Source organism: Asterias amurensis, chromosome 10 (genome assembly GCF_032118995.1).
Source record: "Asterias amurensis chromosome 10, ASM3211899v1".
Taxonomy (NCBI): Eukaryota; Metazoa; Echinodermata; class Asteroidea; order Forcipulatida; family Asteriidae; genus Asterias; species Asterias amurensis.
Window position 1 is genome coordinate 14,438,018 of NC_092657.1, and position 71,052 is coordinate 14,509,069.

Below are 71,052 nucleotides of genomic sequence, written 5' to 3' on the forward strand. Positions count from 1 at the left end.
ACATTTTTCTTTTTAGAACCACCACAACTCGTTTAGAGATACATGGTGTTACCGTAAACCTTACTACGAAAAAAACAAAACATTATTTTAAATTAGACGGGAATAGTATTTGGTGATATTTGCTGTTTCAACTTAGCTCCGAGTAAACCTACTTTCACCCCAGCTTAATAATGCAGCATAAAATGAACAAACAAGTGTATTTTAAAATCACTTATAATAGTTTGCATTGTGAAGATAATATAGAGGTTTCGCAAGTGTACGGATACACAAACAGATACCGATACGTCGACAGTTTGTGTGTTCACGTGACGCGTATCCGCGACTATCGTATTTTGCACACACGTTAGCAACGGATACAGAAGCTCATACACGTCATATAAAAACGGATACTGTTTTGCAGACTTTTAGTTGTCTTATTGTCCCGGATCAAACACATTTCCCACGAAATTGATTTCACTGGTATCGTGCTTAATATAGATATAAATTTGTTAGTTACAAGCAAAACAATGATAACATGCAGTGTATATAACACGGGGTCTCTATAGGTCATCCTTGTCGGGAAAAAAAACACTCAGGATGAATGCGAGCGCACTCAATACTATAGTTTGCGAAACAAAATCCAACACGCGGCTGGCATGAATGGATACGGTTATCATATCCGTATCTGTATATGCTGCCGCACGCTTGCGAAACCTCTATATTGTTTATCGTAGAACAGCACCTACAAAAAGACGGGATACGACTGTAATGCAAGAGTTTCTTAATGAATTTACTCGACTCAGAACATATTGTACTGATCAAATTATTGATGGACAGTATCACTTAAAACTATTTCTAATTAATTCAAATAAACCAATGACTTAGGCAAGTTGAACGATTAAATATTGAAATAATGGTTAATATAAATTTTATATAACAAAATGCAATGCAGTTTTAACAAGAGGTTTGATCACTTGTAGGATTATGGTTTAAACTTCTAGGAAGAAATGAGAGCTCATCTTTCAAACAGTTAGTTCATTAATAAAATAAATGTTGAAAATATAAACATTGAATTAAAAACATTCAATCCAACCTTACAACTATAAGAAAGTGGCCTGGTATTTAGGTTGGTTTGATTTAAACAAGTGTGTGAATAAACAATTAATATTGTTTTACACAAGGACAATTTAAACATTTTGAATAATTAAACTGCCCTAAAATTTTAATTTAATTTAACTAAAGTTCAGTAAATGTCAAAATAAATTGTACAACTTCTCATAGTATAAGTTTGAACCATTACACCGTGTCAATAACAACGTTTTATACATAGTTGGATATTTCAATACTTGTCGGGTGAATTAAATTTCAAAAATATAAACCTACAAACGCATATATTCAAAATGCGATATCACACGTTGCGTTTAGACGCCCACATCACACCATGTCAAACACATCCCACTCTGTTTAAATGTAACTTAGGAATTCGGTTTGTTTTTTAAAAAACGTTTTGTTTTAAGGATTATATCTATAAGAAAATGAGTCAATCTTAAAGATGAGTATGACATAAGAGCCCACACAGTTCTGTGTGGCTTTGAGTTTATTGAGGCAAACACTGTAACCCTAAAACACATTTTGTTAGATTAAGTTTGCAAACACCCAGTAGAGACACAGGGTCAACTTCTACTCAGTGAACCATTCGAGTAACAAGCTAGCCAACTGGTTAAACTGCCTTGATTCCTAACGCACAGCACCACTACAATGGGCTGCGGGTCTGGTTGATCCCTCCTCTATCTAATTCAATGATGAGATACACTGAATGAAAAATGTTTGATATGAAAAGCATATGGTTCGATAGATACTTTACAAGTATAATAATAATGATCCACAAAAACATGCCTCTAAATTGCACAGTTTACTTTATAGGTCGCGAACTAACACAGTCGGCCATTTTATGGAGTCAAAATTTGGACTCCACAGAATGCCCGACCATGTTTTGTTCTCGATGTAAAATGAAAACCGTGCAATTTCGAGTCATGTTTGTGTGGATCACTATATTCTACTTTTAAAGTATCTATCTAACCATATGCATTTCGTAAAAAGCGCTTTTAAATGCTTTTCAAAGACCAACTCGACCGATCCAATGCAACGTGTTCCTTTAAACTGAAGCAAGATCGCAGTCCAATGAGAGCGGACCAGTTGCTCTGTGACTTGGTGCTTATTATATTTGATGCAAAGCTTTACTGGGAACGTGGTGTAACAACCGCAGTCTTAATTGAATTTGCCATGCACTGTGAATGAAAACAAATACGGGGTTGGGAATATACAGCGCAACGAGATCAAGTTCCCAAAGGAATACATTTTTCTTTCGGATGAATATACATCATATACACAACTAACTTTTACCAGGTTTGCCTTAATTTCGAAGTTGTTAAGTTTTTGCACTCATTAGGCATTGTTGTAACCGTGGTATGTACCTCATTGTATTTCGTAGATACTTAGCTTGTGAAACCATTTTTAAAAAATCAGAACAAGTTATGAAACCCAAAGACCATTTACTTTCGAAATAAAGGAAATAAGTTACTCTACAGTTTAGGAAAAAGGTTAGGTTAGGCATGTCTGGATATTAATCTATCAGCAATGGGTGACGGTCAATTCAAAGCAAACAAAACATTTGTAGTCGATTTGAAAGAAAAAAAGTTTACCGACATACTGTTTTAAGAATGATTTCTTATTGAAGTTGATATTAGTAACATATTTAAAAAGTATTCTATAATCTAACAAGCGGATAATTACTTGTATGGCACAATTTGCAACGTAGAAGTAACAAGTAATTAGTATTGCCGCTTTCTAAATTGTTCGTAGACAATGTGACTTTATCAAAATTACACAAATTTACTACTTTGGCTGTTCTTTCTCCCCCCACAAACACAGCTTGTCACTTGTCCAAACTGAAACTACTGTTAACATCACATCAAAAGAAAAAAGAAAAAAAAGTGTTGTCTGTACTATGCCATACGAGAGAATATTTCCACACACAAAAAACTGTTTAAATCTTAAGTATCATATGCTAATCTCGATCGATCAACTTCTGTCACACTCGATTTTCACTTGTGCCTCAATTGTAACATTTTGAATTAATATCTGCAACTATGACTATTTTTTGTATAAGTTTTAATTATATTGGTGTTAATTGTATCGATTTAATATTGGTAAAAGTTAATCTCAGAAACCATTTTTTAAAATGTTTGTTGTTTTAACTTTAAAACATTCCAGTTGCGATTGATCAGTAGAACAATAAGAACTTCATATATTTCATGAGATAAAACCTGGCAAAAGAAGCTTTAAAAAACTTAAAGTTTTACAAAATTGTGGATAACAAGCTATGTTTTAAGAAATGGTTTTTGATTTAAAGTGTTGTAACTTAGTTGTAACTTATTTGAAAAGCTCCACAATGTATACACAGAAAAAACGTTTGAATTAAGTGGTATTTGGCGTTAAGTAATGAACAAAATCAGTGGCTTGGGCAATGAGGTGTGGGTTCAAATCCCGGTCGCTGGGTATGTATGGTTAAATGAGAGATGAGTCTTTGTGATTATTTGCATTTTGTAAGTGATCTAAGTCACAGCAAAGGCTGTTTGCTCACAAGAGAGCTGAGATGGTTTAGGGAATACAAAAAATGCCCCAAAACTAATGACAATTTTTGCAAAGTCGAACATATAAACGAGTATCACGGCAAGTTTCAAGAGTTGTTCCATATTTTATTGTTATTTCCTCATTGAAGATACCATTATTAGGGCAGACATCTTTTGGGTTTCATGGGCTTAATCTATCTGGCAATGTTTTACACGATTTATTTCCCTTTAGTTTACAAACAAATATTGACAGCACTAAAACATTGTACTTAAAACAATTTTTATTTTTATTTTACAGAAAATGTTGACTATTGATTGAAACAATCAGACAACTTCTTTCTACTGGATACTCTTTTTTTATTTGGTTTAGATGCCCCTCGCTACGAACAGCTTTGTGTGAATTTCATTCGCAATCAGTTGCAAAATACTGTACATACAAATAAGAACCCTTAAACAATTCGTTGATTCCCTGAAAATGGTGTAGAATAGTTCCAAAATATTAGTGACAAGTTCCGGGGTTCGTAGCCACTTTAAGCATACTTAAACACAGAGTTTTTTTTTCAATTTGTTTCATTATTTTGAGAAGGTCAAAGCAAACATGTGATGATCAAAGAGTTTTCAAAGATTTAAAATTCCCTTTGTTTTTTTTCGAACACAACTAGACAAACATCTAGAACAATGACCGTGAAAAGGGAAATACATATGAAGCTGTGAGCAGCAACTGTAGTACTTGTTTTATATTTTGCTTTGGAAAATGATTTATGACAAAAACACTTTCATATATGGAACCATTACCCTTTCTTTACGTTACCATACATTAAAAGTGACATATTGACTATTTTTGAGTTGTCATGTAATATTATATCTGTTTGGGTATTTATGGAATTACTATCGTAGGAGAAGTCATTTTTAAACGCTTGGATTATCTTAAACATAAAATACATACGATTAAGGAAATAAAATGAATGATTAAGGATTTTTAATAGTCTTTGTTATGAGTAAACAAATAATGTAATTGAAAAACAAAAAACAAAGTACGAAAAAAAAAAAATATTGCAAAAATCATAGAATATTTTGGGATAATAATGTTTAAGATTTCGAGCTTTAAGAATGGTTTCTTATTTTAGAATGTCCTCTTTAAAGGTAAATTTGTGTGAAGCTCTAAAAACAATATTTAATTTTAGAGCATGTAATATTTAAATGTAGAGCATGTGAGATTTTATTTCACAGGCAAGTTTTGATTGAATGGTTTTCGCACTAAATTCAAAGTATAGTGGCAAGAGCATTGGTTTGTAGGTTCGAATCCTGGTCATGACACATATTTATTAGGCCGACACATAACGAACCGGGGAGTGGGGCTGTAAAGTTTGATTTAAACAAACGAGTAAAGGATTAAAATGATACCACTTTTCAATAAGAAGGGGTTACAATTGCTACTCTGGTGTATGGTAAAAATATCAGAAACATTTATAATTGACACTTTTAAAATATTGCATTGTGTGCCTCGATTGTGATTTGCAAAGTAAAGTAAACTTGTTGGTAGTGAAATAGTACGTGTAAGTCCCACGATAACAAGATCACTATTGAGCTTGTGGCTCTGAGCCATCAGTTATTAAAAATTCACTTGGGTGCAAGTTTGTGTAACTTCGTTCTGGTCACATCTTACAGTAAGAGGCTTGTGGTAACACCAAATTCTAAAATAGTTAAAATGGTTCGGAAAAGAACAGTTGTTTTAAAGACCCAAAACCTAACAACGACATGATGAAATGGTTTTTGTTTTTACGATATTCATTTGATGCAACTTGATAACATGTATACAAGTACACAAGTTCACAATACACGCTGTATCTGATTCAGCTTAGAAGCTCTCGTGGTCGAATTACACAGACTATTGATGTTTAGTGGTATTGTAAGTATAGTGTGTGGTTTGTTGTTCGAATTTAGGTTCAGCTTTAGTCTTGTGCATTGCTGGGGTCCATTACTATTACACAAACTGCTCGTTAAGTTCCTTTAAATGTACTAATTCAAACCCTTTATAAAATTTATGGAGGATACGCATTTTGTCAAAATCGAAGACGTGTGCGTAGTGTATACAATGTAATATTAAAACATACGTTCAGTTCAGTTCAGTACGACATTTATTTCCAATTCCAAATTCCTAATACAATGTTTACAAAGCGATACATGATAACATGAAATTGGGGGCAACAACCAAGTAAGCACACTAGCTTGTGTTAGGGAGTGCCCATACGAAGAAAGGATCCAATAACAATACAATATAATTAATACAGACAGAGCAGACAAAGCACAAAGTACAATACTAACAAAGACCGGGACAACAAAGACACACACACATTCCGTTGGATAGGTCCTGCACTCAAGTAAGAATGGACATTAACATAAGATTACAGGAGGAACAAAAAAGCCAGTTTTGTAAACGGTATGACTTAAGATTCTGCTAGATTCTGACTAAACCTTAAGCTCATAGGTAATTCATTCAAGTGGAGAGGCCCATAGTGCCTAATGCTTTGTTTAAAAGCTAATGTCCCAAACTTATCGATATGTAAAACTCGTACTTCTAAGTAGCACACAATAAGTGTAAATTAACTTTGTCTAACAACCCTTCATCATGTTGAGGTTTGTAAATCCGTGCACTAGACCTACAAAACACGTTTGATTTTGTTGTAAACGAAGGCTTAATAAATCGTACTTTCGCATATTCTGCTCGTGCTTTTTGCTGAGATTTTGTTCTGAACGTCGGTTTGATAATACAAATTTGTCAATGACAATACAATATTTTTTTTACATAAATTGGTTGATTTGCTTAAGAACTAAAATTTTAAAAACCTGCAGTTAAAGTTCCAGGTTGTTCAAACTAAAGAGTTGTGTTGAACCATCTACAAATAAAAATACATTTTGAACAGGATTTATTACCAAATGTTGGTTTCATTTAATGGGTCACGCAAAAGAACCTAGAACATTCCATTGAAGTGTATGAATGGTATTGTCTTTAAAAGGGGATTAAATAATTACTTTTAGCTATACTGGTAAATTGTCGAATTATTGTTGTGTATTGTTGTATAAAGAGGACATAAATAAAATAATGCTGTAATATAAATTGTTAGTCTCCCAAGTAGTATTTCTTTCGTGCCGAACAATTTTTCATTAGATCACACTTTTACGTATCTGTTTGTAATGTAAGGTAAAACATCCTTTCTGCAATCCCCTTGTTGCAAATTGATGACATATTAAGTTAAACATTATTTGATTTATTGCATTTAAAGGACCACGTTGCATTGGATCGGACGAGTTGGTCTATAAAAAGCGTTTGTAACCGTTGTTTATAAAATGCATATGGTTGGAAACACGTTGATCCACACAAGTTTACCTCAAAATTGATTAGTTTTCCTTTTACTTTGCGAACTAACACAGTCGGCCATTTATGGGGGTCAAACATTTGACTCCCATAAATGGCCGACCGTGTTAGTTTGCAAAGTAAAAGGAAAACCACGCAATTTCGAGGCAAACTTGTGTGGATCATTGTATTCTACTTTTACAACATCTTTCTACCCATATGCATTTTATAAAAAACGGTTACAAACGCCTTTCAAAGACCAACTCGACCGATCCAAGGCAACGTTTTCCTTTAACTCAAAATGAAAATGTTATGAACATTATTAGGTTTCTATGTACTTTTGACCCAAACAAAAGCAGCTACCCATTTACATTGAATCCAAATTATTCCTTTCGTTACGGTGTTTGGGCAAAAAGGCCAAGTCACACTGCAGCGATAACGAAAACGATCACCACGCAAATATAAGGCATTCTATAGACCTTATGCATTGACGTCATCCAGCGGCCATCTTAGTGGAAAACGGTGACGAAACAATCGAAACGTACAGATTTGTACGCGCGGTGCACAGGATTGGCCAATGAACAACCTCCTTTTGACCTCTAGGTGAAGGCGCCCTACTGTAATGACGTCATGTGCATAAGGACTATTGATTTATTTGCTCCATGCAGAATTATCCCACGCTCGTTTAACCAATCGAGGGCGTGCATTGTTTTCGTTCTCGTTATCGTTCTCGTTACCGTGGTCTGTGTGACTGCGAGTTAAATGTTCACATACATGTGTTTGCGATTATTTTAGTAGTATTTTAAGTACAGGTAACGGCAAACATACTGTATAACAAAACGTATTCACTACATTAAACAGCGGCTACATGATCTTCTCAATATTTTACCTATTACCCTTTTTTGCCCAAACATACGTAGTAAATACAAGATTTACAACCATTTTACGCTTAACATTTACATTTGGTTATAAACAATTCAAGTCAAAAATGCACCTCTCTGCGCGTCTTTTTCAGCCGAGAGTCAAAACGGCGTATCTATTCTAATGACCCCTTGACGCCAGTGACGATTTCCCCTGATTGGGTTTGAACACAGTTATCCAGCTTTGGCAAACTGAGGTCGCTATTTTCCCGCATCAAATAGCCGCCAGTGAAATCACGATTCGTTTGTCGCCCAGCTTTGTTTGACCTCACGTTTTTCAGAATTTTGGCTTGGAGTGTTTCGGGATTTTTTTTTCTACCATGATTTAACGTGAACTACGAGACTCGTTTTTTTTCTGTTTCCCGTGGCCTGCATTTAATACAAAAATGTAACAACTATTTATTGGCATTCTGTAGCCGCTGTGTAAATACATTGAAGTTAAACAATGCTTATTTCAAAGAGTGTAATGTTGAGTGGTTGCGATCTGGATGAGTTAGTTATCATGTTGGAACAGACTCAGTGACACTCTGAATGAATTTTCAAATTTTCAAGGTTCATTAACCAAACCTCGATCAATTAATATGACGTTTATTTCTGGATTTCAAAATGTTGCAGCGGAACAGTAAATAGTAAGAATGGATGTTGCGATCCAAAGGACCATCTTAGTTTGAAGGGACGGAACATATAATGGCGAGGACTCTGCCTTTGCAGCGTGATAAAATAGAAAGAAAAAAAAGAAAAAACGAAAACAGGATGGGAAACAGTTCATTGTGAGTATTGATTTTGCCATCCACGCGACCATCGGAACTTGAGATGTGGGGCCAATTTCATAGAGCTGCTTAAGCCCAAAATTTGCTTAAGCACGAAAATAGCTCGCTTATTTTACACATGTTACTGGCCCAAAATGTCCTGCCATATACATTGCTTATGACTAGTATTAAGCTGTTGTTTACTTAGCATAACAATTGAGTGGTGTCTTGGCCGGTAATCTGAAGCAAAACAAAATTCCTTAAGCAAAAAATTCATTGCTTAGTAAAATCAGATTAAGATAAGATAAGATAAGATAAGATAATAACTTTATTATCCCACACTGGGGAAATTAAAACTGGCCATGATTCAAACAGTAAAGACAAAAACGTACAGATAAAATATTAATTAAGAATATCAGGTATACAAATATGTATCTAGCATGGATTAAAAATTATGCACAGCATACAAGGTAAAATGTACACAAGAGAGGTCCTTAAAACGCTGACTTGGTAACGATCATTGGAGAGCTGTTGTTAGTATAAAACATTGTGGGAAACGACTCCCTGTGAAGTAATGTAGTTTTTACGAAAGAGGTAATATCTAACTTAAATAATAATATACTTCTAGCTAGAAGTCTTTTATTCATATATTAAAGTATTTCCTCGCAACTTTGATGACAGATTGAGCCCAAATTTTCACAGGTTTGTTATTTTAAGCATATGATGGGATACGCCAAGTGAGAAGACTGGTCTTTGACAATTACCAAACGTGTACCTTCCCTTTATACGTTTTTGCATGCTAAAACTGAGACGAAAATTATTACTTTTACTCATTTAAAAAAAAAAAACTCCAGCACCTCAGTAAGTAACATTTCACGGGAAGCTTTGTACTATCATAATCTTCAAACTTTTGAAGTTTAATGTTAATCTGGTGACATTGTGTTTTTTGTTGGGAAAAAGTACATAGACCCTTTAAATGTTACACTTTTTTGTTATTTACATTGTGTATCAAACCTATTTTGTTGTCAGAGTGTTATAAAAGAATATTTCGAAAAAGGTTGTCTCTTATGTATTTAATTGTATTGATCGTGTATTAGGTTTTTTGTAAAGTTTCGATAGAAAAACAAAAGGAAAACAAAACTTTGTTACGGAGTGTTAAAGAAGACTGTTCTCCTTGTTTTATGTTATTGTATTAATCTTTTATTTTCTTTAAACAAAAATTATTTATCAAAGCAAACAAAAAAGATTGATCCGAATAACGGACAAAAAGACAACTACAAGTCTGTACAACAGTATCATCACGTCGTATCCGGTACGAACGTGTATGCAAAATAAGATAGTCGCGGATACGCGTCACGTGAACACACAGTGTCGACGCATCAGTATCTGTATGTATGTCCGTTAACTTGCGAAACCTCTCTACTGAAGACGCACAACGTTAACCTATAATAATTAGGCACGTGCGATCCACACGACCATCTCAACTTAAAGAAACACGTTGCCTTGGATCGGTCGAGTTAGTCTTTGAAAAGCGTTTGTAACCGTTTATTATAAAATGTTCATGGGTAGAAATATGTTGTGAAAGTAGAATACAATGATCCACACAAACATGCCTCGAAATTGTACGGTTTTCGTTTTATCTCGTCGACTAACACAGTCAATTTGTTGACTCCCATGAATGGCCGACCGTGTTAGTTCGCAAAGTAAAAGGAAAACCACGCAATTTCGAGGCAAATTTGTGAGGATCATTGTATTCTACTTTTCAAACATCGTTCCAACCATATGCATTTTATAAAAAATAAGAAGTTACAAATGCTTTTTACAGACCAACTCGTCCGATCCAAGGCAACGTGTTCCTTTAAGGGTCTGGCCATTGTTATAAGGAATACTCTGCTTGTTAATACATATTTCGTACAAACGTATCAATGTATCAATTTGTGTTCAACGTATCATTCTTGTGTGTAAAGTATAAAGTCTGCATTATTTTGTATCAAGGCTTAACAACTTTTTGGAGTATTTTAAGTTAAATTTCTGAGAAAATAGAATTAGCTGTTGCAAACAACAATAAGTTAAATTTCTATGACGAGTGTCCCTTGTTTGTGCTGCTATTATGCAGAGTAGTCACCACCCTAATGACCACACCTGTAAATCGAGATGGTCGATTGGACGACTTAGTACTAATACAATACAGTACTTAACGAGTAATTAAACACCTTGCTTGATTTCAGTGTAGGGGTACGTTGTGGTAATAACGAACTTCCCAAAACGAGTTAGAAAAACAACTTTGAGTTGACATACAGCCCTAATTAAGAAAAACAAAACAAATTACGCCATCAGATGATCAGACCATTGAGGAAGGAAGAGAAGAATCTCGAACACCATTCGCAAAACCGCAGAGTAACAAAATAATACCCTGACAATGCCCCTGTCTGACCAGTGGACAAATATAGGAGACCCCAGCTGGAAGGCCGATTAACGAGCATGATTATATATCTTAGTATAGAAGGTGTGGCACCGCCAGACTGTGCCGTTGCCTTCGTGTTAAGTTGAATCATTGGAGACAAGAATTGTGAATATACACGTTTTCATTTACCGTCTGTGGTGTTTCACGGAAACATCATGGCATATTTTTACAATTTTTTGTGACTTTCCGGACACTAGCGGCGGTGGTTCAAAATTTGGGTATTAGCACACGAGGGTGGTTGGTATTAAATTGTGTTTTTCGATTTGGTGGGCACATGTGTACGACATACGATACCATAGTTAAGTAAAGAACCAAGTGCGCACGCGCAAACTCACATACGCCAGGTCGCCCATTGTCTGTATAAGGTATGTGGGTGATTACGAGGTGTCGTTAAACGACCGCGATACCACGGGTTCGACTTTTGAAGTCCCTTCACTCGAGCTCCTTCTCTTCCTTCCTCCATGGTCAGACATCCAAAATGAAACGGTCGTATGAACCGCACGATCAAGTTTACAGTTAAACTATTAGGGGCGTAAAAACGATGCAGTTTGAATCGTTGCATATCAATTTCCCTTTTGAACCGAACGGAAATAATAAATTATATACTATTTTTTATTTTTATATATATATATTTTTTTTTTTTTTGGGGGGGGGTTCTTTTGTTTGCTATAAGGGCCAACACTAATTGTTATCTATGTTTTGTCTTCCTTTAATAACACATATCATTAGTGTTGTTGACTTCTTGTTCTTTTGGATCACTAGAGATTCCCCTTTGTGACATCCTTTGTCAATGAATATTATGTACAAACTTAATATAAACATTACATATTATCTAACTAAAGTGTACGTCTATTTGCCCTTTGAGTGACCAGAAGTGGGACCTATTTCCATTTGTGCTGCACACTGAAGGTATTTTGAACGAATAGTTTACCTTTGCTACTTATCTTTGGAGATAAGAGGAGATACACCAGTTGTATTGACATATTCTACTCTACCCCCCCCCCCCTCCCCCAGTCCGACTAATGGGTTGCATGCCTACCCTGACATAGGGACAGATGAATGAGGCTGGATCGTGCTCCAGCCTCTGTTGACTTGTCCCGTACCTTGGCTGACTATCAATCTGAGTTTGGTGATCTGCATAACGAGTTCTGGTTCGGGAATGATATCCTGCGTGACATTACTGGATCTAGTCAATGATAACTTAGGGAACATATAGGTGTTTTCATGTCAGACCAACGCACCTTTTTACCTTAATGCAGGTTTATAGTCAGTCGCGCGATGGTCGCGCGATATAAATATTGACGCGCAATCATAAAAAGACACCGTTTTTAGGCCTCAATCTTAGGATTGCGCGCAAGATTTCCATCGCACGACCATCGCGCGACCGACTATAAACCGGCCTTTATGCCTTGCAATTTTGCCCCCCAGAAAATACTGTGTGCGACGGTCCTTTTGAGCAATTGATGCACACCAATTATTAGCACAGATCCGAATAACCATGTGGTAATGGCCAGTTACCATTATAATGTGAATAACACCATTTTGATAAAACCATGTCAAAATCACGCACGTTCAGAAAGTATTCACATGTTTTGAACGTACACCGGCCGGTCGAACACGTCAGAGACCCAAAACAGCTCTCACTGGGTAGTCCTGCACAAGTGCCAGTTGAGATCACATAAATGATACCCAGTCAAAACGCATGTACTGTATATACACACGTGGTCACAGCATGCAGATCACCGAAAGTAAGCTTTTAATATATCTGTGTTTGTATTGGTCCGTGAAGTCACTGCATTTTAGTCATTACAATGTATCCAACGGAATCACTGGATATGAATAGCAAGTACCTGTCTCTCTTGCGGATAAATCGAGGGGCCAAGTCTAGGTTGCGCCCGGCCCGTGCAAAAGCTGGTAAAACACGCCAATTTATGCTAAGTTGTCTCATCTTCCCTGGGAAATAAAACACACTCGCCGTATAAACATTAGCTACACTTTTTCATTCCCTTCATTGGGATTCGGATTCCGAAGTTACAATGGGGGACTTTTCGGACGCCTGGTAGCAGCAGACTTACCAGAACTACGTAAACAATGGAAATTTACCTGGCAAGTCTGCTGCCATCTAGCGTTCAAAGGTCTCCTATTATACAGCATTGTACCAACAAGCGACGATGCTGTGCCTGCTTACGGCATTGTTTTGGCTGTAATAACGAGTAAGCTTGGGTTTTTACTTTTTTTTTTTACAAAATAACTATCCAGTGAGTGTGAATGAATTTGTGTAATGTCGTTTGTTTAAATGGTTTTATTCGTTAAAATGTTGAATGAAGATCTATTTGTTTTAATTTACCTTTATAAGTTTAAAGTGCAATGTTTTGTGCAGTAATACAAGGTAAGCTTTCGGTTTCAACAAATGAAACTTAAGTAAGTGTCAGTGAATCTTGTTTGTATTATGGTTAATGGCTGTTATATACTTTAGTGGGGGTGGAGTGTATGTGGTGAATAAATTTACTCGGGGACAAACATGAAGTATTTGATGTAATCAAAACAAATAACTTACAATTTGAAACATTACTCGAAGCGGAAAAACTTGGGGGATGGAAATCTTTTCCAAATAACGTATTTGACACTTATTTTTTGGGGGGAAATTTCACTATGTCGCTATTGGTGAATAATTGGCCCGTTATCTGGCCAGATATGGCCCACTGCTGGCAGAAGGTTGGCCCAGTGCTCTTTGCACAGGCAAAATAACAATGTTGGTACTTCTGTTTTGGGCCATTAAAGCATGGCACTAATTACCCTAGAATTAGTCAGCTACTGACCAGATAATGTCACAGCTGCTAAAGGCTTGTCAAAATATGTTTTTGCACAGTATTAGTTGCCATAGCTCACCAAGTACAGTAACTTTTATGGTGATGATGGCACTTCTGTATTGAGCCAACACAGTGTGCCACTATTGACATACAGTTGGCACGTAACTGGCCAGATTGCTCAGTGTGTTAACACTACGTTTAATTAATTAAATACTTAAGTAATAGTTGCACCCATATAAACATATGATTCTACTACTTAGTAAAACACACAATACAAACAGCCAACAGCCTAATATGCTGTATAACAAGCACCGAGTGATATATGTAGTTCAGCTTCCGTTGAATTTGTACACATGGTTTTGATATTGGTTATCAGTTATTCCTAATTATTACATCAGTGCAATCAATATTTAAAACAAAGGCTCGACAAATAATAATGACAATTTTTGGGTCATTCTTAAAAAAAACAAAAACATTGTTTTTATTTTTATTGTCATTTTTTTTTTTTTTTTTTTCTTTTTATAGTTCACAACCGACATCGGTTCAATGCCGGTGTGGCGGTCTCTGAGCTCCAGCGGGCGCAGAGCTCCAGATTACCAATTACGGTAGTATCACGTCATGCTGTGCCTGCGCACACCAAGCGAAAGTAGTCGATTTTAGCAACACGACTATCTCACCGCGTTGGACCATAAACGACTTGTCCACAAGTCTACTCTCGTAGCTGTCATGGCGGCGCCCATGAACGAGTGGAGCGTATGCGGCAGTATTGTGAAATACATTTATCACGTATATCATAAGTATTAGGAGTGGGAATTACAAAGAAGGCTCGACTGAAAGCCAGAAAAGGGTTTTGGGTTGCCCCTCGGGGACGGGGACTCACGCCCGCAACGACAGCATGCTACGTCATCCCGGAGAGCTTGGCACGGCAGAAATCTGAAACCGTGATTACTGCGTGCCGAAATCTCCGGTGACGTCATCCGGAGCTCTGAGACCGCCGGAGCGCTGAGGCCGCCACACCGGCCCAATGGTGCCCTGTTACAAAATCAGTATTGGCCCAGAGAAGGTATGTTTAAGCATTATTTGCCAAAATGGTGTGCCGCTTCGAACCAGTATTGGCCTCAAACAGTTTTATATACCAATTTGTCAGAATGGCGTGGCGCTAAAAGAATACAGTGTTGGCAAAGAAAATGTTTTATTTAGTGCAGCTACAAAACCAGCATTGGTTTAATAGAGGTTGTCTACCATTTTGCCACAATGGTGTGCCGCAAAAAAAAGAAATAAAAAAAGAAAAAAAAAAACAGTAGACAGATGAAAGGTTCATCGTCAGACGAAAATTCAACCAGCATTTTTACTTGAAAAATGCCAAGAATAAGGCTTATTACAAATACATTAAATTTAAATGAAATTACTTCGCAATAAAAAAGTCCATTACAATAAAGTGTAGCTGTCAATGATATTAAAAACGGGACAACAGATTAAAAAATACAGCAGTAATGAATGCATCAATTTAACATTGCTTTGAAAAAAAAAAATACAATAATAAAGGTGGTAGACCTTTTAGCACAAAATAAAACAAACTCAAAAGTTTTTCTGGCCAGTTTCAGCAAAATAAAATAATTAAATTTAATGAACATGCATTCAAATTCATTTTCTTCTAATCCCCCCGAACTAGGGTTTATTGTAACTCTAAAATGAATTCAATGTCATTTAAGGGCATTCATGGGTACACTTTTACAATTCTCAAGTTGACGTTTTACCAAATTGCAGTTGATGCATTCAAATTAAGACTCACCGAAGCCAACATATTTTTTTTTTTTAGTTTACGTTTTCCATTTCACTTATTTGCAACGAATTTTAGCTTCTTTGCCTTCAAATTAAAGATGAGTTTTGGCTTTATGCTTAAAATGGGAATTTATGCTTAAAATGGGAATTATAGCTCCTTTACTGGCACATAAGTTGTCTTTTGTTAGAGATTTTGTTTTGTATTTTACACGATTATTTACGTTTTTATTTCTGAAAAACTAATACAACAATAGTATTGCTCAATAGAGGTTCCTTTTGTGTTGTTACCCTTCCATAAGTTTAAGTATGCAGCCGATATCTTTAAAATGCAAAACTAATATTTTTGTTTTAGCCTTAATTTTTCATTTTTTTTCCGGTAATTTTGTCTTTATAATAAAATTAAATTAAATTCTTAAAATAAGAGGTCGTTATAAAAAAGTTAATAAATTAATAATTATTGAATGTTTCAATCAGTGTCGCCCTTTATATACACATTAATCACTGCTCTGGACAAACCGCGAGCAGCCATCTTTTTAGCCCAAAACTGATTGGGCATTTAGTTGGAGACAATGCCAAATAAGTTTCGTTTCAAGTATCTGCTATTTAAAGGCAGCTAATTAAATTAGAAAGCAAACATAACGTAGAATTTGAATTGGAATGCAAACTTTTGAAAAAAATTCGCTCATATATGAAATTGAGTGATTGACCATGCGTTGCTGCTGGCTTTTGCGAAGTTGAATGATTCTTGCGGCCTAGTGAAATTGAATGATCTGATTTGACCAGTCAACTAGTGAAATTGAATACCTCTTTGTGACTGTTAAATGCTGTTTCAAAGCAGCAATCCTTTTCAAAATAAATTGAATGAGCCATGAGTTAAGATGAATGGATATTTGATGAAATTGGCCGGGAAAACCATATAGTATTCGGTTTCTCCAAAATGTCTGTACTACCAGGTTCATTAATTTGCATGTAATTCCGATTTGAATATCAAGTCGGTTTAGTAGTTAGACAGTATTTTAATTACCATTTTACCAAAACCAGTATTGGCATGATTGGCCCAGAAAAGGTTTTCTGAGATGCCGTTTTGCCGAAATGGTGCACCGCTACAAAACCAGTACTGGATCATTATCATCATCAAACTTAACGGTATCGGATCGATGCTGCTGGATTTACGCCGGTACATGCAAGCATTGTCCCAATGCTGTAGTTGTTGTTAGGCTATAACTGAAAACAAGTTTGAAAATCGATTGTGATTTTCTTTGAATATGGTCAAACCCGGAAGTAGATGTCAACAAGGGGTCACAATTGTTCAACATTAGTATTTAATGCCTAAGGAGTCTGTACCTCAAACGTAATCAAAAGGGGTCGTTATACAATTTAAATATAAATCCATAATTACCTAAGACAGTTTCGCTATTCATATTAGTGGAAAGCGCGTCACGTAGGGTGTTTAAACGTTTGATAATGAACAGTAAAAGGTTATGAAACATGGGCGTGACAAGCGAGCTTGCACCTGTGCTTATAATACAGATTCTTCATTCCTATTGGTCGACAGCAACGGCCGGAACAGTTGTGCAACATCACGCGGTACGCGCAAAGCGCATAACAATCTCCTTATAAGGAGTTGTTTACCCGAGGGCCTTAACATTTCATAGCTGGAGGGGTGTTGTGTTGAAATAAATCATTGAACAATTATAATTGTTGCATTTATTTTACTTTTTGACAAAAAGTGTTGATGTTTTTTGACCGGAAATGTATTTATTAATGTGAATCAAAGTGTGTTGAATTGGTTTTCACATACTTGTTTAAACCCGCCGAGGCCTGGTTCTTGATAATTTACCAAGACTTCTTCTCGGTAAAAGATTTCAGAACCAGGCTAAAATCGCGTACGATTAAAAAGTAGTCAAGTTGTTGACGTTGACGTACGCCAGCCGGTCGAACACGTTAGAGCCAATGAACAGCTGTCCCTTGGTAGTCCTGCACAGGTGTCAGATGACACCACATTGATACGCTGCAGTCAAAATGCACACGTTTTCACAGCATGCAGATGATCGAAAGTAAGCTTTTCATATATGTGTTTTGATTGGTCCGTGATGTCACTGCATTTTAGTCACTGTGAAGTATCCAATGGAATCACTGGATTGAAATAGCAAGTACCTGTCTTTTATGCGGGTAAATCCAGGGGCCAAGTCTAGGTTGCGTCCGGCTCGTTGACAAGCTCGTAAACATGCCCATTGTATGCTAAGTGGCCCCATCTTCCCTTGGAAAAAACAAACAGGCTCACCGTATAAATACTAGCTACACTTTCGCATTTCTCTTCATTGTGACTCTGATGCCGTAGTTATAGCTACACACTTTTGACAACTTTGAAAAGTATAGTGTCCAATTTATTATTATAACTAACCTGGTACCTCTTTGCAACGACTTCAAGGCAATGGCACCACTGTACCGAAAAACGACGATGTTGTACCTGTATGCGGCATTGTTTGTGCCTGTTATAACGTGTAAGTTTGGGTTTCCATTGTTTTAACAAAATCACTTTCCAGTGAGTGTGAATGAATTATTGTGTTATTATTTGTAGATATTATACACATAATGAATGTTATGAGTGTAATGTTTAATTGTAGAAGCCGAATGCTAGTAATTTTACTATATTATGCCTTGCAGTATAACACTGCTGCTTTACTAAAGACACGTGCACGCAGTGATGTTTTTACTCAGCTTTTTTGTTCCATCCGAAAAGTACCATTGTTACTCAGCGTGCAATGGTACTGCTATTTGCTATCACGCGACGGACAATCCTCCAATCAAATGGCAAGGATCTGCTTGGGTGTTATATAATTTTATTTATTAAATGGTGAATGAAGATTAAACTATTTTAATTAACCTTTCTAAGTTTATACTGCACTTTTTTGTACAGTACTAAAATGTAAGTTTTCGGTTCCAACAAATGAATCTCGATTAAGTGTCAGTGAATCTGGTTTATTTCATTTGTTTATGACTATCTGTGCCACCGTAAAACTGTCAATGTGCATGTTGAGTGTCTGCAAAATATACCCCGTTAGCTGTTATGAATAAAGTAAGAAAAAGTTGTGTTTGAAAATGATACTTTCTAAACAGTTTGATTCTTAGTTGAGACTATTTTAGAAAAGTATCGCGCGAAACTTGCAAATAGTATTTTTAAACACCATGTCAGCATGATAAGTATGATAGTGTAGTTTCATTTATTGCATTTATGTATTTAAGTCTTTCGGAAAATACAACAACTATCTCTTTTTAAATATCCGAATCGTGCCTGTGTGTGTGTGTGTGTGAAGAAAATACAGTAATATTTAAATGTTCTAATATTATTTTTGTTGATGGCAAGACAAATCCAAAAAATTACTCACGTGCTACCAAAGTGCTCTCGTAGCATGCACTTAATAGCACATGGGACGGGAAGATAAAGGGGCAGGGACGGGGAACGGTACTTTTTACTTAACTTTTGTTTTGGCACGGGATCATGGAGAACGGAGGCGGGCATTAGAGCACGTGGGACGGGGATAGGGAAGGGGCAGGGGGACGAGGGATTGACACCTTTTACTTGACTGTTGCTATGGCACGAAATCATGGAGAACGGAGGCAGGCATTATAGCACGTGGGGCGGGGAGAGGCAGGGGAGGGGGAACGGCATTTTACTTAACTGTTGCTACGGCACGGGATCATGGATAACAGTGGCATGCATAAAAGCACGTGGGGCGGAGATAGGAAAGGGGCAGGGGTACTGGGGAACGGCACATTTTACTTAACTGTTGCGATACTTAAAATATAACAAAATTAATTTGACTGACAAATAATGCAAAATGGGAAAAACAGGATGAACAAATAATGATCAGGACGGAAACAAATTACGGGAGGGAAACAATATGGGCAATGAAAACAAACAAAAAGGGACTAATGAATGATGCACGACAGGAAAACAAAATAACTGAACGAGAACAATTTAAGTACAAACAGCGACATATTAACAGTGGAATGTTGTACAATATTTGTTTATATTATTGTACCAACGGCTCACATGAAAAAAACAAACGGGTTAAATTTGCATTGTTTTTTAATTGGTTATTAATTTTTAACAGCTTAAAATGTGTCATTATTGTCTAAAAGTTGTTCTGGGAACAGGATTTTGAAGCAACAACGTTTTGTCGTATTTGAGTTTCAAGGGATAAACAAATCTACCCGTCCTCCTTTTCGGTTGGTTTTAAAGGCAGTGGACACTATTGGTAATTACTCAAAATAATTATTAGCATAAAACCTTTCTTAGTGACGAGTAATAGGGAGAGGTTGATGGTATAAAACATTGTGAGATTTTTTTAGAGCGGGAGTAGTCAATATGACGTCATCTTGGTAGAAAAAGGGGGCATAGCTATTTCCATGACTCCATTTTTAACCAATCAGATAAGAGGATTCTCTATATGAGGTATTTATTATAAAACAGTGTGCAAAACGGCTCCTTCTGAATATATCGAGAATGAAGTTATTTTCCATGAATTTGATTTCGATCAAGCATCTGAAAGCACACAACTTCGTGTGACAATGACGTTTTGTTCAGTGGACAATTACCAACAGTGTCCAGTGTCTTTAACAGCAGAGGACACACGTTTTTTCCTTCTCCCCGATGCTTCTGTTTTGACTTCATTCCCCCTAAACAAAACTCGTGGACGATATTTATATTTATATAGGATTTGAGGCATTGCATGGTAAGGTATCAATATATATTTGGTTTGCGGTAACACCATGTGTGTATCTACATGCCAGGTAGATTTTGTTCTTGGAGAACTGTCTTGCTTAATTCTACTACCGCGGAGTAGATTGTTCTGTAATTATATTGTAGTGTATTTGAATGGGGCGTGGTTAAAGTTGTTTCTAGTTTGTTGTTGTTGTTGTTGTTGTTGTTGTTGTTGTTGTTGTTGTTGTTATTGCTGTTGTTGTTGTTGTTGTTGTTGCTGTTGTTGTTGTTGTTGTTGTTGTTGTTGTTGTTGTTGTTGTTGTTGTTGTTGTTTGTGTTGTCTATTCCAAAACCATCAATATGTTGGCGCACCAGTCATATTGGCATAGATTACCAAAAAAGTTACCCATTTATATGTCTTAAAACCATTATACACTTTCGAAACAGAAAAACAAAAAAGTTCACAGATTTACAAATAATTTACATGGTTTACAGAAGGTAATTGAAAAGACTTCTCTTGAAATATTATTCCATGAAATGCTTTACTTTTTGAGAAAACATTAAAACAATTATCAATTGTGACAACGAGAATTACGGATTATAGTAAACACATGTCATGCAAAGCGAAACGTGCGGAAACAAGTGTGTTTTTTTCGTTGATTTCTCCCAACTCCGATGACCGATTGGGCCTACATTTTCACAGGTTTGTTATTTTATATAAGTTGTGATACTTTGGACAATACTGTATACCGAAAGTGTCCAAAGGCTTTAAGGACCAGTCCTTTCACTGTGTATCTCAAGATATGCATAAAAATACAAACCTGTGAAAGCTTGACCTAAATTGGTGTATACGAACTAGGCCTATAATTAAATTATAGAAAAAAAAAAGTGAGAATTTACTTCTTTCTCAAAAGCCACGTTACTAAAGATGGATCCGTTTATTACAATGGTTTATGATACAACTCTCCATTGCTCGTTGTATAGATACATCAAAGTGGGAAGACTTGTCTTTGAAAATGTCTAAAGGTGTCCAGTGTCAGTAAAGCTATCGGGCACCTTCGGTAAACAGTATTGTCCAAGTCCCACACTTCGTGTATCACAACGTTTATCTAAAATAACAAACCTGTGGACATTTAGGCTCAATTGGTCATCGGAGCCGGGAGAAAAAAACGGTAAAACCCACCTTTGTGTCCGCACGTTTCGCTGTGTCATGACATGTATTTACAATAAATCCGTAATTCTCGATATCAAGAAAAATTATTGTTTTAATTTTGTATCAAAAAGTAAAACATTTCATGAATTAATAATTTTTCAAGAGAAGTCTTGCCCATTACCTTCTGTAAACCCTGTAAGTTATTTGTAATATTTACCTTTTTGTGTGTTCCGAAAGTGTCCAATTGCTTTTAACCACGTTGTTGACTACTCAAAGCAGTGGTCTTAGTGAATAATTGACTGGATTGTAGTCAACAGTTCCTCACATATTAGCAACTTTGCAACATCCAAAGTAACCCCAAGTAACCTTCTGCTATATTCAGAGTAACCCCCTTGCTTTGCAAAACTGTACTCGTCCCCTTTTGTGTAACCGTGTAACCCGATGACGATTACTTTGTAACCTGATGACACTTACTTTGTAACCTGATGACACTTACTTTGTAATCATGTAACCATCTCTTTACTTTTACTTCATGTATTTGTAACCCTGTAATCCTCCCTTTACTTTTACTTTATAAATATGTAACCCTTATATTTGTGCAACTGCTCACAGTGTGTCCTCCAGATAGGTCTCCAATGCCTACGGAACACTAAATATCGGGTACAATAACTAATGCAAGAAAACAACAATTACCAGAAAATAACCACACCAAATCACACTTCCCGAACTGTGTTCACACTTACTGCAAGCCAAAAGCTTTTACAGTGTGCCTTTACACGTTCCTAGTGCAATACCATAACTACGAAAACCCAGCTTAATTCCCACACTACCAGAAGGTGTTCTTTACCTGGTCACAAGCCAAATCATTTGCGACCGGAAATTATTAACTCAACTAGCGTGTCACATCAACACAATTACAGCCTAACTTAATTCTTACACTTCTAGAAGGTGTTCTTTACCTTGTCACAAGCCAAAGAATTTGCGATCGGAAATTATACACTCAACTAGCGTGTCACATAAACACAATCACAGCCTAACTTAATTTTTACACTACTAGAAGGTGTTCTTTACCTTGTCACAAGCCAAAGCATTTGTGACTGGAAACTATACACTCAACTAGCGTGTCACATAAAGACAATTACATGAAAATACACCCAGAAATACTCAACACCTTTTGCAATAACAATTCCGTAGACCCCTGGCCTATCACATTAACATACACAGATAAACTGGTATAAGACCCCTGGCCTATCACATAAAATGCAAGACTAATCTCGGATATAAGACCCCTGGCCTGTCACATAAAATGAAAAGATAAACACAATATGCAAGAATGAACAAACTAATATATACACTTTGTACAGATAACTTAACTTACGATCTTTCCCGCTCCATCCACGAACTATTTACACAGCACCTCCTGTTTGGAGGTCTTCCGCTACACACCTGACTCGTTACTGCCCTCTTCACGCTAGCCCCCGGTTGCGTATTTTTTTCCTAGGACGAACGTGGGCAATTAACATGAAATGGGCGTGTTTTTGCCAGAAAAACACTCTCTCGCATGCACGAACTTTAGTGATGACCGCAAGGGACCTTGGTGGTGGTATGTGGAAAGAAAACGGTTGTGGTCAATAAATGGGGACCACACAACCTGCCTTTATTCTACTATCGCTTCACACAATGGTGTACGGGTTGTGATGAACCAGTGTACCTCCTATTTCTTTCTCCATGGTCTAATCATGGAGATATACTATCCATGGTTTATTTTTAAACTGGGCAAATTTGGTAATTATTGTCGAAGACCAGTAATTCCACTTGATTTGGTAATTATTGTCGAAGACCAGTATTTTCACTTGATGTATCCCAACATGCATAAGATAACAAACCATTATTTTTGTTGCATAATTTTATGTGCTCCAGATGCATAAGTGAGCTGTTTGTAATATGCAGTGTACTATTAAATTTCATCAAAAAACATTAGCGACCACAACCGTTCATTAAGAACGTCAGTCTATTTTCATAATTGCCCCCCCCCCCCTCCCCCTACCAACCATATCCAAACGTACTTTATTGGCCAATCAAGACTTGGCAATGAAAGCAAGCGCGACGCACTTTTATGAACAAAAGGTAGTTATACAAAATACGCAGTTTTACATGGTACGTGTAACATGTGTCCATGTATGCGTGTATGTGTACATGTTTGATATGCGTGAGTGTATTTCCACAACTAAAAGTATTATTACGTCGAAGTACGCATGTGCATGGGAAAATGTATAGTTAACTACGCCCATTTATGTAAATTGCCCACGTTCGTCCTAGGGAAAACATACGCTCCGGTGCCATGCCTCTACACATGCGGTCCCAGATCGCTAACTGCGCACGCGCACCCTGCCAGCCTGGATCACTGCAAGCGCTAGGCTCCACCCACTTGCATCGATCGCCCAGCCACGCAGCAAACACATGGACTACACTAAACAGTCACATGTCCGTCACATGCATTTCCACTACAATACATTTAACTGGCCAAACAACGAAAGAGAGTTATACTTTTCCGTAGTATTCAATTTCCTGAGATAAGTAAACTAACAAAGAGGTTAAATTGGCTGCTCGTTTGAACATGAATGGAAACACCTACAAAAGATGGTTGAGATAATTTTGATACCTTTCCAATTTGTTTTTTTACAAGCCCACTCTTGTTTATTTTTTTTCTATCTCGATTTTGTATTATCCTTATGTTACAGAGTAGACATAATTTCTTTGTCTTTTTAGTTTCGTTTAACAATCGTGTTACGGTGAGCATGAAGCCTTTGTACTGCAGTGATGCTGCAACAAACTCAGCAACACTGATGTGTAGTTTCAGTTATTCTGATTCAACGTACTCCTTTTTCAACCTGGAGTGGAGACAAGATGGCGTCCTATTAGCAGACTTCTATAATCGTGCAGTAGATCCAAATTACGCAAACTACTGCCAATCGTCGGGTAACTGTACTATAACGAGAACCAACAGTGAGAGTTATTTCACCATTTCAACTGTGGGTATGACTGAAAACAACGCATCGTACAGCTGCAAAGTGAGCTTTGATAAAGGTGCTTACGGGGATGCTGCTAAAGCCACCACAACGTTGGTAGTCAATGGTGAGTAACTCTACATGGGTATGAATAATAAACTTGCGGGTACAACCACGTGTATAATCTAGAGAGTGTTAGCTCTGAAAAGAGCCGGTTTGGTCTCGACGTTTCGAGCAGTATAATCTGCCCGTCTTCATGATAAATAATGCGTACCTTTTGGCTTGAGGGATGTATCATAATGGTAAAATGTTCGCTGTTTTGAAAAAGTGTTCATATGAACGGGCTTTAGCTGTTTATTTTTTTATTTTTTTTATTTCTTATCCATTTCATTTTGCTCACCCCAATCCCCAACAACACGTCGTTCAAACTGTACCTCGTTAGATGCATCGTCGTAGTAGTAACATTTGTTACACAGACATAAATCTATAGTACAAGGTCGAGATAAATAGTGTTGATTTATATATGTTGCATTTTTAAATTGCAAGCCCTTACTCGTTTATATCTGTATATTCGTTATGGTATGTGTGTTGTCTATTGGTGTATTTGCCTTTACTAGTATGTCTTCTTCTTATACACGGGACAGACAAATGTCATGTTTTGACAGTGATACTCTTTGTTAGTCTCTTAATTCTTAATATTTGTCTTAATATCCTTGATTATTGTTGAATGTTTCGTTAGGTCCACCAGTGACGGTAAGCATGGAGCCGTCGTATCACGATGATCCTAGACTACATACAGCAACACTGAGGTGCAATTTTTGTGTAAACGATGCAACGTTCGAATTTTTTAACCTGGAGTGGAAAAAAGATGGGGTCCTAGTAGCAGACTACTTTAATGGTGCAGCAACTCCAAACTACGCAAACTACTGTGCATCGTCAGGTGACTGTACCATAACGAGGACCTGCACCGAGAGTTATTTCACCATTGCTTCATTGGATAGGTCTCAAAACAACGCAGTGTTCAGCTGCCATGTGGTTTTTGATAAAGGTGCCGAAAGGAAGAGTGGTGAGGACACTACTACCTTGACAGTGACTGGTGAGTCAATTCACATTCAACATAATGTGTACATGATGTCAACATGTATTGTGCATCACTGGACATTATACTTGAAGGATTTGGGTACTTTTTTGTAACACAAATGACAATGTCCACAGATTTACATTAAACTTACACCGTTTGAGGACATTGATAGTAGAAAGCTTCCCTGAAAATTGTACACGCTGAGGTGCTGTAGTTTGTAAGAAATGAGGTAAACCATATCATGAAAATACGTTTGTACAAGCTACATTAATGTTCGTCTCATGATCACTGAGACGAAAATTAAGTTCATTACATATTACTCATTTCTCAAAAAATACAGCACCTCAGCAAGTAATCTTTACAGAGAAGCTTTCTTCTGTCATTATCTTCAAACTGTGTAAGTTTAATATAAATCTGTAGACATACTTTTTTTTTTCCTGGAACAAGTACGTATACCCTTTTAAAATGGTGGAATATCAACTGCCTTGGATCGGTCGAGTTGGTCTTAAAAAAGCGTTCGTAACCGTTTGTTATAAAATGCATATATTCTAAAAGTACAATGATCCACATTTGCCTCGAAATTGCGTGGTTTTCCTTTTACTTTTCGAACTAACACGGTCGGCCATTTATGGGAATTTGATTACCAGAAATGGCCGAACGAGTCGACTAGGTAAAAGGAAAACCACCCAAGTTTGAGTGATACTTTTGTGGATCATTATATTTTACTTTTGATATTTATCTTTATAACAAACGGTTTCAAACACTTTTTAAAGACCAACTCGTCCGAACCAAGGAAACGTGTTGCAGTACAGAGTCACAATTCAGTGCGCTATGAAACTTCGTGTATAGCCTGTGTTCAAGGCGTAATGCAACTTACAATTCTCATTCGGTTAGACAGTCTCTTCCACATTCGTCAATATTTAAACCTAAATGGCGTAATGCAACATACATTCTCCTTCGGGTAGATAGTCTCTACCACATTCGTAAGTATTTAATTAAAAACTAAAAGGAGTAATGCAACATCCACTTTACCATCGTTAAATAGTCTCTTGCACATTCGTCAATATTAAAAACAAAAAGGCGTATTGCAACATACACTTGCCCCTCGGTTAGTCTGTTCCACATTCGTCAATATTAAAAAAAATAATAATAATACTAATAATAATATTAACAGTCCTCAACCACATAAGCTATTAGTTTGACAATGTAATCATATGAAAGGGCTTTACAAACTTTACTCAAATGGAAATGCTACCTCAGAGATGTCTAAAGATAATATTTTGTTTCCTTTGAAATAACCGTTAAAGGCAGTGAACACTGCTGGTAATTACTCGAAATAATTATTGGCATAAAACCTTTATTGATGACGAGTAATAGGGATAGTTTGATAGTATAAAACATTGTGAGAAACGGCTCCCTCTGAACTGCATAGTTTTCGAGAAAGAAGTGAGTTATTAAGTTATGTCGGGTTTAGATTGATACAAACATAAATACATACAGATAACTGACATATGTATAAAGCACTTTTACATCAAGCTCAAAGCGCTGAAAAGAGCAAGACCAATGGAACTATAAATACAACAATTACATCTGATTCAAGTGAGTTTTGAGATTTTGTTTGAACAATGGCAAAGAGTTACACTAAAAGTTGTTCCATATTCGCAAAGCAATAAAGGTGTTCTGATGGTTAAGTGTTCGGTTAGGCGTGTGGTGTCAGAAGCTGATCGCAAACTTGACGGTAGCCTGGTGCTGTTCCTAAAAAGACACTTAAACACAATAACTAGTGAGTTTTGAGATTTTGTTTGAACAATGGCAAAGAGTTACACTAAAAGTTGTTCCATATTCGCGGAGCAATAAAGGTGTTCTGATGGTTAAGTGTTCGGTTAGGCGTGTGGTGTCAGAAGCTGATCGCAAACTTGACGATAGCCTGGTGCTGTTCCTAAAAAGACACTTAAACACAGTAACTACAACTGGGCAAGTTATTCTCTCTTTGATCGGGAGCCACTATAACTGCTGAAGGCAGGGGGTGTGGCGCGGCAGTAAGCAAACAATATATAAACCACAAACACTCACGGACCGTCTGAACAACCAATTCGCACTATGCAAGGTTTCGTCCGTTGATTTAAACTGGGGTCCAAAATCAAAATGGTAAAATGTTCACTTTAGTTTGTTAGCAACTATTAGTGTATCTGTTGATATTGCAAACAATATGAAAGGCAGTGGACTCTATTGGTAATAACTCAAAATAATTGTTGGCATAAAACCTTACTTGGTGATGAGTAATGGGGAGAGGTTGATAGTATAAAACATTGTGAGAAACAGCTCCCTCTGAAGTGCCATAGTTTTCGAGAAAGAGGTAATTTTCCACGAATTTGATTTAAATACCTCATATTTAGAACTTGAGGTCAACTTGAGGTCGAAATCAACCAACTAAACGCACACAACTTCGTGTGACAAGGGTAATTTTTTCTTTCGTTATATTCTCGCAGCTACGATGACCGACTGAGCTCAAATTTTCACAGGTTTGTTATTTTATGAATATGTTGAGAAACACCAACTGTGTAGGCAAAACAAACCGAAACGTTATGAAATCATAAGAATGCCTTGTGTTTCCAAAGTCCCCAATGTCTCGTTTTTTTCAACCTGCCAACTATTTTAAAGCCACCATTCATTGTGTGTCAAACATCAGTTGTGCTAACCTCTGAGCTGTCTACACCAAACAAATACTGTTTGTAAACAAGCACACACTTCATGTTTAGTTATTACTATGTCATGCTGATGTTTTGTTTTACCCATAAAGCAAATCGGCTGTTTAAAGCCATGGGACCCTTTCGGTTCAGAAAAAAAAAAAATAACAGTTCACAGATTTACAAATAACTTACAGGGTTTACAAAAGGCAATGGTACAAGACTTCTCTTGAAATATTGTTCCATGAAATGCTTCACTTTTTGAGAAAACAGCAAAACAATATAAATTCTCGTTAATGAAAATTACGGATTTATTTTAAACACATTTCATGACACGGCGAAACGCGCGGAAACAAGGGCGGGTTTTTTCGTTGTTTTCTCCCGACTCCGATGACCGATTGAGCCTTAATTTTCACAGGTTTGTTATTTGAAATAGAAGTTGTGGTACACAAAGTGTGGGCCTTGGACAACACTGTTTACCGAAAGGGTTCAATGGTTTTAAAGACAATGGACACCTTTTGTAATTGTGAAAGAACATTCTTGTCACTTGGTGTATCTCAAATATTAACAAACCTGTAAAAATTTCAACTCCAATGGTCGTTACGATATAACAAAGAAAAAACAAAATACCATTGTCAAATGAAATTGTGTGCCATTAGATGTTCGATGTCTCGAAAATTTAATTCAACAATTTTAGTGGAAAATTACCTCAGTCTCGAAAACTACGTTACTTCAGAGGGAGCCGTGTCTCACTATATGTTCTACTATAAACAGCTCCCAATTTCTTGTTACCAAGTAAGTTTTTATTCTATCAATTATTTTGAGTTATTACCAATAGTGTCCAGTGTATGTCATATGAATGAAGTGCTTTGTTAATACATGTAGTCACATAATTTCATCACCTTTCGTATGTTGTATGTTTATAGCCGACAGACACAATTAACCGTCAACATGCGATGAAGAAGGCCTACACTTCAGCAAGTCCAAAGTTCCAATGCAAGGTTGCATGCATCAATTCAAGGGCAACATCCTGTTGTGCTATTGGTGGTGTGCAATAAGCTTTTTTGAGGTATGGCGGACGTGATAGGAGTGTACTGTTTGGTTTGTATGTATACGCACACATTAACCCAAACTTAGTGCCGTAGCATTATGTCCGCAATGTTTCAACAAGGCGTATTTTCATCAGGCATAACATTGTCTTGCTTGAAAACAAATAGGCCGTCAAGTGATGTTACATTGATTCCAAACCGAAAACGACTACGACTAACACTTTATTTAACAATTCAATTAAATATTTTCGAATTATTTTTTTTCATTAAACTTTTACAAGTTCAGTTTTAAATTGGTTTTCCTGTGTGTACTAAAAAACATTCAATATATAAGTAGTGAGCCATCGAAATGTGGTTACACTTCGCTTTCTTCTCACACTTATGTCGGTTTTATGGTAAGTAGACTTATTTGCTAAAAAACTGTACTTTTTTTTTTTTTTTTTTTTCGGAGTCGGTTAGTTTAAAGTAGTGGTATATGTACAACGTGCATGTGTGCGGACAGATTGATGCTGTGATTTATTCATTGATTATTATTCGGACCTAATTGAGAGGAACAAATTAAGATTGTTGTGGTTTTTTTTGCACCCTTATTATAATCCATATTTTCTTGAATTTTGTCTGCATGCTTTTTATGTTCGATGTTTAGATTTTAGTTTTTGTATCTCATATTCCACTCTCAAATTCTGCAACATTTGTCAAACTGATCAACCTTCTACAACACTTGTTGTTGTTAAGCTCTCGAATAGTTGGGTTGGCCTAAAATTTAGAAAATGACCCATTACGACCTGGATTATTAGTGGATAATCTTGCTACGCTCAGTTGTAAATCGTTTAAGCGCGTCCCTTAACGATATACCCAACTTGACTGATTTGCGATAGACTGTCGCCGTGTCTTTATCCGCAAGGTTACAGACAGATATATGCTACTCAAATCCAATGATTCCATATGATACAATGATATCACTGTATACATGCAGAGACTAAAGGCTACGTAGTTTGGTTTGTTTTGATTGGTCTAAGTTCACCTCTGACGACGAATCAAAACACATATTTTTTTGGAAAGCTGACATGCTGTGTTCACGGTCGGACGTGTGTATTCAAATCGGAATGAAATTAGTATAGGTCATATCGGAAGCCATACGCCGGCTTGAAGGCCGGTCTCTGGTGTGATTCATGAGCCTCAAAATTGTGACGTCAGATGTTCAGGCTATACTCGCAATAGTGTAAGCGAGCCCTTCAAGTTGGCTTAATCGTACCGTGAGAGGTCGCGCTTTGGTGATTTACACGTGAGCATATTCGACCGTTGTTCGAACGGTCAATATACCAAACCGGCTTTTTCCAAAGCCAACACTCACACGGAAGAGATTTGCACACGGTTGCTCCCGAAACTTCACTCTTTATTGTTAGTTCCCCGTAACTCGAATTCAATTCCAATGCAATGCAACTTCAACACAAATTTGTAGTCAATACATTTAATTGACTTGAATTGTTGACAATTGCTTCACGAGGAAACCTATTTGACGATAGTTTTTACTATTGTTCAAAATTAAATGGTATTACCTAGTGTTTTGGTAGTAACCAGTAGTTGATATATATTTTGTTTTCTGTGTTGACGTTAGGTTAGAACAGATGCTCGAATGACTATTATCATTATTAATTTTGGTTTTTACCAATTCACCGTTGTGTGTAAGCACTGTAAACTATACTCCCACGAGTCCTGTGAAGAAAAAAAAAATATCACAGGCATATTACTCGGTTGGGATTCGAGCGCACTACCCTTGTAAATCTAGAGCAGTCTCTTACAAACTAGACCTATCGTTGAGGTACCCGCTGTCAAAACATTGTGAATCGAACTGCCTCTAGATACCGGGGAAACTCGGTAGTCTAGTTGGTAAAGATAAGTACATACTCATCAAATGAAAAAAATAAATAAAATAAATAAAAAATGATTCAGAAGAAATTATTGCAAAAAATATTACTACAGCAACAACATCGCTTGGCAGAAATACTTTTACATGTTTAAGAAGGGACTTCAAATGTCTTGACTATAACAATTTAGTCATCAAGGAAACAAACACAAATAAGAATAAATTAATGAAAAGATCAGTACAACAGCAAACATTACTTATGGAACTCTACTCAAATATGTGGTTTAAATGTGATGTATCAGATATTGTAACATTGCAAACTGCTCCTTTAGACTGTGGTTGTTGTCTGAGTGTAATCGAATAAAGTACACTTTGAATGAGGTTCCTTTCTTATTTATTTCATTTAATTATTTCACACTTTTCAAATAATTAACTGTATTCATGTTATCAATGTGTGTGTGGGACTCTTAGATACAAAAAAACAAAAAAAAAACATTGGGTGACTTTAAGCATGTACTTATTCAAGGAAACAAAATGATCAGAATAAATGATTGCAAAGATCAGTACGCAGAAAGACTTGTTTCTGGACTACTCAGATTGTGATTTAAAATTGATGGGATATATCAAATTTGCAAACTGCTACTTTCAACATTTCATTGTTGTCGGAAAGTTTAAGAAAGGAAACTGTGACGAAGGTTCCTTATTTTTTTTAATTCATTATTTTACTCTTCAGTATTTTGTTGTTAGCATTAGAAAACAAAAATCACTTTTTTGAATGAATACAATCGTTTACTGAATACTCATTTACGGCCTTGTTCAGAACGATCGGAACTAAGGCAATACGAAACGTCGTTGCCGAACAGTTTAGAGCTTTGAACCTAAATTTATGATAACAAACTTAGATGCCTTTATTATTGAATGATCAGACATTGTTGCTGTGATGAGGCAAACTATGTGCCCCAAAAATGTTTGTGATGCGTACAATGAGTAGCAAAAAAGCATTTGTTGAAAGGCAACTTAAAAAACGCTCATAAATAAGGGAATCAATGTGTGGTGAAGAGGTTTTCAACTAGTGGTTTAATCCCAACGAGGCCTGGTTCTTGATAATTTAACGAGACGAAGTCGAGGTAAATTATCAAGAACCAGGCCTCGGCGGGTTTAAACCACTAGTTGGAAACCGATTCAACACACTTTGATTCACATTCATCAATACCTTTTCGGTCAAAAACATCAACACTTTTTTGTCAAAAAGTAAAATAAATGCAAAAAATATAATTGTTCAATGATTTCTTTCAACACAACACCCCTTCAGCTATGAAATGGTAAAGCTTTCCGCCGTCCTCGGGTAAACAACTCCTTGTAAGGGAATGATGTGCGCGTCGCGCGTCGCGCGTATCGCGTGATGTGGCACAACTGTTTCAGCAGTTGCTCTCGACCAATATGAATGAATAAATTGTCTTATAAGAACAGGTGCAAGCTTGCGTGTCACGCCCATGTTTCAACACTTTTTGCTGGTCATAAACAAGGGTTTATACACACTCACGTGATGCGCTCTCCACCAATAGGAATAGCAAAACTGTCCGGGATATTTATGAATGCCCCTTAAGGCCCGGTCACACAGGCCTCGAGAACGAGAAAAAAACGATAATATTAAAAATGCACGCCCTCTATTGCTTGAATGAGCGTGGTCGTATTATGCGTGGAGAATTTCAAACAATAGAATGTGTTCTCTTTGCGTCATGATCGTGATCGTTTTCTTTATCGCGGCAGTGTGACCAGGGGCCAATTTCATAGAGCTGCTTAAGCAACAATTTTGCTTAAGCACGAAAATAGGTCGCTTGTTTTACACTTGTTACTGGCCAAAATGTCATGCCATATACATTGCTTGTGACTGATATTTAGCTATTGTTTACTTAGCATAACAATTGGGTGGAGTCTTGGTAGGTAATCTGATTTTACTAAGCAAGGATTTTTGTTGGCTTAAGCAACATTTTGTGCTTAAGCAGCTCTATGAAATTGGGCCCTGGCTTTCACTCTGAAAACTATAACTAATGTTGGTATTACAATGGTATGTTCCTCTAAATAGGCATTAATAAGTATAAGGAGTTTTAAACTAGCTGTATTTGACATGTTTGCATGGGAGCTTCATTGTTTGCAGATCATTGACCAGTATTTAAAATTCGCCGATGCAATTGAAATGAGGGTTGTTATTATTTATATTCTAACAATTGTTATTGAGCTACTCTTTTAAATTGATTGAGCCTAAGTAGTAACAACACCCAAAAGGTGTTCGATACGCGCGTAACTCACATGGTCTTATATCTACCTGTTTGTTTGAACAGGTGTTGAAATGTGGATGATTGGAACCAATAAAAGATCAATAAAAAGTGAACACAATTTTGTTGACTGAGATTTGTTAATTTTTTTTTTTTTTTTTTTTTTTTTAGTAACAGACAAGGAACAAGCTTTTATTATTTAAAACACTGTTTGTTATTACACTGTTTGTAAATCGATGCTACGTGATTGCAGTCAACCAACAAACCAGTTGATGAAAATCCATCTTGGATTTGAAAGCTAACCTATAAGAAAGCAGAAGGGATTGTCTGATTTTATTAATATTGTTCGTATAAACATACCTGGGACTGGAGATGGGACACAACGTATTTATATTTCAAGGCACATCGCCTTTATATGCTTATGAGCATTACTTTGTTTTTAACCAAGCAAAGTACACAATTGTTAAGTCTATCAAAAAGTAGTCACAAGGGGGCGTCTTCTCATTATTATTTTGTTTTTCCGAGAGAGAGATTCGGGGAAGGCCTTTTTATTTGTATTCGCCCTCATTTTCAATAGGATAACACATTGAAAAAATTCAATTAATTGGCTCCATTAATAATGAAGGGGAGGGGGCGTTTTGGCTGTATGCACTTAAGGGCATGGACATTTTTTGTTTGTAGGAAACAAAACACAATGTCAACTTATTTAAAATAAGATCACACAGTTTACAAATCATAGTAGTAGAAAGCTTTACATGTTAACGGGCGAAAGAAGACTTTGACTAAATGTTTTTTTAAATGTGCACAAGTTTGAAAATACTTTACAAAATGGTTTAGTTTATACTTGCACTGTACAATTTTGTATACAGTTGTTTACCACAAATGTATGATTATGGTCCAATGCAACAAGAACAACTTTGGGAAATGATATCCTGCGTTATCTTACTGGATCAGGTCAATGGCGACTCAGAGTAGATATGGAAGATTGGCAGTCAAACACATCTTGGGCCTCTTATGGTGAGTTTGCTGTTACAGGTGATAAGTACACTCTCCATGTTGGTTCATACGATGCTCAGAGTACGTACAGCAGGTGATTCAATGGCATTTAGTAATGGGCGTGCATTCACAACCAAGGACAAAGACAATGATGCAGTTTCATCTTACAACTGTGCTAAATTCTATACCGGTGCATGGTGGTACAGTGGGTGCCATCACACTAATCCAAATGGTGAATATTACGAACAAGCAGACGTGTCGTTTGGACAGGGCATAACATGGAAATACTGGACAGGCCAATATTACTCCCTCAAGAAATACAACATGAAATTACGGCAAGTTGTATGAACTCAATATTCACCGAGTCAGAACTTGGAAAATAATGTGTATCCGGTCTAGCAATTCTAGCCTCCTTATTAAACCCATATACAATCATTAAAGCCACTGGACCCTTTCGGTAAATAGTGTTGTCCAAGGCCCACACTTTGTGTACCACAACTTCTATATCAATAATAAACCCGTGAAAATTAAGGCTCAATCGGTCATCGGAGTCGGGAGAAAACTACGGAAAACCCACCCTGGTTTCCGCGCGTTTCGCCGTGTCATGACATGTGCTTCAAACAAATCCGTAATTGTCGTTAACGAGAATTTATATTGTTTTGATGTTTTTTTTCAAACAGTAAAAGCATTTCATGGAATAATATTTCAAAAGAAGTCTTTCACCATTGCCTGCTGTAAACCCTGTAAATTATTTGTAAATATGTGAAAAAATAAAAAAAATAAAAAAAATAAATAAATAAAAAATTCCGAACCGAAAGGGTCCAACGGCTTTAAATACCTTGGCAGTAGCGTAATAACGGCTCTTGGTCGATACTCATTAGGGACTTTTCGTTGTCGACGACGGGTGGTTCTGCGACGGCAAAGATGACATTTGGCGTCATCTGCGCATGCGTCGGCTTTGAGGACGGTCGTCCCTCACTTTCTACGACTGTACATGGGATGAGTCCTCGTTGTTTTGAAAACGTCGCAGAACCACCCGTCGTCGAAAACGAAAAGTCCCTGTTATCCTTATTGAGACGGAGATTTATATAGCCATCATAAATGGTCCGACCTTCATGTTCCGATCGAACGTTTCACACGAGGGTGAATTTGTACAAAACGTGTACTGTCTGCCGTGTGCAAGACGTAAACTTGGGTAGGCAAAACCCACTTTCGTTTCCCACTAGTATTTATTCACCGGTAAGAGATATAATGAACTTGTTCACCATTTTAATGTTATTTTGATATGTGTACACTTGTAAACTTTTCGTAATTATCGAGTAAACAGTCAGGCCCCTTACTACCTAAAGGTTTTTTTGAAAAACTAAAAACACTTCTGCCGTTGAGAGCGGGCGTTAAAGGACAATGCCGCTGACGTCATTTGTGGGAGATTGCTTTGGTTTACATCCACGCTGCAACGAGCGGCTTTATCTACTCATGACGTTTTAAGAGTGATTACGTAACGGGGCTTTCCACAAATCTCGCAGAAAAGCTGTGGACAAGGGCATACAAAATGATTTTTTTTTTTTTACCCAATTGAAACCTGTTTATAATCATATGACTCGATTTTCTTATTCATCGAAAACATTTTATGTGAAATTCAGCAAAGTTCACGACTTGACATTTTCGTTCAAGCAGGTCTTTAAAGATGGAACATGCTCGTGCGGTACGCGAAGCTTTTTACGGCCTGGGGTCCAGGCCTGCTTCAGGGCCCGGGTAGATTTTTCTTTTTAGATGATTTGTGGTGTAATTTTCGGCCATTGAGAAAACAGTCTCAGAATATAGTAGAATAAAATAATGTTTTATTGTTTTATTAGTAGAGTGAAATTCGTTTTGGTTGTGCGTGTCTTAAAATATTATGTTATATACAAATTACACTAAAATTTAACCATTTACAAAAGTAAATCTGAAAAGTATTACAATATACAGGCGAATACGAAATATAAAAATAGTACGATATTATTAAAATCCCGAATAGACATTCATGATTAAAACCTGTCATTTAGAACACAAACAGCTCTGGGATAAAAACTCTGCAAAGTACGGTTGGATCCATATTTAATTGAACGAAAACGATTCTTAGACCGCATGTGCTGAAAGAGGGAATGTGCTGGGTGAAACTGGTCATCTACTATAGAGAGGGCTCGTTTTTTAACTCGAGAGAGGTACAGTTCATCAAGTGATGGAAGTTGGCAACCTATTATCCGCTTCTGGTCATCGGCTGTTACATTGCCCCACCAAACGATCATTGATTTTGTCAAAACACTCTAAATCACCGCACGGTAGAACTTCAACAGAAGTGGCTGACTGACGTGGAAGCTTCTCAGCCGTCTCAAGAAAAATAATTTGTGCTGAACTTTCTTAACAATTGAATGTGCATTACGTCCCCATTTCAAATCAGATGATAAATGTACACCTAGAAATTTAAAACATTTCACTATTTCCACTTCAGAACCATTAATGACCAAGGGAGCAATAGCTGCAGGATTTTGGCGAAAATCAATAACAATTTCCTGTGTTTTATTGACATTTAATTCTAGATCGTTCTCAGTGCACCAGTTAACAATAGATTGTACTTCATTTCGGTACGATGTCTCGTCATTTTTTATTAATCCACATACAGCCGTGTCATCAGCGTACTTAACCATAAAATTGCTGGCTGACGTACTGACGCAATCGTATGTAAATAACGAGTACAGCAAAGGAGACAAAATGCAACCCTGTGGCGTCCCAGTACTTAAAACCAGGGGTTTGGAATAATTATTTCCGACTCTGACAATCTAAGATCGATCCAATAGAAAGTCTAAAACCCACTTACAAAGATTAACATTTAACCATGGATGAGTCAACGTGTCATATAGTTTAAAAGGCGAAATCGTGTTAGAGGCCGAGCTGTAATCAATGAATAAAAGTTTGGCATAATAAGGCATTTTTTGATCCAGAAACCGAGTTACATTAAATAATGCGAGAGACACTGCATTCTCTACTGATCTGTTTTTATTGTAAGCAAACTGATAAGGATCAAGAGCAGGTGGAGTATTAGCTAAAATATATTGCCGTACCAGAGACTCTAAACACTTCGCAACAATTGACGTCAAAGCAACTGGTCGGTACTCATTTAAACAAACGGGTCTACGCTTGGGCACAGGAATGACAAATGAATGTTTAAATACCTTAGGAACCTGACAAATCTGCAATGACCAATTAAAAATAATACAGAGAATGTCACACAGTTCATTTTTGCACGATCGCAAAAGGCAAGAGGAAATCCCATACGGACCAGGAGCCTTCCTCTCGTTTACTTTGGACAAGACGCGGCGGGTATCGTCCAACGAAACCTTAACTGGGGGAAGAAGGTCATCGCTATAAGGAATTGTTGTCCTGTCCAAAGGGCGATCGAAACGAGCATAAAATTCATTCAGTTGGTTTGGCAATAACGGATCATTAGATATTACACCTACGGACCAGCCCCCGATTTCACGAAACTCATCGCAAGTAGCGACGCATCGTAAGGTTTGCGATGCGTCGCAGACCTATAAGACACGTCGCGGCTGCGACGAGTTCGCAACTTACGACGTGTAACTGGTCGCAACTTGCACTTGCGACGCGTCGCAGCGCTTCGTGAAATCGGGGGCTGGGCTTATATCCAGTCATTTTATTTAAACTCTTCCACATTTCTTTGGAGTTGGTAGAAGATATACCGTCCTCGAGTTGCCCCTGGTAACGGCGTTTTGTCTTCCTGACTGCGTCGCCTATTTCCAAGATGCGTTATCCCCTCGTTTGAATGCCATGTCCCTTGGGCGGAGTGCCTTGTCCACTGAACCGTCAAACCAAGGTTTGTCGTTAGGATAACTAGTTGTTGATTTCTTAGGAATGTATCAATATGGTCACAGGGTTCGGTCTAACACAGTGCAATATTTGAATTTCATGATAAAGGTTGTCAAATACACGGGGGAAATTTGACATTGTGTCCCCCACCAATTTTTTTTTCTGCAATAACGAGCACAGCTAAAAGGAAATAACTATTTGTATGTGATTTTGTTCCCCCAAATAACTATATATATATTCAACTAGCATAAAAAGCGTAAACACGTGATGCAACAGAACCAATCGCCATTTGAATCTCACACTATTACTTTTTATAGTAATTCAAAAGCGCGCCCAACTGCCTAGCATTCGACTGTGTAACAAGTTCACGCACTAAGTTCCGACCATTGACTGTTACCTTTACCTGTTTGATTGATAGAGACCGATCCAAAAACTGACTCCGCGGTAGTTCAGTCAATTACGATCATATAAGTTAAAGTAGTAGTCCAAGCATATTTCTTTACCATCCACCCAGGTAAAAGTATATAAGCAGGAGAGTTCTTTTCAGAACTGAGAATTCTCCCGAACACCCGAACAATCTACTCCGCGGTAGTAGAACTAAGCAAGACAGTTCTCTAAGAACAAACTGCCACCTAGCAAGATACACACATGGTGTTACCGCAAGCTGAGGTACACGATAATTAACGATGAACAGACCAATCGAACACCTTGCGCTGGCTGGATTGTAAATTACGATGTGACAATCACTGATTGTGCAATCGTGTAATCACGGCAAAGCGTCAAATAAAATCATAACCGAGAGGGAAGACACGTACGTTCTAACAGGGTTTTTATAAAAAAGGCCATGGATTGAGATAAGTTACATGTCATTGTGTACCATATCAAATTTATTAGTATGTAAAATAAACTGCGCCAATAAAGTATCTAAACACTTATAAATGGTCCGATATATCAGAACCTGAAATAGTGTGCCAACAAATAATTATTCTTTCCGAGTCACCGTTAATTTCTACACATTTTGACACATCTTGTGTTGCGCTACGATGTTGTTTGGTGGATTCATGGGCACTTGAGTGGCTTAAGGTCGAATTTCAAAAGTTGCAAAAGCCCCTATTCAAGCTAAATCATTGATAGTGACGAGTAAGATCAGCGTTTCTTTTGCCCGCCTTTTACAAATGATTTTGTTTTTGTCGCGTGTTGGATAAATCGGTTGCGATGAACATACAGCATTAATTGTCAGTAACCAAGCAAAGGGGCCGACAATTGGAGGCATAGATCAATATGGGTCAAGAGCCAGATTCCTTGATATGGTTAGACAGGGAAAGGTGTTTCAAGATGACAGGACAGATGGCTCAACTGACCAAACAGGAAAGAGGACGGATCGTTGGTTTGATATAAGCCGATATGTCGATTCAAGCTGCAGCTCATCAAGTTGGAATGTTATCAGCGACGGTCAGTAAATGGTGGAATCGCTACCAAACTCAGGGAAATGTGGACGACCTGCCAAGGAGTGGCCGTCCGATGGTGAATTCTGCGCAGAAGAAAGTGAACAAGTCCATCTAGCCTGACATCACTCTCGAGGGATTGCGACGCATCCTGATCAGGAAATGGCAGGGGATTGACCAGGGACAGATCAGAGGTCTCATTGGGAGTATGAGAAGACTACTCCTTGGCGTTCAGGACAGTGATGGAGGACACACTAAGAACTGAGGACAGGATATCAGCAGTTTTAGAGTTAAAGATACGGCAGTAAATTTCATGGTCAAATAAACGAAACGAGTTTGTGTCTTTTGTCTTGATTTTGTCTGTGTGTGATGCTTACGAGAGTTCCCTTCTGGAATTGGGATGAATAGGGGCTTTTGCAACTTTTGAAATTCGACCTTAAGCCACTCAAGTGCCCATAAAACCACCAAACAACATCGTAGCGGAACACAATAGGTGTCAACATGTGCAGAAATTAACGGTGAATAAAAATGAATAATTATTTTTTTGTATACTATTTTAGGTTCCGATAAATCTGACCATTTGTAAGTGTTTAGATACTTTATTGGTGCAGTTTACATGTTTGTGACTGTGGCGTCATCAGATGTCAAATTAAGGTATTTAAACGCTTTTAGTGAGTTTTTTCTTTGCAGCACAAAATCTTGAAAAGTACATGTACCCAGCCGATTTCATTTATGTTCTTTCCTTTTTTCAGTAAATGACTCGTTAGGCATAAACAATTGACCTTGGGTAACTGCGACCCCAGGTTCAACTTTACTTCCGGGTCAACCAGTTTTGAACTATTTATTGTTATCGAACTGTGCATTTAAGTTAGTATAAAAAAAAATTATTCAAAGATTAATGAGCAAGAGCAACTATACAATTAAAGGTTCTACAAATATAGACAGCTTAATTATAAAGTTTTAAAACTGTACAGATACAAAAACTTGAACAATGAATACAACATCATATGCAGATCAGTAAAATTATTGCTGATTGAGCAGCTCAGCTTGGGTGGTGATGCACCTGTTTCTGAAACGGTTTGTCCTACAGTTAAAGGAACACGTTGCCTTGGATCGGACGAGTTGGTCAAAACAAAAGCGTTTGTAACCGTTTTTTTTATAAAATGCATATGGTTGGAAAGATGTTTTAAAAGTAGAATACAATGATCCACACAAGTTTGCCTCGAAATTGCGTGGTTTTCCTTCTACTGTGCGAACTAACATGGTCGGCCAATTATGGGAGTCAAAATTTTGACCCCCATAAATGGCCGACGTGTTAGTCGACGAGGTAAAAGGAAAACCACGCAATTTCGAGGCATGTTTGTGTGAATCATTGTATTCTACTTTTACAACATCTTTCTACCCATATGCATTTTATAAAAAACGGTTACAAACGCTTTTCAAAGACCAACTCGACCGATCCAAGGCAACGTGTTCCTTTAACTAGGCGAGTTACAGATCCTCACGAGGATGCCTCAGATGAACTGATATGGTATTTCTGCCTCCAGCTCAAACCCAATGTAGCAAAAACAGTCAGTGATTGTGCACCAGCCATTAGACTGAAAACCACGGTGTAGTCTCCCGTTAGGTCATACATCAATCCTGGTGGGCACAAACAATAAAAAACCACATTACCAAACAATACCAACTGTGGGCAGCCTAAACGTGTTTAAAGAAAACAAAATATGCATTAACTAATAACACAAAATACATAAATTTAGGCTGAAACAAATAGTACACCAATGAACCAAGTGTTAAAGGCAGTGGACACTGTTGGTAACTGTCAAAGACCATTCTTTCCACTTGGTGTATCTCAATATATGCACACAATAACAAACCTGTGAAAATTTGAGCTCAATTGATTTCGTGACCTCAAATTCTAAATCTTATGTATCAAAATCAAATTCTTGGAAAATGACTTATTTCTCGAAAACTACGTCGTTTCAGAGGGAGCCAATTCTCACATCATTTTATACTATCAACCTCTCCCCATTGCTCGTTTACCAAGTAAGGTTTTATGCTAATAATTCTTTTGACTATTAACCAATAATGTCTAGTGCCTTTAACTAATAAGATTGACCGAACAGTGCCACTCAATGTTTACGTGGAAACTATGCTATACGTGTTAGATAAAGCCGTTTGATTCGGAGCTAACATGAGATATTTGTATTTGGTTGTGTTCGATTAGCTTCCCTGGGTCGACCCCGGTCTGCCCTAGCCTTGTCGAAGGCTCTTTACGCAAGCACCGGCCCGCTCTGACTTCATGAAATGCATAGATACTATACCGCACGGCACATACACTACTTGATACCGCGGGGTCGAAGCATGGCTTTCGAGGTATCAACGAGGTTACAAAACGAGGCCGGATCAGAGCCTTATTTCCTTTGTAAAAGGCTGCTTATGTGTTTATTTACAATTGCGCACGGATTACAGCGCAAATTACGTTTGCTGGAATAGGATGTTGAATATTCATCAGGGCAGATAGACTCTCGTTATGACGTAGTTTGTGTGTGTGCTTATCAATGAGAAAAATGGCGACCTCCTCTCGCGAAGTGCACCCTCGCGATGTGTGAAGCTAGGAAGTTTAAATTTTGCTGCAGGACAAGCTAAAAATAAATGGTTTTCAACCAGAGGAGCTCAAAGCTCTTCGTTGTTTTCTTCTAGGATATGACGTGTTTGTCAACCTGCACAAAGGATTTGGGAAATCAAAAATCTTTCAAGCTGCACCGCGCTAGCTCTGCACCGATTTTCGTCGGTAAGTGAAATCGTCGTAATTAAGGCCGAGTTGTGTGGAGGTGTACGGTCAACGGGTTCTCTATCGACCGTACATTCAGCTTTAGTTTGGCCGGTACGATCACGATGACAATTTTTTAGAACATTCAACAAGGGCTTAGCAATACCAATTTTTAGTTAAAGTTTTAGTTGAAGCTATGATTACCGTTCCCTGTTGGTAATTAAAGAAAACCGTGTTGACATTATTTGTTGAAACAGTCGATAGTAATTTCAAAGTATTTGCGAACATTGAGTGATCGTTCGATTAGCTCTTGTCAGGGGCTCACCCGAGTGATCACCGCGGGGTCGACACAGGGAAGCTAATCGAACGCAGCCTAAAGTGTTTTAACGTGATTACTTATATGACATTTTGAACTTGTGATATTGAGTACATGTCGTTTACAATCAGTTTTAGACTGGTCAATTACCATTGGAATGTTATTAATCATGATGTTTACTAACGTTTTTTTTTTTCAGCAGTCAATGGTTCAACACCATCGGTTTAGTCATACATAGTAAGCCAATCAGTATCCTGTGACACAGTCAATGGTATACGATTAATCATCATTGGTTTGCTCCATGATGTACCACCAATTAACAGTTGCAGAGCAATTTGCGAACCACCAATTACCAATTGCACAGCAAAATGGTATACCACTCAAAAGTCCTTGCTACACAAATGGTACATTATGTTTAACAATGAACACTATTGGTTGTGTTATTGTATAACATTTAAATCGGGGCTTTTTCCTTGCATGCCTTGCATTTACCATTAGTAACATCATTTGTAATTTGCAATCATTGGCATGAAAAAAGCAATACCAGATCCAGATTCATCATTCATAATGTTGTTTAACGAGAACTTACTGTGTACTGCTTAAACCATAGACGCATGCAGTTTGAAGAAGATGCTCATGTGTTTGTTGGAAATCGTACTTCTCATTATGCTAATGCAATACGTGTAAACATGAAGGCAATTTACATGTACAAACTGAAACAGTACCATATCTTAAAAAAGGGCAAATTTTGACAGTTTTAGCTAACATGTTAAAATATCAGTGACCCGGTTTTATTAGTTTTGCATCCGCTCATTTGAGAACCATTTTAGTTTTGGACAAGTGATCAACATCAACAATAATTGTTTGCAACAAGATTGTATTGCTCTTTATGGTGTTGGTTTTCAAAAACAGAACGAACGGTTTTCAAAATAAAGGTTTTCTCGGTCAACTCGGCAAACGAGCAGCCAATTTCATTTTAATGCGTTCGAATTAAAGCTGTTTTGCCTCTCTAGTTGTTACTGCGTTTCAAGTTCAGAATTTGGCCATTCAATTTCGTTTTGAGTCGAGTCAAGCTCCTTTAGCACTAAGTTAAGTTTAGTGTATCGTCATTCTTTTTCGAGACACACACGCCTAAAGGAGCGACTGCGAATTTGAAGCTGCTTTGATGAATTGTTAAATTGAGTGATTATATTGTTAAATCGAATGGGGAACTCACCGGGAAAATACAACAGGAGGAGTTTTGCCAAACCGGACACAAGTCCCAGCCATCCAAATACATGACCCATTTGCTCCTTACCGAATATCTCTTTCACGACAACATCCATAAGTATTGAAGTCACTGGATAAAAGAATCCAAACATGAGTGAATTTGCCATAATCGGCCAATAAGACGTCAACCATGGATCGACAGCATAATAAACTCCAGATAAAAGCAGAGCACCAGCAAGCCATGTGTGTGTGCTGACAGCCTGCACAGATTGAACTAACGGACCAATTAAGAGGCAAGCAAATGTCCTCCCTACTCCATAAGCGATAATGAATTGCGACGCGTCTTCCAGTGTGAATCCTTTAGACACAGTAGTGTACTGCACATAGTATATTATCCATGCAGAGTAGAACAATTGCCAAACGGAGTAGTTAAGTACAATCAGCAAGAACGATATGGACGAGAACAATCCAAGCTGAAATGTATCTCGAGTAGATGAGAAGATTCTGATAAAATAAGAACATCCAAAGCGGTTGTTTGGTGCCAGTTTGTCTTCCCCTGTGTATTGCTCCTCGTCTGTGTGAGCTGACTCGTAACCATCTCGACTCCCACTTGCTGCAGGTGGTTTCATCAGAGCTCCAACGACAGCGAGATTTAAGAACCATCCACCAAGAAGAAGCCATGTTCCCCTCCAGCCGTAGATGTCTAGGAAAAGCTGTATCAAGGGCACAACGAAGAAGGTAAAAGAGCTACCCAGGGTCGACAAACCGTAAGCTGTTGTGATAGACTTACTAAAATAGCTTCCAATTAGATTCTTCGTTATCACGTATGATATGCCAAAAGCTGGTCCTGAAAAATTAAAAACAAAAACAATTTAACCATCGTTTAGTACGGAAAGAACAACAGCCATTACAAAACAAATCACCAATCTGAAAAACAAAACAAACAAGAAATTGCAACCTATTGCAAGGTCAGTACGCAGTAACTATTATATGTTTTCTCGGTAAATTTGGGCAAATGAGCTGCCATTTTAATCACCAAGCTATTTTCTTTCGCGCGAAATCGAATGCTACTGAAAAGGGTCAATTGACTTCGTTTTATAACTAGTTAAATATAATTGTGCGTCATTCAATTTAACAATTCATACTAAGGCAGCATTCGAATTCGCAGACGCTCCTTGAGGCGTGTGTGTCACAAAATTACGATACGCTAAATTGAACTGTGTGCTGAAGAAGCTTAACTCGACTCAAAACTAAATTGAATGGTCGAATTCTGAATTTGAAACTCACTAACAACTGGAGAGGCAAAACAGCTTGAATTAGAACGCATGCAAATTGAATTGACTGCTCATTCGCCGATTTTGACCGATAAAACCTATATTACTCGGTAAAATGTACACATTGAACATTGGTATACAAATTTGGAGTAAACTTTGTATGTGGTAAGGAATAAGCTACATGTTGCAGAAAGCTCTGCAATGGTATTAAACAATTGTTGCACGCTGTGGCGGGGTCGATTGCAGTGTATACCCGAGGGGGGAAATTACACCTTAGGCAAAGACGATGGTGCCATCCCCCCCCCCCCCCCGAGGTTGTACAAAACCAATGGATCCCAACTAAAGCGTGCAATCAGTTCCGTTGTCATCTTCAAACATTGTTGCGACAGATCATGCATAGTTTATTAAGCGATATAAACATGTCGCCACTGTTCTTTAGAACCCGCATTTGGTTCGTATTGCGCGGGTGTAATTGACCAATGGTGGTTTACCGAGGTAAAACAAACAACATTGATATACCTCGGCAACAAACTGTGAAGTTTGATTGGTCGAGAACAAATCATGTCCCTTGCAACAAACACGCATGTACCATGACTGCACAGCGCGGCGGGTAACATGAGTGATGCTAACCGGTGTACATCAACTTGATCGTTCCCACCGTTGATCAATTTCAAGCACTAAGTACGAAATAGCCGCGGGTTCGAGGGAACAGTGAATAATGGTTTTCTTATTTGAACAACTGTTCGTCTGTTATTAAACTATGCATACTCGTCGCAAATTTTGTTTGTAGTTGACAACATAACTTCGAAAAACATAACTTCGACAAAATGAATTATCCATGTGTATTGCAAAAGTTTTGCACCGTTAAATTGGGGTCCATGGGTTTTGTACGCCCTCGGGTTTGAGTGTATTGACACTTGTTTGGTGATGCGAAGGGATGTGGTTTATTATTTATCTATAAATATACCGTTTGATTACCTAAGCTCAAGCTAAATGGGATGTAACAAGGGGATTCGCTACGATGATTAGAGCCAGCTGTGTAATATTTACCGGTGAATATAGTCAGGATAAAGGTAATTCCATATAGGCTGGATAAGAAGGACGCAGTTATCACGGATATACCAGCAACTAATCCACACACTGTAACCACAGTCCTGGCGCCAAATCTGTCCATTAGAGGCGTTGCTATAACACCTTTGTTATGAAGAAATTGAAGAAACAAAAATAGTTAGCTAATAATAATAATTATTATTTTAATAATAACAAGACTTGTAATTTGCACATATCCTCCCTGCTGGGTGTTCAAGGCGCAGTAAAACCAAAAACTAAACAAAAACAAAACATAACACAAAGAAAAACAGACACAAAATTAGTCATTGAAAACTTGTGACATAAGGTAAGTTTTGAGAAGAAACTTGAATTTTGCAGTGCAAGTCAAGATCGAAGATTAAGTGGAAGGGAGTTCTAGATGCGTGGCGCGGCTGAATAAAAATACCTATCGCTATTTTGTACACAAAATTTAGGCCTTGAACTTTGCTCCTGATGAGGCCGATGTATGGGGTACCTCTATGGGGTTAAAGAGACACACCGGCTGCGTTGGGCTATTTAGGCTACAAAATACACTAACACATGATTCTAAATGTCTTCCAGGAATGGAGAAGAAAAGTTGCCAAAAAAAAAAAAAAAAAAACATCAAATTTTGCGTTTTAACGCATAAAAAAGAAAGAAAAAAAAAATGTCACGTGGATTATCCATTTTGTTTGGTTCGAATAACCCACTTGACCTTCGGTTTTACTTCCAGCCGTATAATAATAAATTAAAAATAAATTAATAAACCAAATTGTCTATTATTTGGTTACAATTATTCATGAATATTTGACAAAAGAGACTATGTAAACAGATTACGGGTAAAAACTGTAAATTATTATATAAAAGACGGGGAAGTAAGATTCTCACTAAGAGGGTTCGTGCAATAACGGAAGCGTGTTTTACAGCGCCTCGGCATGGTAGCAATCGGAACGTACCGCACATACCGTGTCTCGTCGGTGGCTGGAGGTGTAATCCCGGGCGCTATGAACTCTCAGCTTGCGGGTCTCGCCGTGAGCCTGAGGTGGGGGGGGGGGGGGGGGGAGCCAGACATCAAAGTACATGTTTGCCATCGTGGGTTTGTCAGTCGGTAAACCTCGTGTCGATTCCGTTATTTCTTATGATCGCAACGTTCCAATGTAATGCTATGTTGTGCTTTCATGGCTCCTAATTTAATTTTGTTAAGAGTTTTCAGGTAATTAAAAAAAGCTTTATGATGTCAAAGCGTAGGACTACTGCATGTTGTTACATTGACAGTGTTATTGTGTGAGTAGTTTAATGTTTTATGACAGTGTCATTGTGTGAGTAGCTTAATGTTTTATGAAAACAAAAACGGAGCCCCCGATCGTAAAAAGAACAGGTGAATAAGAGTTTTATATAAAAGGTTGAACACAAAAATAATGATAAAACAACTCCCTCAAAGCATAATTTTGTCAAAAAAAAACAAAAAACATTGTTTTAATTCTGTGAATGAAGTGTAATGTTTGAGATTGTTGAGGTATTACTTGGTTACGTTCCAAGCTACGCAGCTACCGAGCTACGCTTACTTTCCTTCGAGTTACGCTATAATTTTAACACGTACGTTTTCAACCCCGAGTCAAGCTACACTTACGTTCCATACGAACAGCTACGTTTCCTTTCCAAGATACCAGCTACGCTTAAGCCTCGGTCACAACCCACCGTGCGTTTTTGTTTGTCCGTACGTGTTTTGGGGAGGCCACGGCCGCCACATTTTTGTATAAACTCGGAGATGGAGTGGCAGGAGCAGGGAGGGAGTACGTCAACTATGCAATCGTGTCCTGACACGTCGATCGCATTCCAAACGCCTCGATCGCATTCCAAACTGACTCATGGCTCTGCGGTAGTAGGCCTAGTTTATTGAGGCCAGGAATGTTTTATTGACTTGTCACTGTCCCATCATGTTTTGGGTTAACTTCTTTGTGTTATTCGTGACGATCTTTGGATGTACGTCGAAGCACGAAGGTCTACCTCCTTCGTCGAAGGATTTGCCTGTTCCGTATATTTATGCTGTTGGCTTTTACTACATGGATAGACTGGATCCTTATGCTACGTCAAAGTAAAACGTTGCTATAAAAAAAATAACCAGTCTACTTGCAACATTGTGCGACAATGTCACAAATATTTGACAGTTGCAACGGCTGGAAACACGTATACGCTTGCCTTTTACCGCTTGTTTTCATTATTTGCTATACACTTGACAGTTTAATGATATTTTGTTTACAGCAACCATATATAACAACAATATTTATGATTATACACCCCTTAATTGCGTAAACGATGAGCCGGTGTGTCCCTTTAAATGTAAATAATGTACAGGAACTGTGCCTAGGGTAGCCTTGATCAAGGCCGTGTAATAGTTTGCTTACTTTAATAAAGCTAAACATGTACATAACCACAGCCGCACGAATGCGATGGCCGAATGCAATGGAACTCCTGTCCCCCGACTGTCTTTAAAGGCAGTGGACACTATTGGTAATTACTCAAAATAGTTATAAGCATAAAACCTTTCTTTGTGACAAGTAATTGGGAGAGACTAATGGTATAAAACATTGTAAGAAACAGGTCCCTCTGAAGTGCCATAGTTTTCTAAAAAGAAAGAATTGTCCACGAATTTGATTTCGAGACCTCATCAACTTCGTGTGACAAGGGTGTTTTCTTCTTTCATTATTATCTCGGTACTTTGACGACGATTGAGCTCAAATTTTACAGGTTAGTTATTGTATGCATATGTTGAGATAAACTGTAAAGGCTAGTCTTTGACATTTACCAATGGTGTACACTGCCTTTAAACAGCACACCACGCCCTCACCCAAGGAAGCACACAAACGCTCGTTTCCACAGTCCCACACACCGCTATATTCCATACACCGCTGTCTCACCCAATCCTAGACCGTGATCCGTCGGGTCACGGGTTAGGATTGTGGGCGATAGCGGTGTGTGGAATAGCGGTGTGTAAGTGGGGCTGCGTAGGGTGTACAGGCGCTTTGTTTGTGGGTGAGACTGCAGTGTGCTATTTTTTTTTAAGTCAGTCAGGGGACTGGTTGTGTATCGCATTCGGGCGGCTGAGGTTTATCCTCGCTCAATGGTGCCTAGGGCACAACAGAAAAAAAAATAAAAAATTGTAGATAAAGTTTGTTTTGCGTCGCGATAATAACAAACAATTATAACTGTTGATCCAACAATAATCTGGTTACTTAATTTGCTGTTTCAGTCAAATGTTTTGAAGTATTTACCATATTGGCTAAAAGGTTGTTTATGCGTCGCGATATTAAACACACACATTTAATGTTGATCCAACTCCAGTATTGTATTGTTTCAGCGCAAAAATTACACATATTTACAATGCTGGATGAATGTTGTCTTGCTGCGTGATATAAACGACGTTGGACACCATTGGTAATTACTCAAAATAAAAATAAAAATATTATTAGCAAAAAAACCTTACTTGGTAACGAGTAATGAGGAGATATTGGTAGTATAAACAATTATGAGAAACGGCTCCCTCTAATAAGTGACATAATTTTCGAGAAAGAAGTAATGTTTTCATGAAATTGATTTCGAGACCTTAAAATTAGATGTTGGGGCCTCGAAACAAACCATGTGGAAGCACACAACTTCGTGACAATGGAATTAAAATAATATAGGTTTTCTCGGTCAATTTCGGAAAATGAGCAGCCAATTTAACCACCAGAATATTCTATTTTGCGCGAAATCGAATGCTACTCAAAAGGGTAATTCGATTTCGTTTCATGATTAGTCAAATGTATTGTTGCGTCATTTGATTTAACAAAATAATCATTCAATTTAACAATTGATCAAAGCAGCATTCAAATCCGCAGACGCTTCTTGAGGCGTGTGTGTCACGAAAAAGAATTACGCTACGCTAAATTGAATAGAGTGCTAAAGGAATTTGACTCGACTCAAAAGAAATTGAATGGCCGAATTCTGAATTTGAAACGCAGTAACAACTGGAGAGGCAAAACAGCTTTAATTCGAACGCTTGAAAATGAAATTGACTGCTCATTTGCCGAATTTGACCGAGAAAACCTATAATAATAAACGGCTTTTATATAGCGCCCTTAACAACCCCAAAGGGTCCCGAGGCGCTTCACAGAGGTTTACAATATTAATCAGACATTTTTGGAATGTTCGTTAATTCATTATTATCTCGCAACTTCTACGACCAATCTGAGCTCAAATGTTTACATGTTTGTTGTGTTATGCATATGTTGAGATACACCCAGTGAGGAGACTGGTCTTTAACATTCACCAATAGTGTCCAGTATCTTCAACAACCTTAATTCATCGTAGGTCCAGCAATCAGTCTGGTCCTAACGTTGTTTATTGTTTTAATGTATTGTTTTGAAGTATTTACAATGTTGGATGAATTTTGTTTTTGCAACGGCAACATTAAACACCTAAATTTAATGTTGGTCCAACACCACTATTGTAACCTGCTTCAACGTAATGTTGTTGACGTATAGATAATGTTGGATAAAGGTTGTTTTTGCGTCGCTGTAAAAAGCAACCTGAAATCAATGTTGATCCAAAGGTCATATATATTATTATTTATTATCTTCTGATTTAAAAGCATTGGACATCGTTGGTAAGTTCTCAAAACAATTGTAAGCCTGGTAACGGGTTATGGGGTGTGTGCCTACAAACGACAGGTTACTCGATGGACCATTGAATATCAAAAGTTAAGTAAAACACAGTATATTAGGCCAGAACCCAGGCGCGACTTAGATGTTTGGCAAGTTGTTTTGAATTTATTTTCATTGCCTTCTAACCACTGAGTCGAGGGGAGTGAAAAACATGTTTGTATTTGTTGTTGTCAGATTATTTTGAGTGGAAGGCCCCTACTGCATATACCAATACAGTACAAATGATTTGCGAAACCTTGATCCTCGGGATCAGAAACCAGACTAAAGTATTTGTTCTCGTTGTCGAGTGTTGGTATTTTGTAATATTTTGCTCAAATGGAATTGTGAGTTCAACTTTTGTGCTACAATTCATTGTCAACATTTCTATAGGCTTTTCTCGTGTGATGGGCTGATCAGCTAGTGCGTGGAAGGTATCAAACAGCAGACGAACGGTGTGTGTGCCGCCAGCTGTAACGACATTGCTAAGTCATACAAACACATCTTACCTACCACACAGAGCACAATTCGTTGTAACTACCTTGCCCCAACATTAAATGGAATGTACATGTTTGGTAGTTACTCAAAACAAATATTAACTTAAAAACTGACTTGGTAACGAGCATTGGAGAGCTGTTGATAGTATAACACATTGCGGGAAATTACTCCCTCTGCAGTAACTTAGTTGTTGAGAAAGAGGTAATTTCTAAATAAAATAATAAAATACTTCTAGCTAGAAGTATTTTATTCTTATCTGAAATCACACAAATTCGTCCAACAAGGTTGTTTTTTCTTACATCATTTCCTCGCAACTTCGATGACGGATGGAGTTCAAATGTTCAAAGGCTTGTTATTTTATGAATATGGTGGGATACACCAAGTGAGAAGACTGGTCTTTGACAATTAACAAACGTGTACCTTCCCTTTAAACCAACGTTGGTCATTGTTGGCTCAACATAAGCGCGATTGTTTAAAGGCATGAACAATATTGGTAATTGTCAAAGACCAGTCTTCTCAACTGGTGTATCCCAACATGAGCATAATAAACAAACAAGCCTGTGAAAATGTGAGCTCAATTTGTCGTCACTGTTGCGAGAAGATGATACAAAAAACCTTGTTGGAAGAAATTGCGGGCTTAGTTGAATAAAAGACTTCTGGCTAGAAGTATTTTATTACTTTAGTGATAAAATAACCTCTTTCTCAAAATCTATACTACTTCAGAAGTTGCCGTTTCTCACATAAATGCTATCAACAGCTCTTTAATGCTCGCCACCAAGTCAGTTTTAAAGTTAATGGTTATTTTGAGTAATTACCAAACGTGAACCTTTCCCTTAAATGGTAAAACCGATTACTGATGTTTTCGCAAAAATGATTGTTCGACCAAATAACGTCAAACTACAACTTAAAATCAATGTCGCGTAGGCCCTGTGCGTCTAGCGAATTGCTTAAAGCCATTATACACTTTCGGTTAACAGTATTTTTCAAGTCCCACACTTCGTGTATCACATCTTTTAAAATGACAAACCTGTGAAAAACGGTCAATCGGTCAACGGAGTCAGGAGAAAGTAACGGGGAAACCCACTTTTGTTCTACAAGTTTCACCGTGTCGTGACATGTGTTAAAAAGAATCCGTAATTATCGCGACCGATATTTCATATTGTTTTATTCTGTTTTTTTTTAAAGTAAGGCATTTCATGAAACAATATTTCAAGAGAAGTCTTTTACCATTACCTTTTGTAAACCCTGTAAATTATTTGTAAATCGGTGAACTTTTATTTTATTTATTTTTTTACCGAAAGTGTATAACGGATTTAAAGGAAAACACAAATTACCAAAAAATATAAACCTAGTCAGACAAGACGAAAACAATCTGCAATTTCAGTTGTACCGCGATGATTGTTTTAATTGATAGGATCACTGTTAAATTTAGTGAACAATTAAGTGTTGTGGGTAGATCAGAGTGGCAAACAAATTGTTAAAAACATGAAAACAAAAAAAACAGAAGCGTTGTCCGTTATGTTGTTGTTAAAGAAACACGTTGCCTCGGATCGGACCAGTTGGTCTTTGAAAAGCGTTTCACACCGTTTGTTCTGAAATGCATATATGGTTAGAAAGATGTTTTAAAAGTAGAATATAATGATCCACACACGTATCACTCAAAGTTGCAATGGTTTTCATTTTACGTCGCGAACTAACGCGGTCGGCCATATATGGGAGTCAAATTTGTGACTCCAACAAATGACCGAACGGGTTTGTCGACGAGGTAAAACGAAAACCACGCAATTTCGAGGCATATTTGTATAGATCATTGTATTCTACATTTACAACATCTCTCTTACCATACCGATTTTATAACAAACGGTTACAGAATGCTTTTCAAAGACCAACTCGACCGATCCAAGGCAACGTGTTCCTTTAATGTCTGAGTTTCTTCGATTGTTGCTCAAATTGTGTTAATGTTTGTATTGTTTCAGAGGCTGTGACACTTTGAGTTGTGACCTTGTTCATATTTAAACGCATTGGACACTATTGAAAATATCTCCAAATAATTATAGGCATAAAACCTTATGCCAGCCTACCCTTGCGTACCATCAGTAATCATGTTAAACTTACCAGATCCTTCGACCCCCGCATCTACAAAGGCAACCATCCAGCCAATTAACCAAGTCGAAGTGACGAACTGTTCCTGTAGGGTGGGTAACATCATACCTAGGCATTTTACCAAAACATTCCAAGCTAGCCTGCTTGTAAATGAACCCAATACGGCAATCCAACCATGAAGACCACCATCTCGAAAAGTATCAACTGAAGATATCAAAACGCGTTCAAAACAGCCAGAAACCATCTTAAAATTACCCTAAATAACGTGAATAACTTGTAGGTGAAGATTATGTGGTTGCAGCAACGTTCATGAAGCCTAATAATAACACGACACTACACCTACACTACACGGCACTACTTTACGTTGTAACAAACACTACAGCCAACTGGATGCGCCGTACCAATACACAGTTGCTTTTTTGTGTTAAAGGCAGTGGACAGTATTGGTAATTGTCAAAGAAAAGCCCTTACAGTTGGTGCATCTCAACATATGCATAAAATAACTAACCTGTGAAAATAATAAGAAAACACCCTTGTCACACGAAGTTGTGTGCGTTTAGATGGTTGATTTCCAGACCTCAAGTTCTAAACCTGAGGTCTCGAAATCAAATTCGTGGAAAATTACTTCTTTCTCGAAAACTATGGCACTTCAGAGGTAGCTGTTTCTCACAATGTTTTATAATAATAATAATAATAATAATAATAATAATAATAATAATAATAATAATAATAATAATAATAATAATAATAATAAGACTTGTAATGCGCACATATCCACCCTGCTGGGTGTTCAAGGCGCAGTAAACCAAAACAAAACAAAACAAAAAACACAACACAAAGAAAAACAGACACAACAAAATTAGTCATTGAAAACCTGTGACATAAGATAAGTTTTGAGAAGAGACTTGAATTTTGCGGTACAAAGACAAGATCGAAGATTAAGTGGTATACCATCAACCTCTCCCTATTGCTCGTCACCAAGTAAGGTTTTATGCTAATACTTATTTTTAGTAACTACCAATAGTGTCCACTACCTTTAAAGCGTTATCCATTACCTAGAGAAAACACATCAGCACGTTAGGCAGCACTCCAATGTACCCAACCCCAAATAATTAACAGCCCCAGCAATGAACCAAACAATTCAGCGGCCCCACATTACACCTACACTACACGGCAATGCTTTACGTTGTAAACAAACAGGCGATCCGAAGCGACCCTCGAGTGCACTTTGCGTTCATTCCTTGGTCTATACCAGCCGTCATTCACTACAAGCTACATACTGGTGCGTTCAAGACCTTCCGTCCCGGCGATGCAAGTCTCTCATAATTCCAAGTTTGTCAGCTAAGTGTCAATTTATCCAATCATTGTTATAATGTGTTGTACACGTATTTGTTGTAATAACAATGCTTAATATTCGTATAATTCTATGTTTGTATATATTATGTTTGTTTGTGAGACCACACCGGATGACTGTTTTATTTGCATATTTTAGACCAATTTATGTAAATTTACTCAACAGATCATATAATTATGGCTGTTGTTGATCAAACAACCGAGAGAGAATTTACATTTGATATTCATTAAAATGCCAGTTAAAGATGCTATGCCAGATTTTTTGCCCCAAACATTAAAAAATCGAGGTTTAAGTTTGACTTTTAATGGTAATGGTCAGGAACCATGACAAAAATTTAAAACGTTTCTTAAAAAACACATAATAATTGGTCACGTGAAACATTGTCGGGATCCCGACAAAAACTAATTTGGAGCGCTTAAATTCACTGCTACTAATAATTGGCGGACTTTTTTGAGCAACGGCTCAAATGAAAGCTTGTAACTTTCTCGACCCCCATCAAAATACCAGGTCAAATCGGCAAAAAATTTGTCAAAGCATCTTTAATATATAACTTATACTTATTATTCACTTGCCTTGAAAAGAAAGCTGATGGCCATTGTCATTAGCCTGAGCTCAACATATGTATACTGACATGAATAGGTTCATGATCCTAGCACTATTGCAAAATTGCTTGAACCTCGCCAACAATAAAAAGCCTGTAATCTATCACGTCGTTCGTTAATGGACTGGGTAAGCTGTTACCGTATTGTATGTTATGGCACGTTGCGTCAAAATATATAAACATTTACGAAAAGTCTTACAATAAACAGGCAAATTACAAAATGTTTGGTTATTTCAACTTGGTTTCAGGTGGTTCCTTCGACGTTTACCCCGGGGGAGGGGGGGGGGGGGGGTTGGCGGGTCTTATACAGGCAAACTTTTTATCTGGCGGCTGATACTTCTGTTAAATACACTGACAATACTGGTAATTATCAAAGATCAGTCTTCTCACTTAGTGTAAACCGACATATGCATTTTAAAGTAACAAACCTATGGGCATTTGAGCTCAATTGGTCATCGAAGTTGCGTGAGAACTATTGAATAAAAAAACTTTTTTTTTGCAAAAGTTGTGTGACTTCAGATGCTTGATTTCTAGCCCTCAAAATCTTATTCTGAGATCTCGAAATCGAATTAAAGTAATTCATTGTAATGAGAAATTGCCACTTTCTACAAAAATATCGTTACTTCTAAGGGAGCTGTTTCTAAAAGGGTGTTATACTACCAACATCTTCCCCATACTCGTTACCAAAAAAGGTTTATGCTGATAACTATTTTGAGTAATAATAATAATAATGACTTTTAGTGTCCAGTGAAAGTGTTGTTGGTAATTTCAACTTGGTTTTAAGTGGTTCATCCGATGTTTAACCTTGGTGGTGGTGGTGAGGGGTGTCTGGCGGGCCCTATGCAGCTTGTGTGACGGCTGATAATTTGTTTTTGGAATAGTGTTATTGGCCATTTCAGGTGGTTCCCCTGATGTTAATAAAGACAGTGGACACTATTAGTAATTACCAAAAATAAGTGCTGGCATAAAAACTTCCCTGTAACACCGAATGGAGCTCTGTTGATAATATATTAGAGAGGTTTCGCAGAGTCGCGGATATTAATACGCATACATATATCGAACCGTACGCGTTCGCGTCAAGTGAGCTGTGTAATTATGTTTCGCAGAAATCTAACGCATACCCCCAACTTGAGGCTCAAGAGGGCGCTAATAGACATGGTGAAAACCCGGTACATTAAAAAATAACCATCCGCTACAACAACATGAACAAACTAGACGTTAGGTGTTTGTGAACAAACACACAAAGCTGTTCCCTGTTGTTTTGCTTGGATCATGTGCTTAAATGACCAAGGAGTCTATAACTGAAACAATGGGAGACTTTGGAACGCTAGGTGGCAGCAGACTCACCAGGTAAATTTCCATGGTTTGTGTAGTTCTGAGCATGCTCACATTACCGAGAACAAGGGATTTTACCTAGTAAGTCTGCTGCCACAAAGCGTCCCAAAAGCCTCCCATTGAGAATAGGCTGTATATTTCTTGAGATATGGCCTCACTTCCGGTTGACCCAGAAGTAGAGGTCAACTTGAGGTCAAGGTTTTTCAACATGAATCTCCATGCCCCATTAAGTTTATAAATTGGTTGGTACTTCTTGAGATATGGTGCTGCAAATATTTTTACTGTAACTTGTCAAGAGAGGGCGGTATATAAGGTGAGTGGTATCAACATCTCCTTTTTAAAGACAAATGTATGTTTAACTGAGTTGTGTATCCCCAAAAGTTCAATTAAAAAGTTGAATAAATGTAAACACTTGTATTTGACTCAGGACTGTTAGGCTTGTTTGGTTTCTTGAATTCATGACAGTATTTTAAGAGTCCATTGTCATGTGACAAACTACTAAGGATAAAATCCTTGAATTTGGTCGGTGGTTTGATGTTTGATCGAGTAGTACGAGATGATTTCACTGAACTGTTAACCACCAAACTCTGTGCTTATGATCACCGTTTTCCGTTTATTGTGTTTTTCAAACATCATGCATGCACACTGGTTATGCTCGGCTAACAATTGAGAAAAATAAAAGGTATATCTGTCGATTTAAATATTAAAAATCAAACTTAAATATTTAAAAACAAAAAATATGGTTTTAGTTTTGGGGGATAACAAAAAAATCATTTTAACGCACGGACATTCGAACTCGCAGTCGTTTTATGTAATGTCATGACCGATTACCGCTAGACTATCTGGGCACGCAAGGAACGAGTTTTTACGCATTATATAGTTTTACATACATGTAGGGCTGAAACTACGAAATGCGTTTATCTTTTTACTAGTGTAGTATATAGACGTGGATAAATCCAAGTTACACGCGTCTTTCTAAACACCTGAATTAAACAAGTCTTACGAAATATCTTAAAAAGTTGCTTAGTTATCCTAGCCAGTTACACGAGGATAGGACAGTCTAAACTTATTGACCGCGATGTCCTTATTGTTAAATACATTGTAATGTAGATAGAGGATTGCGCAACAACATGAACATATGATAGACATCAGTATAGATAAATCTTCAGCAGGTCGTTACTTCGATACTCTACAGCCTTGGCTGATTAAAAGCAACGCAGTGACAATTTCACTGCTGACGAAAGGGTGGCTCTCGTTGAGACCATGAGGGACTTCAATTCCATTATTGATGACAAACGATGCGACACCAAAGCAAACCGGAAAAAGGTGACGCCTGGAAAGCTATTATATCAGAAAGCGTAAAAAACGATCTGCAAAGGACTACAAATTAATAGTCAGTTTGAAAAAAATTAGATTTGTGTTCGAAATTGTGGATAGGTGGGTCAAGGAAATAACTGCAAATCGAAAATAATTTGTTACCAAAAAAAAAATAAAAGTTGACATAAAACATAAATAATGAAAAATACCCAGCTGGCCAAGATCGTCAATTTAATTCCTGATTAAACTACAAAGTTGTTTGTTTGTTGGTTTGTTTGTTTAAACCATCAGGAAAAGCCATTAACAAGATGCCCTTCTTCATACTCTTCTAAGGGGTTCACCTTGTCCCTACAAACTCTTTGTGCACGCTGGTGTTGGCGACCATGACGATTTTCTTGTTCGTCATCCTCTTATTGTGCAAATGAGAAGATTTGGAGCCCTTCCATTCTGTCCACCTTTATACCTTTCTGTACACATATCTGGCTTTTAAATGGTTCAGAATGCTCACTAAACAACCCCGTACCATGTTTAAGAATTGCTATTGTTTGTTATAAACACATGTTTAACTCTAACGTGCATTTAAACGCGGCAAACTAAAAGCAATAGTATTACATAAATATTCGATTCATATTTAACACATGATTCTATTGCATTGACAAACAGTGCTTTAACATTGGGTAAAGGTATATACATAGGCACTTCGTTTATTTTATTGTTTACTATTTATTAAATTAGAAAAAAACATAATTAATCTGAACATTTTATATGACGTTATATTGTTGCCTTGCTAATGTTGATAAACTTATTATTATTATTCAATACCAATAATTCAAATGCAGTTCCTTGGAAAAAAATATATTTTGAGAGTGGGAAAGAAACATAAAACGACTCGATGCACTTTTCAGTTATGACATTTGACAATGTTATATTAATAAATTTTCCAAAAACCTCGATCTGTGACGCAACGGGATTCGATCCCGGGATCTTTAGGTGCCGCAGAGTCCAGAGCCCTTCCACTTGGCCACTGCTCATCTTACTTCAATTGTGTTCAAGTTTAATTTTTAAACCTTAGGATGAACTGCTATTAAACGTAACGTAGTAAACTATTTTTTATTTTTTTTTTATTTTTTTTTTTTTGGGGGGGGGGGGGGTGTAGAGTCTTGAGTCATTCCACTGGGCCACTGCTCATAGTACTTAAATTGCGTTTCGAGTTTATTTTTAAGCCCTAATAAATTTGAGTGATACTGCACGATAAGTTAAGACTTCGCGGCCGGCCAATCATCGCGCAGTCACCACTGTTTATTTCGCTTCGGAGTAGTGTTCATAGATTTTGGAGGTACGTCGGCCGGTCGACCACGTCAGAACGAAGGAACAGCTCTCCCTAGGTAGTTCCACCCACAACTAACATACACGACGAACGTTTCACAAGGTGCCTTTATGGTAAGTCATTTACAGGGTGAATATTCATGCATCGGCCTCTGCGATGACGAAACACCACGAAAGCTTACCCGCGCCATTCGAATGCGAATAAATAGACGGTGTGCTTGTGAAGCACCCCCGATGACAGTAACTCGGCTGTAACTCGGCTGTTGTAAAAGCACCTATATTTAAAAATTGATACTAATATTCTTAAAATGAAAATACCAGGAGACGGACAGTTTAATTACCATGATTTTAACACCTTGTGTGTTACAATCAGTGGAGTATTGTTGTCGCGGTAAGTGCTTACAATTGAACAGTGCCGATTTCCATTGTTGCTGTAATTCCTGTTGACAAGAACAGCTTTTCAAAACCCCCGCTATTAGGTTTACGCTGAATCAGAGGAGAGATCATAACACCAGTATCAACCGCCAGACATGTTTTGCTTCATTGGGCCCGCCAGACTCCCCCCCCCCCCCGGTTAACAACGGTGGAACCACCTAAACAAAGTTGAAATGACCTATAATACTATTCTTAATACCAGTAATCAAACGCCAGATACAAGTTTTGCTGACCCAAAGGCAAATAATTATTAATGGAATACTGAGCAGACTTAATATTCATGTGGACAAAACGGTTTCTTAAAATAACTGAAAGGTTTACCACCCGCAGTTCCCTGAGAAATGTAATGTCAGTTGTTTTAAAAATTACTGTTGTTCAACTCTATTCACATGGGCAGCCCGTTTTGGCAGCCTTATGAAATTCAAACAAAAACACACAGTTTTTAACAACAACAACAACAATGCATGTATGAACGTTTTTCACTTGCCCTTTTGTTTAATTCTAACGAACATTTAGCTATCAATTGAATCGTTTCAGATTTGATTTCATATAACCATATGCCTACCGAGGCTTTGACTCAAACCTATATGTAAATTCAGTGTATAATTAAGGTAATTAAAGGGTAGCGCTAAATATTTCACGGCCGTTTAAAATAGACAGGGTCAAATTGCCGTGTGATAAAGGCCCTCGCTTTTGGCTCGGGCCTTTATCACACGGCAATTTGACCCTGCAAGGTTTTAAACGGCCGTGAAAGAACTAGTCGCTACCTTTTATTCCCATTCATAAATGCCTTTTGGTAAAAAGGCGTAATGAAGTAAGAATTTCTGTAAAATGTATCCGTTTTCGACGTGCTCGAGCTATGTATGTTTCTACATCTATGGTGTGTACATGTACGACGTCCGTGTGTTGCATTGTTTTGACTAAGACGCCTATTTCCGACAGTTTTGGTTCCGTTTCTGCGCATGCGCGGTTAGCCTTGGTGCAACATGTTCTGATTTTCCTTTCTTACACTGCGCGGCCAACTCAGTGACAGCACCTGCATCGCCCGTAACAAGAAACGTCTTGCACCAAGACCCTCCGCGCTCAACCGGTTATAAAATGTTTAAACACCCCCGGCCTCACGTGATGCGCTCTCCACAAATAGGAATAGCGAAACTGTCTGAGGTATTTACGATTACTGTTTATTAATTGCTCTTAGCCTCGTGACTATTTCTTGAGGGGACTATAAAGGTGCATTTTGCATGTTTTTTGCAACATGTAAATCCGACAAAATATCAAGGCAGATATTCTTGAACTGTAAATACATTGTGTCTCCCTTCTTCAATTCCTAAAGCTTTAAATTGTCTCAAAAGGGGGTAGACGCCCCCTTGCGACTACTTTTGAATCATCATGTACTTGTTTTGAATTATTTTATTTTACCAATTATCATAAACAAATCAGTGTGTCTTGAAAATGTTTGGAAATAGGTATTTGGTTTTCCCTTCTCCAGTCCCAAGCCTGTTTGGACAAACACTAGTATTAGTTATTGCTCAGACAATGCCATTTGGTTTAGTTTAGGTCCAAGTTCAAGGTTGACTTTTCACTGGTTTGTTCATCGACTGCGTTCCTGATGCATTTATTAAGTAACACCATTACCTAAAAACATTGTTTTTTCCCTAATAATATGCTTTAGTCTAAAAATAAAAAAAAAATTAACAAAACACACTTAACATAATTCAATCAAAAACATGTGTTTCACTTGTTATGAATGGGTTTGTTTTATTGTCTCCATTCATACGCATTCCAACAGATATTCAATTAAATAAGTAGACAAAAGACCGTGCAAGTTAGGTACGTATTATATTTCAACACTTCCAAACAGTATGTTCCCTTTTGGGTTTGCTCAATTTAAAAATCTAAAAAAATAAAAACAGTTGTAATAATATTTTTCTCAACAATCCGCATTTTAATTTTTAAAACGTTCAAAAACGCGCAACACCTGCACGGTCTATTGTAGTTTACAGTTTTTGACTGATTCATTTGCATTGGCGTCTATAAATATTGCTTACTAAAAAGCAATGAAATAGATATTTTATTCAAAACATGTCAAAAACAGCTATTACGTATCTCCACTTATGAATGGTACTAATTGAGGAAAAGGCCACTGCTATGCCAAAATTAATCAAAAGTGTCAAGAGTAAGAGGCATTTGTGAGCGGATTTACAGTTGTATTAAATCGCCTTTACTTCAATTTATGATATGCATCACCGGCAGTTCTTGTGCGCAGAGTTTGATTATCATTCACAACTATAATGTCTGGTCATTAAGTGCAATAATAACGTCTGGTTTTCCAAACCTAAGTGCAATAATTACGTCTGGTTTTCCAAACTTACACTCTGATAACTGTATTACTAAGAGAATCAATGTGTGGTGGAGAGGTTTTCAACTAGTGGTTTAATCCCAACGAGGCCTGGTTCTTGATAATTTACCGATACGAAATCGAGGTAAAATTATCAAGAACCGGGCATCGGCGGGTTTAAACCACTAGTTGAAAACCGATTCAACACACTTTGATTCCCAGTCATCAATACCTTTTCGGTCAAAAAAACATCAACACTTTTGGTCAAAAAGTTAAATAAATGCAAACATTATAATTGTGCAATGATTTCTTTCAACACAACCCTCCGCCGCCCTCGGGTAAACAACTCCTTATAAGGGAATGATGTGCGCGTTGCGCGTATCGCGTGATGTGACTGTTTCAGCCGTTGCTCTCGACCAATAGGAATGAAGAAACTGTATTATAAGCACAGGTGCAAGCTTGCGTGTCACGCCCATGTTTCAACACCTTTTACCGGTCATAAACAAATGTTTATACACACCCACGTGACGCGCTCTCCACCAATAGGAATAGCGAAACTGTCCGAGGTATTTATGAATAATTATGATTTTAATTCAAAGCTCGGACCGCTCGGCATTTACGTTTTGTATTGTCTTGGTTTCCATCGTTCTGAAAAAGTGCCATAAATGAGTAATTGTTTGTAGTCATTCAACAAGTTTTTTTGTTGTCTTCTAATGCTAACACAAAATAATTAAAAGTGAATCAATAAAGTGAAATAAAAGAGAAACCTTCGCCAACATTTCCATTCTTAAACACTCCGACAAACAACAATAATTAATGTTTAAAGTTATAGTTCGTAAATTTGATAGTTGCTTCAATAAATTTTAACCACACTTTGAGTGTTCCAGAAAGGAACTATTGTTGTTGTTCTGATCTTTGCAATCCTTTCTTCTGATCCTAGTTTTTGTTTCCTTGGATGAGTAAATGTTTATAGACACCAATGACGTTTTTCCTCTAATCTAAGGTCCATACATGACAACATTAAGATTAAGGCAATTGAGTATGTTAAGAATAATAAAAGAAACAAAACCTTTTCAGTATGTACTTTCTTAAACACACTGACAACAATACATGTTTAAATGAACAGTTCACAATTGATGTAATGTCCGCTTCGTCAATTTTAAACTACCCTCTGAATATTCCAGAAAGGAATGTTGCTGTTGTAATCCTCTGTGAAATCATTTTTTCCTATCGATTTTTTTGTTGAATCCCTGATTGAGTAAACAATTATAGTTTTTTATATATATATTGTCTTAATCTAAGGTTCACACAAAATAAAAGTAATATAATAAAACAATAAGTATATTGAAAGAGGAAAACCTTCTTCAAATATGTACTTTCTTAAACACTCTGACAACAACAAATTGTTGAACTATTAGTTCACAATTAGTATGATATCCGCTTCAGCAAATTTAATTCACACTGTATTTTCCACAAAGGGAATGTTGCTGTTGTACTGATCTTTACAATCATTTCTTCGGATCTTTTTTTTTTGTTTGTTGTATTCCCGAATGAATATTACATTATAGTCAGTTATTTTGTTGTTGTCTAATCTAAAGTTCACACAGATAAAAGTAATATTATATAAAACAAAAAGTATATTAAAACTTCAAATATCATGTACTTTCTTAAACACTCTGATAACCACAGCAACGGTTGAATAAAATTTAAACCACACTCCAAGTATCCCAGAAAGGAATGTCGGTGTTGTATTGATCTTTGTAATAATTTCGTCGGATCAATCTGTTTGTTGGACATGGTTATATTCTTCAAACATTGTGTTTTTGTGTCAATATAAGGTTCACACATATAACAATAATATTTACACAATTAAATTTTACTAAAAGAGAACAACCTTCTTCAAAATGTACCTTCTTAAACGCTCTGACAACAACAAATGTTGGAAATAGCTGTTGACAATAAATGTTATTCTACTTCATCCTAAACCACACTTTTTTGTAAAGTAAGTTTGTACCGATCTTTGCAGTCATTTCTTATGATCTATAGTTTGGTTTTCTTGGATGAGTACATATCTATAGTCATCCGCAATTCCTGTTTCTAATCTAAGGTCCACACAAAAACCCAAACAAGATTATTTACAAAATAGGTGTTAAATTTGCACCGGGAAAAGTTAATACTTTAATATAATTAAGGGTATGAACGGAGTAGAACAACCTTCTTCAAAGTTTACTTTCTCAAATACTCTGAAAACAACTGTTTTAGCAGTTCGCAGTCAATGATATATTAGTTTCATCAAATTAATTTAAACTACACTTCAAGTATTCCAGAAAGGAATGTTGCTGTTGTACTGATCTTGACAAACAATTCTTGCGCTTTTTTTTTTTTTCTTTTTTTTTTTTTTTTTTTTTTTTGGGGGGGGGGATAAGTTCATGTTTAAAGTCTTCAAAAACATATTTTTGTTCTAAACTAAGGTTAATTCACACATATCAAAATAAGATTTAGACAATTAAGACTCGGTTGCTGTAAAAATCAAAGATATTTTTAAAATGTTGGCAGACTTCAAAAAATGGATTTTGGCAAAACTCCATGTATGAGTACATATGGGTACACAAAACACAAAAATCGAAAAAAAAAGTTATATCAGACATTGGTTGCCAAGGTTTCGGCCAAAATAACATTTTCAGCAAATTTTCCAAGTTTTTACCTTTTTTAAGTGTCAAAATATAGGTAAATTGAAAGTACTGGTACGTCTAAAGGGGAGAAGGTTGAAGTTTTTCTTTTACACATATTGCACAACCATGTTCACGCTTTCAGAAAATTTTTGTAAAAATTAAGTGTGCGATCAACTTTGGATCAAACCACGATTTCAAATAGGGGTGTTTTTGTCATATTGTTTGTAAGCGAAAAATAGGGGTATTGTATTGGGCCATAAGTCCGAAAGTGGCACTTTGTGGACTATGACACTTTTATAGTTGGAAGATAAGGTACCAACCTACATAAAAATGTAACAAAATGTTTTGGTATTTTAAGTGCGCGAACACAGTTTTGCCGGAAAGTTAGCACTTTGGCAGGGGAAAAACGCAATAAATGACAATTATACATTTCTATTAGGTAAATTTCAGGTAACTAAAAAAAAAAAAGATATTATGAGAAAACAACTTTCTTCAAAATTTACCTTCTTAAACGCTCTGATAACAACAAATGTTGGGAATAGCAGTTCACAAAGAATTGTATTACCACTTCATTCTCAACCACCTTTTTTGTAAAGGATTTTGTTGTTGTACTGATCTTAGCAATCATGTCTTCTTGTCATATGTTTGTTTCCTTGGACGAGTACATGTTTATTTTCGTCCAATAGTGATGTTGTTCTGATCTAGTGTTCACACATTTATGAAAAACGATTTAGACAATTAATTATTTTAAAATAGAACAACCTTTTCCAAAATGTACCTTTTTAAACGCTCTGAAAATAACAAGCAGTTCACACTACATGTTATTTCCACTTCATCCTAAACTGCACGTTTAATAAACAAAATTTGCTGTTGTAATGATCTTTGCAACCACTTATTCCTTTCCATTTTTATCCCTGGACGAGTAGATTACAGTCATTCAGAAATATTAATTGTATTTTTAATCTAAAGCTCACACATGTATAAAAATAAATACAAAATAAATAATACACTTATTTTGTTAATTTTGATTGTAAATGCGTATAGTATTTGAGGCATTGCATGGTGAGGTAAAAATGTATATTTTGTGGTTTGCGGTAACACCATGTGTGTATCTACTTGCCAGGTAGAATTTGTTCTTAGAGAACTGTATTGCTTTATTATACTGCCGCGGCCGCGGAGTAGATAATCAGGGGTTCGGGAGACTTCTCAGTTCTGAAAAGAACTGTCCTGCTGTTTAACTATTACCAAGACGGATGGTATAGAACATAGACTTGGACTACTACTTTAGCTTATAGGATTGTAATTAACTGTACTGCCGCGGAGTCAGTTCTGAATTGGTCTCAACGTTTCGACTAGCATAAGAGGTAAGAGAAGAGTGGTCTTCAAGATTAACAAAATAAGTGTATTTAAATAACCCATCCTTCTTTAAAGTTTAGTTTCTTAAACACTCACACAACAACAAATACTTGTTTCACTGATGTCAGAAATCATTTCTTCATGACCATTAACACACAACTTGGTTAGCGATGTTTATCGACATGTAGTAAACAATGCTTGACTGAAACAAACTGTTAAAGGCAGTGGACACTATTGGTAGTTTCTGAAAATAATCATTATCATTAAACCTTTCTTGATTACAAGTAATGGGGAGAGGTTGTTAGTATAAAACATTGTGAGAAACGGCTCTCTCTGAAGTGCCTAGTTTTCGAGACAGATGTAATTTTCCACGAATTTGATTTCGAGACCTCAAGTTTAGAACTTGAGGTCACGAAATCAACCATCTAAACGCACACAACTTCGTGTGAGAAGGGTTATTTTCCTTATTATCACGCAACTTCGATGACCGAGTGAGCTCAAATTTTCACAGGTTTGTTATTTTATGCATATGTTGAGATACACCAACTGTGAAGGCTAGTCTTTGACAATTACCAATAGTGTCCACTGCTTTTAACACGTTGAGTCTCTCGCGTCTACATAATCTGTTCAACACCTCTCACCACTTGGAACGTAAACGTAAGATATCATTTGAAAAAGACAAAACAAAAAAATGTAGCGGAAAAAAAAAAATCAAAATAAACAATGAATCAACAATTGGGTTTTGTTCTCAATGCAATTGTCAAAAAATCCAAAATGATTTTGCTGTTGTATTGAATACAAATCAAAGTGTTGTACTTTTGTTTAGGCTTACACTTTCAAAACTGTATTATACATGTTTATATTATAACCGATGAGCAGCTGCACTTTCTTTGTCAAAAGCATTTTAGTCTCATAGTTTGCTCACAACAGAGTGACTTGATTGTTCTGTCTCTTTCAAAATAGCTTTTCCTCAGAAGAACGAGGGTTAAAGTAAAATGTTCAAGTATAGTACTTCGTATGCGGGAAAGTTAAATGAGAAGCAATAATGAAATCAATTTTGTCAAAAACAAAAACGAATTATTTACAGGTTTTCCAACAAATATTTCAGATTACGATCATTAAAACATTTTACAACTTAACAGTAGTGTGTTGCTTCTTCATATACGAGCATCCCGTTTAGCTTGTATCCGATCTGTTTTTTTAGTGAAATAAACATAACAAACTTTAGTGGCCAGTTCCAATTTTTTTTTTAATTAACCCTTTTTAGACAGTCAAAGGCATTTCGCATTAGTTTCACCTAAAAATTTAACAATTTTTTTTGTTTTATTTTTGATGTTGTTTTTGTCCAAAATAAATTGTTTGGAAATCAAGTACGTTAAATCAGTACAGCGAGTTTTGTTCAAGACTTGTTATTGTTAAAAATATTTCCTATATCCGACCGTAGGATATGTTTTCAAAAATGTGAATTTGTTTTCTTCGTAGTTGTTATTCTATATTTGTATCATAGATTTTCCGCTCGGTTGGTAGTTACAGAACTTGCCGTAATTTCATGCTGCATTTTTTCAGTGAGTAATGATATCCTTTCCACGCATACCATTGTATTCCTCGTGCGCCTGACACATCTTCCTGTGGATAGTATATACCATTCAGATGAGCCTTAAAGCAGTATTTAAACCACCAGGCACCTTCCCAGTTCAAGGCACAATTTTTATTAGTTGCATCATTGTCCCGATCCTTCGCTGAGAATGGACGGCCATTATGATATGACATTGAGTCACCTGCTGTACTCTGAGCATCATATGAACCAACCTGGAGAGTGTACTTGTCGCCTGCAACAGCAAACTCGCCATAAGAAGCCCAAGATGTGTTGAACTGCCAATCTTCCATATCTACTCTGAGCTGCCATTGACCTGACCCAGTAAGGTCACGCAGGATATCATTCCCCAACCAGAACTCATTTTGTAGGTCACCAAACCCAGATTGGTATTCAGTCCAGTTACGGTAAAAGTCAACAGAGCCATCTTGTCTCCTCTGGAACATGATCCAGCCTCCTCCATCTGTCTTCATATCACAGTAGACATGTAATTCATCAGCTAGGCTTGTAGGGTAGATTGTGTATATGCCATTGTCACAGTAACCGGCTTGATGTAACTGAATACAACTGCTATACCTTTTCAGGTCCGGAATACCAACTAAGAGAGTGTCAACCTTTTCATCGTAGTATACACTTCCTTGCGATTCGATAAAGTCATCAGGGCTGTTTGCTCTGGTGATATTGTTGAATTCACAAACATGGCTACATAGTTTGTAGTTGAATGACACACACTGTGGATCCATAGAGCAGTCTCGCCCACATATCACAGGAGAAGATACAGTGTTCCACTGAAACACATGATTCTCCAAGGCTCGGTTTGTAGCTTGATACATGGTTGGAATAAATTTATGTGGATTCTCACTCTGACAATAAAGTACCATGAGTAACAGAGACAGAGCTAAGGCAAGAGCTCCCATGATGAACTTGTAAGTAGTAAAGGTTTCGGATACCAAACGAAAATAAAGAAGCTGGTAATGTTGTCAGTCACAATTGTTTATTTTATTAAACAAAATAAATTAACAGTCAACATCAAAGTTGTCTTACTTCAAGTCGTCTGCGAAACTCAAATTTAAACAGGAGCTCAGTTGATTTGATCCACTTTGTGACACCGTGAAATAGAAAGTGATGGCTTTTTGGATTGTTTCCAACCACGCAAGTCCTGTGGTGTTTTGTATGATAACAAAACGGTTACCATAGAAACGTCAAATTTATATTCGTTGCTGGTTGATAAAATAATAATGGAAATTCTAATTGCCGTGTACAAGCTACGTGTTTCGGTCCAAATAAAGAGGCAATATTTGTCTCTCAAAAGGATAAGTGATGCATGCACGCGATAAAACACAAGATAATCGTTTATTTGTGTCTCTGTTTCATAATAAACCACTGGTCTTGATGAAGTGTCGGCTGATAAAACATTTGTGTGTTTATGCATGTATGTATGCATCTAATCGTTTCCGCAATACTGTATACAACACTGTCCTCGCTCAGAAGTGGAATACTGAATTAAGTTTAGCCAATTGGGCGCTGCATCTTGCAGCGCTAAGTCTTCAAGCAACAAAGCAATATTGGTTAATAATGCACAACCACAGTGGCACTGTATCGCCCCCTACTTGTACGCTCCAACTACCAGGTCAATAGGCGAATTATTTATGGAAGACTAAGCAGACTATATTCACGTCTACATGTGTAAACTTTGCCGAACTTCATTCAAAATGTGGTAAATAAATCAACAAGGAAATCGAGTCATATGACTATTCAATAGATTTTAATTGTGTTCAAAAACAATCATTTCGAATTATACCCTTATCCAGCGTTTTTTTGAAAGATTCGCGAAAAGCTCCGTGTGAAGCCATTATACACTTTCGGTAAACAGTATTGTCCAAGTCCCACACTTCGTGTATCACAACTTATATATAAAATAACAATTCTGTGGAAATCTAGGCTCAATCGGACATCGGAGTCGGGAGAAAATAACGGGAAAACCCACTCCTGTTTTCGCGCGTTTCGCCGTGGTATGACATGTGTTTATAACAAATCCGTAATTCTCGTTAACGAGAATTTATATTGTTTTACCGTTTTTTCAAAAAGTAAAGCATTTCATGGACTAATATTTCAAGAGAAGTCTTTCACCATTACCTTCTGTAAACCCTGTAAATTATTTGTTAGTCTGTGAACTTTTTTTTTTTCTGTACCGAAAGGGTCCAATGGCTTTAACGTAATCACTCATTTTACATCATAGTTGGGAGCTTCAACTTGTATAGCCGCTTTGTTGCTGCGTGGAGGTATAACAAAGAAAACTCACATACATGGCTCAAAGCGTTGTCGTCACCATCACACACAATGTCTGCGTGATGTACTTCCTGAACAAAAATCTGTACCAGCTGATAAGCCCATCCCAGCGGTCCTGGATAGACCTATGCCGCTGGGGAAGAGCGAAGTAAACTATTCACCATCGATATAGCTAGACCTTCAAGTTGCGATGGTCGTGGACCACAGTCAATACTTACCAATATAACACTAAAAGGCAGTGGACACTATTGGTAATTGTCAAAGACTAGCCTTCACAGTTGGTGTATCTCAACATATGCATAAAATAACAAACCTGTGAAAAATTGGCCATCGAAATTGCGAGATAATAATGCAAGAAAAATAACCCTTGTCACACGAAGTTGTGTGCGTTTAGATGGTTGATTCGGGACTTCAAGTACTAAATCTGAGGTCTCGAAATCAAATTCGTGGAAAATGACTTCTTTCTCAAAAACTATAGCACTTCAGAGGGAGCCGTTTCTCACAATGTTTTATACCATCAACCTCTCCCCATTACTCGTCACCAAGAAAGGTTTTATGCAAATAATTATTTTGGGTAATTACCAATAGTGTCCACTGCCTTTAACAGTCAGGCCTTGCGCAAGGCTGGTATACGTGTTGGTAATAAGTTGACTTTTAAAAATCCCACAAGAGTTTGTGTTCAGATGG

The 71,052-nt window shown here is 37.2% G+C and overlaps 2 protein-coding genes and 1 pseudogene across 2 annotated transcripts; 1 reads left to right on the forward strand and 2 right to left on the reverse strand.

Annotated features, from left to right (window-relative positions):
- The first annotated feature begins 18,037 nt into the window (after positions 1 to 18,037).
- On the forward strand, positions 18,038 to 33,609 carry LOC139943477 (uncharacterized). Its single transcript, XM_071940288.1, has 4 exons — positions 18,038 to 18,195; positions 24,322 to 24,687; positions 25,300 to 25,656; positions 29,255 to 33,609. Exons 1-4 carry the CDS (start codon positions 18,126 to 18,128, stop codon positions 29,269 to 29,271), a joined length of 810 nt encoding a protein of 269 aa, XP_071796389.1. The 5' UTR covers positions 18,038 to 18,125; the 3' UTR covers positions 29,272 to 33,609.
- A 7,710-nt stretch (positions 33,610 to 41,319) lies between these two features.
- Positions 41,320 to 53,992, reverse strand: LOC139943252 (monocarboxylate transporter 12-like). Its single transcript, XM_071940074.1, has 4 exons — positions 53,761 to 53,992; positions 46,451 to 46,594; positions 44,134 to 44,973; positions 41,320 to 41,469 (listed from the first exon to the last, which is right to left on the reverse strand). The coding sequence occupies exons 1-4, from the start codon at positions 53,990 to 53,992 to the stop codon at positions 41,330 to 41,332; spliced, it is 1,356 nt and encodes a 451-aa protein (XP_071796175.1). The 3' UTR covers positions 41,320 to 41,329.
- Positions 53,993 to 68,009: 14,017 nt separating this feature from the next.
- Positions 68,010 to 68,993, reverse strand: LOC139942715 (microfibril-associated glycoprotein 4 pseudogene; annotated as a pseudogene).
- Positions 68,994 to 71,052: the final 2,059 nt, after the last annotated feature.

Excerpts from the sequence above, each read along its gene's own strand:
- LOC139943477 (XM_071940288.1), top strand. The coding sequence starts at position 18,126 with ATGGCACCACTGTACCGAAAAACGACGATGTTGTACCTGTATGCGGCA. Across the intron at positions 18,196-24,321 it reads GTTTGTGCCTGTTATAACGT|TTTCGTTTAACAATCGTGTT; the intron begins GTAAGTTTGGGT and ends TTGTCTTTTTAG. Across the intron at positions 24,688-25,299 it reads CACAACGTTGGTAGTCAATG|GTCCACCAGTGACGGTAAGC; the intron begins GTGAGTAACTCT and ends ATGTTTCGTTAG.
- LOC139943252 (XM_071940074.1), bottom strand. The coding sequence starts at position 53,992 with ATGGTTTCTGGCTGTTTTGAACGCGTTTTGATATCTTCAGTTGATACT. Across the intron at positions 44,974-46,450 it reads TATCCTGACTATATTCACCG|GACCAGCTTTTGGCATATCA; the intron begins GTAAATATTACA and ends TTAATTTTTCAG. Across the intron at positions 41,470-44,133 it reads CCTCCTGTTGTATTTTCCCG|GATTGATGTATGACCTAACG; the intron begins GTGAGTTCCCCA and ends TGTGCCCACCAG.